A 72,089-nucleotide genomic window follows, 5' to 3' on the forward strand; every position below is an offset into this window, starting at 1 on the left:
TCTAAATTTGAAAAATTGTATTTTGTTTTTGGAATAGTAAGTAGAAATTTTTTCAGACAACCTGCCATAGCTGCGCAGATAGATCCATTTCGAAGGGTGCTAAGCCTTCATCATCAGTACGCTTTAGGCATGCTGCGCTAACCATTTAGCTATACAGCGGTGGTTTGTTTGACTGGCAAATTTGCTACTTCTATTCCTTTTTACCAACTATATTTATTCAGTGTTGCGCCATCTGGTGCAAATCACTGATAATGCTGGATTTTTGTTTATTGTCAATTACTTTGTTTGACATTCCCAAGTGCACATGGTTTATTAACAATTGTTTTTGTTTTTATCGGCCTATTGATAAATCATTCAAGGTTCGAATCGAGCTCAAGGCCAGAACAATAATTTTTTTCTAATGATAATTATTGTTATTTTTTAATTTTTCTAAATTTGAAAAATTGTATTTTGATTTTGGAATAGTAAGTAGAAATTTTTTCAGACAACCTGCCATAGCTGCGCAGATAGATCCATTTCGAAGGGTGCTAAGCCTTCATCATCAGTACGCTTTAGGCATGCTGCGCTAACCATTTTGCCAGTCAAACAAACCACCGCTGTATAGCTAAATGGTTAGCGCAGCATGCCTAAACGTACTGATGATGAAGGCTTAGCACCCTTCGAAATGGATCTATCTGCGCAGCTATGGCAGGTTGTCTGAAAAAATTTCTACTTACTATTCCAAAAACAAAATACAATTTTTCAAATTTAGAAAAATTAAAAAATTACAATAATTATCATTAGAAAAAAATTATTGTTCTGGCCTTGAGCTCGATTCGAACCTTGAATGATTTATCAATAGGCCGATAAAAACAAAAACAATTTCTAATGATTTTAAAATCTTATTTCCAATATTTTTGAAATTTGTAAAAGTATTCGAATATAATATCGTTTTTAGGCCATTCAATCTTCTTAATTTTGCGTTTGCCGGCTTCTGATTCAAACCTCGAAAATAATTTCTCTAAAGTCATTATTTCGTTAACAAGCTCAAAACTAAGTAACTCGAGTTTCTTACGTTTAATATGCACAAAAATTCTTAAATTTGTTGTTTTATTATTTTTATCGTACGTAATAGCGGATCTTATTCGTGAGACTTTTTTCGAAAAATTAAATGAAAATGTGTCGTAGACATGTAAAGTAATTTGTTTTTCGTCGTTTTTGTCTGTTTTCCTATGTAAATTTTTGTCGTTTGCCTTTTTTGTCATGGCTCTTGTCTGTACTGCCAAAATTTGTTTGTTAGCTTCTTTAATCTCATCGATTGTTATACGCGATAGTGCATCAGCACAAACGTTTGATTTACCATTTATATATATAAATATATACAATAGTAAAGTTATATTCAGATAGTTCCAGTCTTATTCTCGAAAGTTTTGAAGATGGGGATTTCATTTTGAATAAGTATAACAGAGGTCTATGATCTGACTTTACAATGAAATGGGTGCCACAAAGGTATGGTCGAAATTGCTTGATTGCAAAGTAAATAGCTAAAAGCTCTAATTCTATAATGGGTTTTTCTGCTCTGCTTTATTAAATGCTTTAGAAGCGGATCAAATTGGTAAATCACTACCTTGTTGTTCTTGACTCAAAATAGCGCCACATCCAGTTGTGGAAGCATCAACAGTAATAATGAATTGTTTAGTAAAATCTGGATATTGGAATAATTTTGGTGAAAGTAACGCTGCTTTCAAAGATAAAAATGCTCTTTCGCACTCAACATCCCATACAAATTCAACTCTTTTTCTGCTTAATCGATTCAGAGGCGCTGCCAGAGACGCAAAATTTGGTATAAACCTTCTGTAATAGTTTGCAAACACGACGAATCGTCGTACCGCGTCTTTCTCCGTTGGTTTTGTATACTTTTTTATTGCGTTTATTTTAGAGTCGTCTGGCAACAAACCTTTGGCTGAACATTTGTGAACTAAAAACGTAACTTCTGGTCGTAAAAAGTTGATTTTATTTGGGTTAAGCTTGAGATTGAAAGATCTACAAGTATCGAAAACTTTTGAAATATTTTTAATATGGTGTGCTTCACTGCAACCTATGACGATAATATCATCGACGTACAAAAATGCGGCATTGGGTGGTATAGCCGAAAAAGGTATTGTCATCATTCGTGAGAATGAATTAGGTGCTATATTTAAGCCGAATGGAAGCACTTTCCATCTAAATGCACATCGGTCAGTGCTGAAAGAAGTAATGTCACGTGAGTCAGGATGCAAGGGGATTTGATGAAATCCTGAAAAAAGATAATACTTTGCTCTACCGAGATTGTCTAAAATATCGTCAAGTCTAGCTAGTGGAAATTTATCAGCAATGAGTTTTTTGTTTACTACGCGAAAATCTACGCACATACGAAATGCTTTTTGACCAATTGTATCTTTCTTTGGGACTACAATCAAAGGACTATTGTAATTTGAATAACTGGGTTCAATCAAATCGTTGTCTAACAATTTATTTACTTGGCAATTTATTTCTTCGCGCTGAGAGTATGGCAATCTATAGTTTTTAACATATACCGTTTCGTTGTCTGTCAGTCTTAATTTTTGCTCGTAGAAGTTATTTAAAGTCATTTTTTCCGTGTCAAGAGCGAAAATGTCGGCATAATCTATGCAAAGGTCAAGTAATTTACTTGGAGCATGTTGAGGTATTTGATTTTTTAAAATCGAAATTAGTTTTTTCGTACGTTTGTCTTCTGTTTCTGTCTTGTTAATTGTATAAACATTGTAGTTTGAAAGTTTTTCTGTTCGAATGCTGTTACTTTTCACATACTTTATATCATCCGTGGTATTTATGACTTTAATTATTGGGTTACTGGAATTAACAATGCACCTAGCTGTGAAAACACCTTTTTCAATTTCCTGCGAGTCCACGAAAAGTGGCTCGGGTGAATCTCCTAAATCAAAAAGTCTGAATATTTCACATCTTGGTGGAATGATACAACTGTCGCTTTCTGTTCGGTGCAGGATTGGAATCGCAACTTTTTCATTACCTACCCAAAAGGAAATACTATTTCTATAAATTTCTACTATAACGCTATTGTCATCATTCGTGAGAATGAATTTGGTTCTATATTTAAGCCAAATGGAAGCACTTTCCATCTAAATGCACATCGGTCAGTGCTGAAAGAAGTAATGTCACGTGAGTCAGGATGCAAGGGGATTTGATGAAATCCTGAAAAAAGATCTAATGTGGAAAAATATTTTGCTCTACCTAGATTGTCTAAAATATCGTCAACTCTAGCTAGTGGGAATTTATCAGCAATGAGTTTTTTGTTTACTGCGCGAAAATCTGCGCATATACGATATGCTTTTTGACCCTTAGTATCTTTCTTCGGGACTACAATCAAAGGACTATTGTAATTCGAATAACTGGGTTCAATCAAATCGTTGTCTAACAATTTATTTACTTGGCGATTTATTTCTTCGCGTTGAGAGTATGGCAATCTATAGTTTTTAACATATACCGGATCGTTGTCTGTCAATCTTAGTTTTTGCTCGTAAAAGTTATTTAAAGTCATTTTGTCCGTGTCAAGAGCGAAAATGTCGGCATAATCTATGCAAAGGTCAATTAATTTACTATGAGCATGTTGAGGTATTTGATTTTTTAAAATCGAAATTAGTTTTTTGGTACGTTTGTCTTCTGTTTCTGTCTTGTTAATTGTATAAACATTGTAGTGTGAAAGCTTTTCTGTCCGAATACTTTTTCTTTTGACATACTTTATATCATCTGTGTTATTTATGACTTTAATTATTGGGTTACTGGAATTAACAATGCACCTAGCTGTGAAAACACCTTTTTCGATTTCCTGCGAGTCCACGAAAAGAGGTTCGAAATACTGTTTCTTTCATAATTAATAATGCATTTGTTAATTTTCAGAAAATCTTTACCCAGTATGCCATCGGATGGAATATTAAAGTCTTCATTTACTACATGTAAAGTATGTTTAATAGCAAAGTTTGAAAAATTTAAATTTACTGTAATTTTACCTAAAGTGGAAACTGAATTGGAAGTGACACCGGTAATGTTAATAATGTCGTTCGTATTTAAGGAAATATTTCTGTCTAAACATGATATCTTTATTAAAGAAATGTCCGCTTGAGTGTCTACTAGGAAAGAACAAAATTTTTGTGACTCGTTTAGTTGTAATTCTATGAAATCTGAGTAATTTAAATTTAAACAATAGATGGCTATTGGTGAGGGAAGTTCGCTTACTCGCTTAATTCGTCCTCCCTCAGTGTTCGCTCCTGAGGGGCGCTGCCGTTTAAAGCGCGAACGTTTGCGTTTCGACCTCTACCATTGGCTGATCTCGAATTGTTACCTCTATTGTTACCATTATTTGTATTTGAATTGGAATTTGTAATTGGACGCGTATTATTACTGTTGTTATTCTGGTATCTATTTCCGTTATAATTTCTATATCTTTGATTATTGTTACCGTTATAGTTACTATTGTATGAAAATGAATTATTGTTTCTATAACCAGTATAGCCACGGTTTGGGTAAAAACCTCGATAACTACCACGTGAATTTCTAAATGTGTTGTTACCACGTGATCGAAAAGCTAAAACCTGACGTTCAGTTACTTCATTGTTTTGTTCCACAATTAATTTTGCTACCACGTCTTTCGGATCAGTAAATGCTGTTGAGGCTAGAATAGTTTTTACTAAATTTGATTTTGCATTTAGACGACACACGTTAACAGTTTGTTCGACTGCATTTCATGAGCTTTCGTTTGAGTGATCCCTTCAATAATAAGAGACCGCTCAAGTGAGTCAGCTAAATCTTCAACTTTTTTGGCAAAATCTGTATAATTGTTACCGTTAACATGCAACGCTGCAATTCTCCCTGCTACAACTTTCGAGTTGTCTGGTTTTATCCTATTACGTAGAGCTGTTTTAATTTCATTGACTATAGTTACTTGTGTTGGTATTGCTTCACGAGCTTTACCCTCTAATTTTGATTTTAAGAACGCTATAAAAGTATCGGTTAAATCTGCAGTGGCGAATTGTTCGAGTAATGCAATTTTGTCTATAAAAGAATCAAGTGCTAGTGGATCACCACTGTAATTTTCTCTAATAGAATTAGCACATGTGTTAATAAAAATTCTCTTTTCCTCTGGAGTTGCCATGATTTGATCGTTAAGATCTGGAGCTGAATTAGAAGAAGATGAGGCCACGTTTGTACTAATTGGATCGTTAAGATCTGGGTTTACGTTAGAAGAAGGATTAACTAAGTTTGCACAATTTGGGTCGTTATGATCTTGTTTTAAAGTAGAAGAAGTTAAAATTTCACTATTTGAATCGTTAAGACTTGAAACTAAATAAGAAGTTGGACTTTTAATGGAGAATTTTCGAAGCCTGGAAAGTCTGTTGATAAAGAAAATCTATTTTCCTGGTTTTTGACTTTTTCGTTCGAAGATGAAGCTAAACTTTCGTAGCTTGAGCCTGATTTATCTGAATCGGATTCTGAATCTGAAGTTTTTTTCACTTGCCTACCACTTCTAAGGTTGCACATATGAAATTACTAAAGCACTTGTTTGAATTTTGAATTTATATTTGAAGTTAAATTGTTGAGGAAAAAAATTAAAGAAATATTTAACAATTTATTAGAAGAATTAATTGAGACTGCAGTAAATTTTTATGAAAAATTTGTAAAAAGTAATTGAATTCAAAATTGCTCAAAATTATGTAAGTATTAATTGGTAAAATTCTTAAAATGTACTCACGGACGCACCGCTTTATTCAAAAAAATCTCAATTTGGTTTTTCACGGAACTACCGCATGTATTAAAAAAATTGGTTTTTAACGGAACCACCGCATATTGTCCAAAAAAAATTAATTGGTTTTTTCGAAAACCACCGTATGTATCAAACAAAATTAATTGGTTTTCTAACAAACCACCGTTTATCAAAATCCAAAATTTATATGAATGCGAAATTACTTTTTCCTTTAATTTTGAAATTTAAAATTTTGATTTAAATGCGAAAACACCGAATTTTATACAAGTTTCACAAATATCTTAATGTGCATATATAAAGCTTAGGAAAAATACCCGTAGGCAACATGTTAAATACATATATGTATACTTATTTGTCTGGTCGCTGCTGTTGCTGCGCTGGCAGACCTGGATCGCTGCTGGTATTGTTGCTGCTGCTGGTATGTGTCTTCGCGTGTTAGAGTTGGTGGTGGTGGAAAATTTTTGGAATTGTGTATGTGTATGTTTTTGGGTGCCGTTACTTTCGCCGCTATGCGTGGCGTGGTGCGAGTGCCGTTATGTAAAATTTATGGAATTTATAAAATTTTGCGTTGAATTTTATTATTAAATTGTATTTTAATTTTGTTGAATTTTGCTTTTGTTAAATGTTGATTAGTAGAATTGTTTTTGCGGTTTATTAAATTCAATGTAGAAAAATTGTACTGTTGTTTTAAATTTAATTTATAAAATTGAATTGTAGAATTGTTTAAAGTAGTATTTAGAAAAACATATTTTAGGTTTGTTAAATTTTATTTTAAGAAATTATATCGTAGTTTAGTAGAATTTATTTAGAAAATTACGCCGTAGGTTAGAATTTTGATTAACAATTTAAGTCGCCATATAATCTTCCTCGGTGAGCATACTTAAGTTACCTTCAGATTTGTTTTTAGGTGAGCAATATGCACCTTCGTCCCCGTATCACCAATGCTGTAGTAGCTTTTATAACAATAATAACTCCGAGTAATGTTTAAACTAACTTCTTACTTTTATTCAAATCTAATTTAAAGTGTAAGTATAAATTATTAAACTTCTCGGAAGTTGTGTGTATCCTTTTCAGTGGCCAAATTATAATGGCCGAGCCACTCACACGTCGGGTTGCATTCGCCCGTGCGAGCGTGTTTGGTCAACTCGTACATACATCAGCTGATGTATGGTTGATGTGGTGAGTTGCTCTTAGGCTGTCGGTACAACTCCACGGTTGGCTAAATCGGCTGGATTCGAGGATGAGTCCACGTGATACCAGTGATGCTGCCCCACCTTGTCGATGATTTTGGTAACCCTGTGGGACACGAAGGTTGACCAGGAGCATGGTGGTTTTCTCAGCCAAGCGAGCACGATAGTGGAGTCAGTCCAGAGATAAACCTGCAGGGATCGAAGATCAAGGTTAGTGACGACTGATTCCAACATTTCGGCTAAGAGTACTGCTCCACACAATTCCAAACGCGGAAGAGATATCGTTTTCACTGGAGCTACTCGAGTCTTGGCTAACAGCAGATTTATGTGGACCTCTCGCCTTCTTCCACGCGCATATAAAGGGCTGCCGCGTAGGCCTTTTCAGAGGCGTCACAAAACCCGTGGAGTTCCATTTTGTAGGCTGGAGACAAATTCACCCATGGTGGGATATGGATGTTGTCAATTGCAGTATAATCCATGGAGAATTTACGCCAACACTCTAATGTGGTCGAAGACACTTGTTCATCCCAACCTGTTCCCTCTAACCAAACATTTTGCATCAACATTTTCGCTACTATAATTATTGGAGCTAGCCATTCGAGAGGTTTTGCGATGGCCGACAGAATCTTACGCTTTGTCACTTCTTGGTATTGATCGACGTGTGTAGCGGTGAAGCAGAACTGGTCTGAACAGGCATTCCACCGAATGCCAAGGGCTTTAACGCTTCTTGCATTTTCAAAATCCAAAAAATCTTGGTTAAGCAAGTGGGCAACAGGAATGTCGCGCAAAGTTTGTTTGCAATTGGCAGTCCACTTTCTAAGTGGGAAACCTGCCGAACTTAAATCCCCGGAAATTTCATCCCGCGCTTTGATGGTGGATTCTAAGTCGTGCCGACCTGCAAGTACGTCGTCGACGTACATATGTCGCGTTAAAATGGTGGAGGCGACCGGATTTGAGTCTTGAACATCGTCTGCCGATTGAAGCAATGTTCTTATTGCTAGGTAGGGAGCGCAGTTTACGCCGAAAGTGACCGTATTTAATTGGAATTGACGTATGGGTTCATATGTGGACTCACGAAAAGAATCCTTTGAAATTTCCTCTGTTGAGGATGGACAAATATTTGGCGATACATCTACTCGATGTCGCTACTAAAGACAAATTTAAACAGTCTCCATCTAAGAATCAAGATCGTAAGATCGCTTTGAAGGACGGGGCCGGGAATCAGAGTGTCGTTCAAACTCACACCATTGTCCGAGGGACACGAAGCATTAAACACAACTCTCACATTCGTAGAAGTGCTTTCTGGCCTGCTTACCGCATGATGGGGTAGGTAGTAGGACTCGGACGGATTTTCGGACAGGCTTAGTCGGATTTCAGACATATGACCTAACTGAACATATTCTTTAAGGACTCTTTTATAATCCTCTCGTAAAGAGGGGTTTTTGGCTAGCCTACCTTCACAACGAAAATATTGCGAGAACGCAGTTTTACGTGAACACCCTAAAGAAACATCTGCTGGAAAATTCTTTCGAAGGGTTAGAGAGACCGTATATCTCCCCGTATCCGTTCGCGTCGTAGTTGCTTTGTAAATTTCCTCGCAGCGTTCTTCATCGACCGTACGGATCGCGTTCCTTGGGATATCTTCCAATTCCCAAAATGCTGCCAGTTTTTGGTCCAAAGAGATTTCATTGTAAAAAGAGACACAGTATGTCGCGTCTTTGTTTGCGTTGGTCCGTCCCGTAAGTATCCATCCGAATACCATTTCCTGGGCGAAAAAATTACTCGTAAGGTCCTTCCGAATCCCCTCCAATATGATTTGCGGATAGACATCTCCTCCAGGCACAAGATCAACTTGTTCGTTAGCAAAAATCTGCTGTCTGCTAGTTTAATTCCCGGGAAGTTTCGTTGGATAGCCGGGTCAATATCGACGGTTGGCAGATTGCCTGTCAATTGAGGTAACACTAAAGCCGTAGTGCTGATGGATACCGTCGTGTCAAGGGGTGAGCCTACATGGATAGGGCAAGCTAGGTTGGAATGAGCAGACACCGTATTGTTGATTCCTGACACGGTAGCGTTCACTTTTTTGGCTGGAAGCCCGATACGTCGGCGAAGCCGTTCCGTAATAAATGAACACTCGGAGCCCGAATCTATTAAGGCTCGGGCCGAGTATACGGTATCACTATATCGCAGCAGTTCCCAGTAGGATCCCTTTATGTGTGTTCGAAAAATACGATTTGACTTGACTCGTAGAGTCACTGTTGGCCTGATTGCGACTATGTTCAGAAGTGGTTCGTTTGGAAGTAGTTCCGGTACCACTCGACGTTGAACTCGAAGAGTCCTGTTTGGACGATAAGGTTGCCTGAACTGGATTCAAATGCAGGAGAGTGTGATGTCGCGGGTGGCAAGTTGAACAGTTGTAGGCGCTGTTGAATTTCGCCACACCATGTCCGGAAGACAAACAGTTCAGACACAAATTGTTCCTCCTCACATGCTTACTGCGATCAGACGGAGTCATCTTTAGGAAGCGTGAGCAGGATCGAATGTGGTGAGCGTCACGACTGCAGAGTTTGCATTTCGCATTTGATACGCTTGCCTGAAAAGTATTCAATTTTTTGCTGTTCCCCTCGTTATGTGGTTTGGAAGGTTGAGATTTGGTCGGCTGTGCGCTTCGCAAATCAAAAAGAGTTCCCAAAGTCTGGAACCGACTTGTCAGAAACTTATCCATGTCACTCGGTCATCTCGGTTTTATCTTGAAACGATTGCTCCCACAAGGAAAGCGTAGCTTCCGAAAGTTTTGTGGAGCAGGGGTACGTAATGATCGCATCCCAATTTGATATGTCAACTTTATGAATCTGGAGTGCCGAAATACAATTATTTATTCCCCGCTGAAGTTGTTTGATTGCACTTCCAGATTCAGTTCTGGAAGGGGGGAGGGGGGGGGGGGGGGAGGTTGAAGAGAATCTTCAATTGGCTATTAACTAGAATTCGTTTATTCTCTTAGCGATCGGTCAGGTTTTTCCACGCGGTTTCAAAACCTTCATTTGTAAGGGGATATTTTCTTACTATTTCTCTTGCTTCGCCCTCAGTTTTTTTTATTAAATGGCATAATTTTTCTGCTGAGGCCCTTGATTCTTTATGTAAATGGCCGTGAATAAGTCACGGAATGTTGGCTATGACAAATAATCTCCCTTAAAAACTTCCGTCTCACAAGGCGGAAGCCTAATATTGCGTTCCCTAACTGAGTCGTAGCTTGGTTTTTCAGAGGCTTTATCTTTTTGCTTTAAAGCTAAGTCACCTATCAACTCTATGCACTTCATATAAGTCGTGTACGCTAACTTATACTTTTTCTTCGCTGCACTAGCATCTTTGGAAGATGTTGCAGCCTCTGACCACTGAAACTCACTATAGCTGCCTTTTATTTTGTTCCACAGCCCTTTAGCCTCCTCCCTTTGGGTTTCGATGACGGATTGATTCGGGTTTCCGATTTCACGTAAGTCCGACTCGAGATCTATCAAAGACTCAACCAATTGATTGAAACTTGCCATTTTTTTTTATTAATTTGTTGGATGAAAAAATTTACTTTGGATTATTAAAACTTGGACGAAATCCGAAAAAATGCACGTAGTGCTGAAGTGTTATAATCCAAATTTACTAAAAATGGCGTAAAACTTAAGTAGCCTCCATGTATAGTAAACTTTTTGCCGCTAAAAATTTCAAATTTGTTAACGAAATAGCACTGTGATGCTCGAAACTCTCTTTTTCTTTTTGTAAATGGGGTGAATTTGAAAGAACCTATGAATTTCAGTATGAACACCAACCAAAATCCCGAAGTAACTCACCAAAATCTAGAAATATTAGTATAATACAACTAAATAAGTGAGCAGAAAATTAAAAAAATCGAAATTTAGGTACAAAAATATTTATTTTTTATTTCAGAAATGACCACAAATTATTTGAAAAAATAATTGCACACTTTATTTAAAATAAATACAGGTGAAAATGTATTTTTAAACTTCCTTTTTGAGGCTTCGGGATTTGCAGTACTAATATCGGGATTTGCACTCCTACTTCGAAGTTGCTCACCACCCACCACTATAATGTAGATACGAGAATTCGCCGTGTTTTGCTTTCTTCTTTTATTTCTTTTTTCTTGCACTTGTTTTTAATAATGCGATCGCAAATCGCTATTATTATAATGTTTATAAATTAAAACGCTTATAATTATCGAAATAAACGCAGCGCGATTGATTTTGTATACAAACAAATTATGTGATAATTAATTAGTTTAATTCAATTTATATTGCAGTGCTGTGTTGTTATTAATTAAAAAGAATATAAACAGTGTCCAATGAGCAATTTTGGCTGTATATTTGTGCCACCGATGAACAAGTATAATCGCACTTTGAAGCCGGACGGTGAAATTGCAAGGAAATTCCCAATTTCGACACTTGCTCACGAATTTAAAAAGATTAATTTCGAAAAAAATTAAAAGGACTCACTGCACAATAATTAATTTATCACTTTTTGTTTTGTTTATGTCGGTTCGGATGGACAATACAAAGATGGAGCGAGCCGAAGAGTTTTCCAAGTATTGGAAAAGAGAGAGAAAAAAATGCAAAATTACTCGCGCACAAACAAAAAAAAAATATTATTATTATAATTAAAAATTTTCTTTTTTTTCTTTCGAAACTCCGCGAAAATCACTCGATCACTTGCATATGCTTTTTCTGAATTTATTATTTAGCACGATAAACAGAAAAACTCACCCGTAATTATTTTTTTTTTTGTTTTTGGTGTGTGAAGAAGGTGAATATGTAGGTATGTATGTAGTATGTTCGGCACCTGTTGGCTTAAGTGTTCCTCTTTGATATCAAAACTCTTTTTTTTACACGTACTTGCTTGTTCGTAGAACGGGTTTTGTTTGTATTTTAAATCTAAAGATGAAAAACGCAGGTACAGCTGGTGACTTGTTGGCAGGCAAACTAAACCAGAGCCGACGGCAACTTCCAAATCGCCACCGAACCCCGAATTTTCTCTCTTAACGAAAGAAAATGCTGGATCAAGAGGACGATTGGAAGTTAGCCGTTGCTTGCTGACAAACGAAAAAATAGTTAAGTCGAGGGCGGCTACCCGGTAGGAAATTAATTAGACCACTGGCCTAAACAGTCTTATTATACAATGTATATAATTTTTTTTTAAATATGTGATTGTTAGTTTGAATTGGAAATATGTATTATGCAACGAAGTTTGAAACCTATTTATTTCTGAATTAATTTTAACCCTTATGATTTGATGCATAAAAGGTTATCCCAAACAATATTGTGCACTATCCTAGGTTAAAATAAAATAAATAAATTAAAGGCGCGATAACCTCCGGAGAGATCTAAGGCCGAGCTTCTCTTCCAATTTGCGTCATGCTCCTATTGATTTTCCCTACAAATTGGCCGGACGGGACCTACATGTTTTATGCCGACTCCGAACGGCATCTGCAAGGCAGGTGAGTTTTCACTGAGAGCTTTTCATGGCAGAAATACACCCGGAGCGCTTGCCAAACACTGCCTAGGGGCGACCCCGCTTAGACACATTTTCTTCTAATTGAAAAACCTTATTTCTAAAATTTTGATGTTGCTTTGCCCGGGATTTGAACCCAGGGCATACGGTGTGGTAGGCGGAGTACGCTACCATGACACCACGGTGGCCGCCGTCGTAGGTTAAATTTTTGAAATCTAAATAATATCTAAATTCTGGTATTAATTACAATACAAGATCCCGAAAATCCCGGGGTTCCGAAATTATAAAATATTGGCATCCCTAATATAAGGTGAAGTTTTAAAATTTGTTGGAATATTCATTAACCCTTTGGCGGCACATGTTGCTATTATTCGGAAACTAGAACAAATTATCTAAAACACTAATCTTCGAGACCTCAGATACATGTACGGTGAGTACGTATATATATGTATATTTTACTAATACCATAAAAAACATTAAAAGTGCAGGAACCTTTTTTTATGAAAAAAGAGCACAAAAAAAACAACGTAAATAAAGAATACCAAGATCAGTAAGTTCCATGCTTCTTAGCGAGTAGGTACAGCTTAGAAATTTTGCAGTAAAGTGAATAGTTTACACCCAAAGCACACTTAAATAGATTGCTTGATATCACGCCGATTTTCACATATTTTTATATAAATGTACCATATGTTGTTGCACCATACAACAAATGTGTAAAATTTGGATACATCTATTTTACTTTATTCTACCCAAGATAATAAGGTTATTGGTTTCATCGGTCACTCTGCATCGTAATGGCATAAACTAATCGAGAAAAATAAAAATTTACCTGTTTTTCTTTTCCAATTTCTACCATGAGAAGATGAGTAATAATTTTTTTAAATTTAAAAATTTTGCATTTGTGAAAGCAACATATTATTCAACCGTTATTTTTCAAAATTAAAAAATTTATGATTTTTATGTATAGAACGCGGTGTCTAAGGCTCAGAGCTGTAAAATCTTTCCTTTGCGATTAGTGTTATTTGGGTGGTTTTCCACTTTGTTTATGACAACTTCAAAAAAAAAAATTTATAAGCATTTATTTTCCATATAGCTTTATTTTTTTAAAGACGTGACAGCCAATTTAAAGGCTCCGAGGGTTAATTAAATATGCCCAAGTAAAAAAATCACTATATCAGCAACTCCAATAAAAAATTTAATATGAAAGACAGGAATGTTCAACTTGCCGGAATGATACTTTTTTCAACATAACTCGACACTTTTAAAATTGTAATGCTTAATGCTTTTGAGCAAGTTGTTTTAACTCTTCTCACGCTAAATCTCTTCATAAAAACTTTTTCAACCAATTTTTAAAACTAAGCTTTCAGAAAAAGGAACTTAAAATTTTTCGGTACTATTTTAGGTACTAATTGCGCATTTTTGTAGTAAGTGATTCGTACTGAATGCATGACTTCACACACCAAAAATGTGAAATCACCTGAGTGCACTCTTTGATTTCAGTATATTTATTTCTGCAGTCTGATTTAGCATTCTTTTCAATTGCATGCGATGCTGAATGAAATCCTTATTTCTCTGCATGATTGTAGATTTAAAAAAATGAAAGCGTAATTCTCGTATGAAAAAAAAATTGTAAAATACTGATTGTAAAAAGCTCTAAATCTAAATATAAAATTATTTCATTCATCACCAGCTCTGGGCTACGACATGTCATGAAATTTCCTGAGAAATATTCAAATATATGAAATATAAAAAAAATTTTAAATCCAAAAAGCATTTCAACAAGTTGTAATATTACTCTCACGCCAATATGTGATAGTACAGTGCCGTCCATAAATATTTTTCTTATACAAATAAAAAAAGTAAAGTCCCATCAAAAAAAAATTTTAAATTGCGATATGACATTTTATTAGATGCAAATAAGATTTGATAGTGGATCCATTCCAAATAGATATTGCACGAAATATGTCGCTATCAATAGCAAAAATGATATAGCAACCCAAGCATTGCCCTCAATGCACGATTTTTAGATGTGTAAATTGAAAGCTGAAAGCTGTGAAACTAACCATAGCAATACACAATGCAAATACAAAACACAAACCCTTCTAGTTAAATGCCATTATATCCAACAGATGTCGCTGGGTGATGCACCACAGCCAAGGGAATTACGGCGACATCTGGTGGATATAATGGTCATATACATATAACCAGAAGGGTTTGTGTCTTTTATTTGCAGAGTTAGCTATTTTGAACAAATAAATAAAGATACGAATTTTCACTTAGGAACAAAAAATTGAATATAAAAAGATGATAAAAAAAGTTTTAACACATCTCGCGCCAAGCCCCAAAATCGCGATTTAGGGGAGACCGGGGAAGCTTCGGCTTTGGGGTACATTCGGTAAAAGCATTTTGGTATGAGAGCGCAGTCTGTCATCACCTTGTAGAGGTGAAAATTTACTCACTACTAATAATAAATATCGATTCATAGTTTCACACATCCCTTTGGACAACTGATAAAGTTACACGTGTTTTTGCGTTTCGCGAGTGCTTAATGTGTTTTTCGGTTATTATAAAAAAAGTGTTTTCTTCCCTTGTATTTCAATTTATTAAAAAAACTTTGATATTTACTAAAAGGAAAGAATGTATATTTTGTGAGAATGTGTGGTTGAGGGATATAAAAATAGTCAAAATATAAAAAAAATGAAAAAAAGATAAAAGGGAATGTCCGGGGTAGATTCAGCTTTAGTCTTGGGGCACTTTCGGCGAACATTAATTTCTGCCGAATGTGCCCCGTATAATGTTAAGTAAACGTTTCCTTTAATTAAAGATTTATCTAGAAATTTAAAAATGGTTCGAAATTATAAACGTAAAACCGAATCGGATATTGATGAAAACGCGATTAAAAAAGCAGTTGCAGATGTTTTAAGCGGTGTAGAAAGGCAACGTCTGCCGGTAAAAAATACAATTTAAAACGACAAACAATTGAATCTCGAGTAAAAAAAAAAATTCGTTAGCCAATTACCAATCAAAGTTTACCTGGAGACAAGTTTTTACAATGGAGGAAGAAATCGAGGTAGGGGAGTACATTAAAAAGTGTAGCTATTATCAATATGGGTTATCATACAAAAGTTTACAGAAGTTGGTATACGAGTACGCTACCGCTAACGGTAAATAATTTCCTGAAAAATGGAATGTGGCGAAAGAAGCTGGGGAAGACTGGCTATACGCGTTTATGAAACGGAATTTGACCCTGTCTCTTCGAAAGCCCGAGCGAACTAGTTTGGCAAGATTAAAAGGTTTCTCGAAAGAAGCTTTCGATGAATTTTATTTAAATTTAAAGAAACTCTATGAAGTCTATGCATTTCAATCAAACGATATATGTAATCTGGATTGAACTGGTATTACGACTGTTATTGATTCGCCAAAAGTTTGTAAATTAGTTAACAATCTTAATTTTTGAGGTTTTAATCAATTTGAAATATGTTCTAGATAATTGCAGCAAAGGGGAAACGACAAGTTGGGTCAGCTGTTTCAGCTGACAGAGGCAGTTTGGTCACCCTTGTAGGAATAATCAGCGCCAGTGGAAATTGACTTCCACCAGCTTACGTTTTTCCACGCGTGCGCTACAATCCTCAATTTTTAAATGGGTGTGCACCGCGATCCCTGGGATTAGCCAGTAAAAGCGGGTGGATGATATCGGAATTGTACATAAACGTCCTTAAACATATTCAAAACAACACAAAGTGCTCTAAAGAGCGACCGATTCTTCTACTTCTCGACAACCACTCATCTCACTGCAGCATTGACAGCAATAATTATTCTAGGGAGAATGGAATACATCTATTGTCGTTTCCCCCACATACTTCACACCGTCTGCAGCCACTTGACGTATCAGTTTACGGACTGTTTAAAAAATTTTTTCAAACAACTTTTACTGATTTTATGACAAACAATCCAGGAAAGAGAATAATGATATAGGAAGTTGCACACCTGTCTAATTTACCTTTCCAAAGGGCATTGAAATCAGAAAATATAATCAGTGGTTTCCAGTCAACTATCCTTTCAACTCCCAAAATTTTGGCGAAAATGAGTTCGCTCCGGAAGTTCAAACGGATGAAGATGGCTTGACCGAACCTTCTAATAATAAAGTAGCTATGATAGATCCACTTCAACTGGATGATAGTGTTAGTGGAACCAAAACCCTAGAACAAATTCGTCCTATTTCCCGATTGAACGCTTCTAAAAAAGACTCTAAAGTCGGAATGCTCTCGAATTTTGACTAGTTCTTGTGAGAAAAAAGGATAGAAGACAAAATTTCTGGAATAAATTCTCAAGCAGCAAAAAGGAATATAAGGTTTTCAGCTAAAAGAAATGTTAAGGACGACAAAAATACTAAAAATGTTAAGAAGAACTATCGCCCTAAGGCTAAAAAATCAAAAGTTATGGTTCGAAAGGAAATTTATTCCTCTGAGGAAAGCAATATACATAAGTATTGAATACGCAGATACTGATCAATCACTTGGATCATTTGTTGGCGATGAGGAAATGCCGGAGGTGGAAAATGTTTCCGACCATAAGTTAACGAACGACTTCGAACTGAATGTAGGAGATTTCGTTCCTACCGGACCTGCTCAAACATGAAAAAAAAGGTGTATTATGTTGCTAAAATCATTGAGAGTCTTAGTGAATGTACATTCACTATTAGTTTTCTTAGGAAGATTGACATTTCGCAGCTTATATTTGTCAAGCCGAGAACGAGGATATATCATTGGTTTTGAAAAGTGAAATTTTATTTGAACTTCCAAGCCCTGTAAATCCTGCTTCAAAATCACGTTGTCGGACCAAATATATTTTTGAGACAGATCTAAGTAGTTTCAACATCAAATAATTTTCTCTTATTTTAAGCCCAGGAGGCACTATTTTTCACTACACTTATATGAAATATGTTTTTTGTTCTTGCTGATATACTATATTTAATAAAATATAATCTCACAGCCACCGTGGTGTGATGGTAGCGTGCTCCGCCTACCACACCGTAGGCCCTCGGCTCACACCCCGGGCAAAGCAACATCAAAATTTTAGAAATAAGATTTTTCAATTAGAAGAAAATTTTTCTAAGCGGGGTCGCCCCTCGGCAGTGTTTGGCAAGCGCTCCGGGTGTATTTCGGCCATGAAAAGCTCTCAGTGAAAACTCATCTGCCTTGCAGATGCCGTTCGGAGTCAGCATAAAACATGTAGGTCCCGTCCGGCCAATTTGTAGGGAAAATCAAGAGGAGCACGACGCAAATTGGAAGAGAAGCTCGGCCTTAGATCTCTTCGGAGGTTATCGCGCCTTACATTTATTTTATTTTATAATCTCAAAAAAATGTATAAAAGAACTGTTTATTTAATAACAACAGATTACTACATGAACGCCGAAGGTGCCCCATCAAATGCCGGAGCTACCCCGCCGTGGGGTACATTCAGCAAGTTTGAGTTTTTTCAATTATCTCTAAAAATGTTTGTCTCCACTACCATTTCAAAAAATTTCTCCCCAACATTTTATATTTAAATAACATGGGATTTGTTTAAGCATACATTCGTTTCGATTCGTTAGATATCTATTGAGATATGGATCTTTAAAAAAAAGTGCCGGAGCTACCGCGGTCTCCCCTACTCATTCGGGCCAAAAAAATTTTTTTTCTGAATAGTTTCTGTTTATGTCCATTTATTGTATATATGAAAACAGAAAGTGAAAATTTTCACTTTTTCCATGATTTTTCATCAATTTTCCGTGTGTGCACGGGTGGTCACGCGACCCCAGGAAGTAATATTACTTATTGGGGCCGCGTGATCACCGGTGAACATTTAACATTTTTTTCTTTCTTTATATCTTTAGATGAATTAATTCAGCTAATTTGAAAAAATAAGAAAAAAATAAAAGATGTCAAAGAAAAAACTTAGTGATAAAGAGATAAATGAAGCTTTGAATGATAATCTCTCTGATCTGTCAGATTTTTGTGACTCAGAAGACGGTGATAATGTTGATAGAGACAAGAATTACATTCCTTCTAGTAGTTGTGATGAAGAGTCAGATGTAGAAGCTGTTCCGTCCACTTCAACTAGTGTGGACCAAATAATATGCATCATAGTGCCACCTCCGTCTGCGTGTGACATTGCTAATGCCAGACAATCTGGTAACAGATAGACAATTCCCACACATTTTTTAGTCAAAATTCAACAAGACTATGTCTGTATTAAAGGAAAAATTGCCTTATTAGTCCATTTATATAAAGGTAGTCCTTAACATTTTTTATCAACTTTTTATTTGCAATTAAATAGCAAGGAAAAATCTCCTTGCTCGTACTGATATAATATAACATTTTATTAATTTATAAAATTTAAATGGTACTACTTTAGCTTAAAGATTTTATGGTCCTTTATAATTATATTGCCAAGAAAAAAACATGTAAAAACCATGCCTGATTAGCTATTTATGGGAAAAGATAAAATTATACAATCTGGTAAGGGAAACTTGTTGGATGTCCGGCATGAATTAGTGTTCGTGATTATGTATTCATTAGCCACCAGCATTGCTTTATGATGGCAGCTGCTTCTAATTTGTCTCTGACAGAAACGTATGTATCGAAACGTTTCTTTTCTATATTGAGTGTTCTTGAGGTCACTGCTTTTACATCGGCTCTTCTAAAAATGTATTAGGTGATCGGTATGTGATCTTGATTTTGTATAAATCCATTCCTTTCAAGGTAAAGGCACGATTCTGTGGGTGTAAATACATTTTTTACAGTTAACGAAAAGTATTCTTCACTTTCGTAAAAGGGTGCACTTATCAAAGTGTTATTGGCGTTGCAAGGTAGCGTATTATGTGCCTTCTTCTCAGATTTATTATATGACAGTCAATTCTAGATACTTTTGCTATATTATAAACCTTCGCATTCGATACGTATTTGGTATAGTTGCTGTTTGCTGATCCGTACAAGGAGGTACACGATCTCAGAATTTTCCGTTCAAATTGTCTCAGTCTTTCCATGTATGATGGTAACATATTATACCAAATGGGACATCCGTACGTTTGTACAGGTCTTAAAAGTGATTGATTTATGATTGCTTTTAGCCTGTTCTCCAAAAATTAGTGGAGAACATTTTTTTCTAAGAATGAAACGCCCTTTTGGTTTTATGTATTTAGTGGTTAATGTAGAAGAGCCCTAATCATGACATTCAACGAAGCTAAAAAGCGTGGCGTCAACAACGGCAATGTGTCACCACAGCCATTATAGCAATCCACAGAGGTCCAATCTCGAAGATCGACACAGCATCAACAACGAGTTCAAACTACCACAGCTCATACAGCGACAGAGCGCTAACCGCAAAAATCCACAGAGCGCAAACCTCGATGATCAACACAGCGACAGAGTGCCAACAACGGCACATCGCCCAACACGATAATAAACGAAGCGGCAAAGAGCCAAGAGCGGCATACCACACAATGTCCAAGAGCCAACCACGACAGTCATTGCGGCGACAAAGCGCCTATAGTTGCAGAGCGCCAACCAAAACAGTAAACACCGCGACTCCGTAACCAAACGCTAACGGGACACGAGTCAACTGCTGGCCAACGTACTTAATCAAGACAAAACAACGAAAGCACATCAACGAAAGTGAGCGCGCAAGGCACCGACAGAGGTACGCCGACGCAAGGCTACGGAGCTTCAACTGGACACGGGTGGACCGTTACTAAGCCGGCCACTCCATCTACAAATTAGCGGCAATGGACCTACATGTTTTATGTCGACTTCGAACGGCATCTGCAAGGCAGATGAGGTTTCACTGAGAAGCTTTTCATGGCAGAAAAACACTCGGAGTGCTTGCCAAATCACTGCCCGGGGGTCGCCGCCCAGAAAAACTTTTTTATTTTCATTTATTTTTTTCATTTAGTACAATAAGACCATCTTCCGGTCTTTTATAGTAAAAAACATTATTACACGAACATTTTTATAAACATTTAAGTAAACAGGAACAATAGAATTTAAATCTTAATATTAACAGTATTCAAAGAAGAAGAAGCACATAACATGATTATATCAGAAAATATAGATAAATAAACCACATGAATAAAATAAGGAACAAGATATATAAATACTACAATATTACAATAGGTGGCCAATTCAGGTCGATTATGATGAAAAAAATTATAAATAATTTGTCTATAATTTCCTTCGTTTGTAGAGTTTCTTACAGTACCTGGAAGAAAGTTCCGAGTGCGTATGGTGTTAACAAAAAACAGTCAAGTTGATGGAACAAAGTTGAAATATGGAACAATAAGATTATTTAAACGGTTAGATCTAGGAAACATAAGTTTTTCGTATAAATAGGATGGTGTTTTGTGGCAATTAGTTTTACAAGAAAAATACAACTCCTAGCCTTCAAGTAATTTTGGATATCCTGGGCTATGACTTCCAAGCAGAAACATGGTCAAACTTGCTTAGACCGTAAACGTAGCGTGTTATATTATTGAAGGCTAAATCTATTTTATGGACAGAACAAGAGTCTAGTTCATTGTATATTAACTCTGAATAAGTGATTATCGGCAACACTAGTTGAACGGCCAGTTTCTTACGTATAACGGCTGAAGTAAATATTAGCGATTACCTTAAATTGCGTAGAGTACCGTATACCCTCCCTACCATAAAATTAATATGATCTGTGCATGCAAGGCTACAATTTACCATAAATCCAAGACGTTTTACTTTGTTAACTATTTTTATCAAATTCTTATAGATATATATGGCTGGGAGGTTACCAATTTCGATTTTCTTTCTAGAGATCGGCAAAACAAGATTTATTAGTGTTGAGACAAATAGCATTTTTACTAGCCCAGCGAGAAATACTCAGTTAGTCAGCATTTAATTTAGAGCATAAGTCATTGGTCGTGCTAAAATTATCAGCCAAGTACGTTTGCACATCGTCAGCATATGCATGCAAGCTAACGTAATTGCACTGTAGAAAAATTTCGTTAATAAACACGCTGAATAATAGAGCCCTGTGGAACTCCCATGATCACTGGTTTAGGCTGCGATAAATCGTAGCCCGTGTCCAGTCGCTGATATCTGCCGGTCAGATAGCTGCTCATAACTTTTACTGCATTTTCACCAAATCCAAAATATTTTCTTAGTTTACTGCATAGTAAAATGTGATTAACGGAGTCAAAGATTTTCGAGAAGTCAAAGAGGCAAAGCAATATTAGCTCATTATATCAAAGGACAGCGATATATCAGCTAAAATTTTTAACAACGCAGTTGAGCAACCGTGGTGGGCTCTAAATCCCGATTGATAGGGGGAAAGTAGTTTCTTGTTTTGGACATGCAGGGTAATTTGTTCCGAGAGTAGACTTTCAAAAATCTTTGACAGCGCAGGTAAAATACTTATCGGACGAAAATCATTTGGCAAACTTGCATCTCTATTTCTGGGCACAGGCTTTACAATGACATACTTCCACAGATTAGGGAAGCATGATGTTGCAATACAGTGGTTACCGATATGCGTAAGGCAGCTTAAAATATATGGCAATATAATTTTAGCAAATTTCATTGAAATACCGTCTCTTCACACTACATTGGATCTTATTTTAAAAATGCATCTAGCAACATCACTCTCAGATACAGTTGAAAACTCAAATGATGTGTCTGAGTAGCACATAGATATATAGGCCGTGAAATTATCAGGCACACTAATTCGTGGAGTCCTGACAAACTCGTCATTTAGCACATCAGAATTTAGTTTACATTCCACATTTTTCTTGCCACATACACGTAGGTCTTTCAGATTACGCCACAAAGTATTACACGGAAGTGCTGGATCAAGCTTAGACATAAAGTATTTAGAAAATGTTATTAGGGTGGGTCATTTCCAGTAGATACTGTGGTGAGTATAATGTGGCGACACGATCTTGCATGATTTCAAGTGAAAGTTCGATAGACGAGAGCCTACAATGCCTTTGGAAGTTGGAAACCGTCGACGTACCATCAAAACGATTTCAGCCAGATCGCCGTATTTGCGAGGCCCACTTAACAAAAACTACATATCAAGATAGTACTGGTCGCGTAGTCGGTACCTTACCTTTCAAATCATATCCCAGAAGCCTTGGAAATTCCTTCGATGTCGCTCGTCGACGATTCCTCGCCCTTGAGAAACGTCTTCTACAGCCGCCCGAAATTCGTTCGCAATACTTGGCTTTCATGGAAGAATACGAAAATCTTGGACATATGTCTGTAGTAAACCAGCCCAGGGTTGACGAGCCGCATTACTACATACCACATCATTGCGTGCTTAAACCCAGCAGCACCTCTACGAAACTTCGAGTCGTATTTGACGCCTCCTGCCGAACATCATCACAAACATCATTGAACGACATTTTTTTGGTAGGGCCAACCATCCAGCAAGACCTATATATCCTATTACTTCGTTTCCACTTATATCGTTACGCTGTCACTGCAGATGTCACCTAAATGTACAGGCAAGTAGCAATGAATAAAAATGATTGTAAGTATCAATACATTCTTTGGCGAGCTTCTCCTGACCTAGATCTTCAGACTTATCAGCTCAATACGGTCACATACGGCACAGCCTCAGCCGCACAGCCTCGCAATACGTAGCCTACACTACTTTGCAGATCAATGCATGGATGAGCTTTCAATCGGAGCTTCGAGAGTAAAATCATCATTTTATGTCGACGACTTATTGTGTGGCGCAGATGATGCAGACACTTTGCATATATTAAAACTGCAAGCCATCGCAGTACTACAACGTGGACAATTCCCATTATCAAAATGGCATTCAAATCATCCCGATTTCATTGAAGGTTCAGCCTCAATAGAGCTTAATATAACAGATGATTTTGTGACCAGTAAATTAGGAGTAACATGGCATCAGCGAAGCGATACGTTCCCGTTTTCATTCCAGCCCAAAAAGGAAAACAATTCTGTGACGAAGCTAACTATATTGTCTATCGCATCATCCTTATTTGATCCAGTTGGCTTGTTATCATCGCTGGTTATTACAGCTAAACTAATTTTGCAGGAGCTTTGGCTATTAAAGCTCGACTGGGATGAGTATGTACCTCAGCATGTCCATCAGGCTTGGACTAACTACTTGGAATCGTTAAACTCAATCTCGTCACTCACTGTTCCTCGCTACTGCTTGCAACCCAATACAAAAATTACACAAATTCATGGATTTTGCGACGCATCAATACGTGCATATGGCTGCTCGGTATATGTACGTACTGAAGACTCTCACGGTCATGTATCAGTGCAGTTACTTGCATCAAATTCGAAGGTAGCGTCAGTTAAAAACAATCCCTTCCCAAACTTGAGCTTTGCGGTGCTCATCTTCTCGCTTGTCTCTACTCTAAAATAAAGGATATATTCTTGAACATACCAGTAATCACTTACTTCTGGACCGATTCGCAACTAGTCTTACATTGGCTTCAACAACATTCCACCACTCTATCAACGTTTGTGGGGAATAGAGTCCCGACATACAAGAGCTTACAGTAGGAGTGCATTGGAAACATGTTCCAACGAAAGACAACCCAGCAGACCTTGTCTCACGTGGTTGCCCCACATCGGAACTCAAGGCGTCCATTTGGTTTTCCGGTCCGTATTTCCTGTTGAAAGACCAAACCAAATGGCCGAACAGTAAGACTGCAGTCGAATTCGACAAGGACGTTATAAATACTGAGAAACACTAGACTGTTTAACAATAGTCAAGGAAACAAATTACATCATTGAAATCTTCAACGGCATAAGTTGTTACTCCCACTGTTTACGCCTCGTTGCCTGGTTATTCCGATTCTGCGATTTGTGCAGAAAGAAATCAATACTCACAGCTACTCCCTTGCCTTCAGAATTACGACGCGCACTACTCTGCATAATTCGGAATTTACAACAACAGCACTTTTTTGTTGATTTTCTATTATACAATAAAAATCAGTCTTTAAAAAGCAATTTAAAACATCTTACTTTATAGATAACACCACTGAGTTCGAACTCATCAAAGTTGGTGGTCGATTGGATTATGCAGATTTACTAGACTCTCAGAAACATCCTATTTTGCTACCCAGTAATTCGCATTTTGTACATAACTACATACGCCATTTACATATTCGAAATTATCACGCCGGCCCTAAAGCACTGGTTGCCCTGATACGTCTTGAATATTGGATCATCAATGCCAGAGACTTGGCTCGTCGTGTCGTTCGGTCTTGCGTACAATGCGTGCCACCCAGCCACACGTCTCACACCAGCTCGCCCCTTTGAACGCTGTATAGTTGATTTCTGTAGACCAATAAATAATTACTTGCGGATTCGAGGCAAGACATATAAAATCTTACTTGCCCGTCTTTGTTTGCCTCGTCACGAAATCAGTACACATCGAAGTTGTATCGGATCTCTCAAAGAAATTATTTCTAATCTCTCTGAAGCGCATGGGTGGTCGCAGAAAACTACCATGCGACATAATTTGCGATAACACTACAAATTTTGTCGGGGCGTCCAATTAAATAAACTAGAACAATTTATATTTGAAACTAATACACAAAAGAAAATTTATAAATGTTGCTCGTCCGAATTTATTAATTTTCAGGGCACCTCAGTTTGGCGGTTTTTGGGAAGCTGCGGTGAAAAGCGTAAAGGGACATTTGAATCGAACTTTAGCCAACACAAGATTGACCTTTGAAGAACTGAGCACGGTTGCCGTGGAAGTGGAAGCTATTCTCAACTCTCGCCCACTTTGCCCGATGTCATCAGATCCTAATGACTTTGGCGCACTCACTCCAGCATACTTTCTGCTTGGTTCTTCTCTACGCACCTTACCCGAGCGATCTCTCAAAGATAGAAGGTTTTCAAATTTAGATCGATACGATATGATCACTTCTATTAAGCAACGCCTTTGGCGCCGCTGCCCATCAGATTATATTAATGAACTACGCTCGCGTGTAAAGTGGACAACTTCCGTACCCAATGTCAAGGAAGGAACTCTAGTTATCATACATGACGACAACCTACCACTACAGCGTTGGAGGCTTGGCTGTGTAGAGTCTACTGTCCAAGGACGTGACGGTCACTTTCGAGTGGTGCACCCTCGCACTGCCAATCGTACCTGCCGCCGTCCTATACATGAAATTGCTATACTGCTGGTTTCTTGAAAGTGGATACTTCCAACGGGGCCGGAATGTTGGATCAAACTTGCGAGACGCTGTGGTCGAATAATATTCTAAGGCACTGTACTAATAATACTACTCAAATAATATTTAAAACATATTTAGCTACATACACACAGAAAAATTTCTTACATTTTTAGTTAACATGAATCATGTTGAATGAACATGAACAGCTCTAGTACGGAAAGCAAAAACAATTTCGAAAAATCAACACGAACATTTTAACATGAATCGTATGGTTAAAATAACATGAACTGTTTCTGCATTAGAATTACATTAGTGTGTATCCCTCACCATAAATTCGGTTTGATTTAACACGAAGAAGTGTTGTTTTCGACCGTCATCTGTCCCCCATCAAAGATTGTGAACAGAATTTTGTTCTCAAAAGAACAGAAGTTAAGTCGTGGTCAGTGTTGCCAGTATTGGTAAGGTAAAATGGCTAAAAGTTCCAAAGTACCAAAGTTCTCTTATCGAAAAAGAGAAACATTATTGTTTGTGGCATATTGGAGAAACTTTACTAGAGAACATCACGCTTTGGGAAAAACTACTTTCTGGGAATGGTAAAGGGGGTCGTACAGATCACAACTGTGAAAGTAGAACCTAAAGGAAATTCATAGTTTAGTGTATGGGTACCTACAGAAAATCTGATAAAATATATCAAATAGGAGACCCAAACACGCGTATTTACGTATAGATTAGGAATCTGGAAACATAAATTTAATATCTCAATTCGATCAAAAGTAAAGCGCGAAAACCCGTGCAAACCTCAAAAAAACTAACTTAGTAGTTAAACAAGCCATTTTATTATTTAGTTTACATTTTGGATAAAAATGTCTATGTGGTAACAGTGTTCGTTCGTTTTTCTATGCTGCGCTGCATGGCGGAAAAAAACTAGGTTGCGTCGGTAAGTATCTGATTGCTAGTTTTTTTCATAACATTTGACACAACATTCTCTAGCGTAGTACGATTTTGACATTACACCAAAGAATTACAAAAACAAAACACATGGAACGTGTGTATGTATGTCGAGCCGCGGCCACCTTGTATTGTTCCGCCATGGCTGCGCTGCCTCTTACATTATTCCGATTTTAATGTACAAGCGCATATGTACGTGGCGAAAACTGTGTGAATTTTTAATTATCCAAAACTTTATTTTCCGAAATTGTGCCAACCAAATAGGCGAACAAATAGATTTCCTTATGCCCCATTTCGACCAAGAGTCGGATGTCTTATTTGTTGAGACCCCAGAAGAAATATTAGTTTATTCTCAGAATAAAGAAGTGGAAGCTTTACGCGAAATTATTTGCGGTAGGATGCAATTTGATGAACGAGTTTTACAAAGATTTTTGGGTAAGTAATTTGTGTAATTTTTCGTGTTACCTCGGTATCAATAATCCGAAGGCGTTTGGTATTTGTTTCCTTCTGTGAAAAGATATTGGCAATCAAAGTTGCAAATTTTCATGTAGTTGTTGTAATAACATAAGGCAAAAAGTGTTCTGCGCAGCAATACTGGGCATGGCGTCGCTTGATACCTATTCCGACATTTTTGGACGTATTTTAGGAGTTTTACAATTGCTTTGGCAATTTAGAAATTTTTTAATGAAACGATTTTTTTTTAATTTTTAGATTGTGGCTTAGATGCTGAAAGCATGTGTCTTCTAAACGATGCTGACTTGGCAGACATTTTCCCAAAGACAGAGATTGGGCTAAGAATAAAATTCAGGGAGCGGCTTTCACACTGGCGCCAAAACGAAGTAAGTTTTAATGTTTATGTATTTGCCTGATTGTAATAAGGGGTATTCATGTTTAATTGCATATGGGTTGTAAATTTCCGAATCGTGAGCGCCCTTTCTATTCAATGAGTAAATCAGCTGTTCGATAGCGTGCTGTCAGACGTTCAGTATTTAATGACGTGATCCACTGATTGCGATCCATATTGACTGTGTAGTAAGGCATCGAACGCCGAAGATTTTTGGCAATCCCGGGATTTCGGTATTTTAAAATAACAATTTTTCGGGGTTGTTTCAGATATCGTCAAAAAATGTCGGGAGGGGTATTGAAAAATGCGTTTTGACTTCGGTATGCATAATGCTAAAGCGAAGACCCGATATTTTATTTCTGTAAAAAGATATTTGGGACCCAGTAAAATTATTAGTTCTCTGCCAATAACTTTTCACTGAAAAATATTTAGAAATTGTGAAATCTGGATCACGGATCACAATACTTTCAATGAATATTGACTGTGTTGCGTGCTTTTGTGATCCACACTTTGCGTTCGCACATATTTGACCATGAGATGGTAAAATACACATACTTAACGATACTCACGATCCATATTGACCGTCTGACAGCACTCATGTCAAACATTGCATTCCAATGCGATAAATAGCTATGCAATAGATTTTTTGTATCGCATTCTGCAAATGCCTTGACATTGTTTTGCTATGCAACGATGCAATACCATTGCGTCGTGATCGTGAATACCATTGTTATCTTTTTAGGCGCCCACTCTTTCGCCTCTCAGTTCGAATAGGAGCGAGATGACTTCCTTTGAAGACTTCAAAAATTCCGAAATAGCACAAAACAACTTAGAGGAGATTCTGAATGCCTCGCCTAAAGGCAAAAACATAATTAATTACCACAAAGAAAACTTCTTTCTGCTGGACAGTCATCGCGAAGCTTTGATTGGGATAATTGTGAACTATTTCACCGAAAAAAACGAATGCATGGCAATGAAAGATATTGCAAACTTTTCAGAGCAAATAATAACTTTGTTTCCCTCTGAAAATATGGTAAGTTCATTATAAAGTTGTAGGTCATAGCAGGAATTACCATTTGCTCGAGCATATCCAAAGTACCGATTAGTATTACTGGCGACATAATGCAATGCCGCGCAGCGTTACACAGTCATAATGCAATGCGGCGCTATAATGCAATGCAGCGCAGCATTACACAGTGGACCTACATTCAATGAAATATAAATTTCTATTTTAATTGGTGCGTCTTATAAATTTATTTAATTCGTATATTGTGGACCTACATACATTAATTCAAATATAATTTTTTATTTTATGTGGTGCGTTTTATAATTTGGTATGTTGTGGACCTACACTCAATCAAATAGAAATTTCTATTTTAAGTGGCGCATCTTATAATTTTATGGAAATTGTGTAGATTAGATGTCAACTCGAAAAACACGTCGGAAAATGCGCCAAAGGACGCGGAATGTGAATCCACGAGCGGAAAACTAATATATTCAGAGGTTTGCGAAACGCGTCTTTTGGTACCTTTCCCGACATTTTTCGGGTTGACGTGCAATCTACACAATTACCAATTTTATTTAATTCGTATGTTGTGGACCTACACTCAATCAAATATAAACTTTTATTTTATATAGCGCTATTATTGCAACCGCCGGGAGGGCAAAAATCCTACAGGAAAGTTGTACGATAAGGCAACAAACGTTCGTAGAAAACTTAACAAGAAACGAGAACATATATTATTGGACGATACAGATCTTTCATCAAGAAAGGATTTGGCCCCCTGTACCAGTGGTAATATTTTTTATTTCACTAACACAATTCCTTTGAATATATCTTTAACTCACCATTTTACTTTATAGATCAGAATGCAGTTGCGGACAAATTGTGGCTTGCACACAATATGGAGCCCTGGAGTGAAGTTGTTAAGAAGTGGAATGCAACGATCGAAATAAGGCAACAGGATATTTTCAATAGAAAAGTAAATATTTTTACTGATTGGCCGCTGCTTAAAAACTCACTTGGATATACATTGGTTAGTTAAACTACATACACTTCTACCCAAATTTATTTAATTTTTATAGTTTTATTATTATTTCAAATTTTAGATTGAAATAGATTTTATAGCAAAGTACAAAGACAGTGCAAATAATTTGATCAATGAATGGCCGGATATTAGACGACTTATTATTCCCTATATGAGAGACAAAATTAAGGATAATGCATCAAACAACATGCTACTCATGATTGATGAAAATGTTGATTCGGGTAAATTGTATACTAGGCTAATGTTGACGTAATTTTAAATTTATTTTTCTTTTAGATTCAACCGACTGTATAATAACTCTACTTATGCATTCTATACTAAAACCACCACTAATTTCAACTGGTAATACTCCCAATAGTAAGAGATTTAAATGGAAACCATCTATATGTGACGCCCAAAACGTCACAGTACTGCACTGTGAATATATAAATGACTACCAAAGACGGTATGACGAATTAAAAAGCAAAGCTATGGAAAAATGTACTACACTGCAACCACTTATATTGGTTATAGGCGAAGAATTGAAAAGCTTAGAAAGTTATTATATTGTTTTTGATGGTGTACTGTATAAAGTACCAACATTTGTTAGAGCGCTTGATCTTTTATTTAAATTATTTCATGTATTCAACCTTAAATACCCAATAGAAGCTAAATTTTTGTACGACTTCATGGAAAAATACTTTTTTAAATTCGACTGCTCAGTTAACTCTAATTTACTGTTGTTAATTAATTATTTGGAAAATGCAAAAAAAATGTCTAACTAAATCCGCAAAATGTTTAAGTGCTTTGCTTGTAATTTTAGTGGACATAATCCAAAATTATTAGTCCACCATTTAAAATCATTCCATGTGTGTAGTAAGATAAAAAATTTTATTTGTACTATACCTGAATGTGGTCAATATTTTTCAAACATGTATTCATTTCAAAATCATTTAAACAGAGTTCACCGAACTGTACATACCAAATCAGCTCAAGACTGCATTACTAATAACAGTAGCTGCAAAATTTATCAAAATAACCACATCATTTCAAGTTTACAAAACAATACACTACAGCATATAGTAAGTTCAGTTACAGTAAATGATCAAATTAATAAATTAAATTCTTTGCAAAGCAATAGAGTGCCAAATATGAATTTCAATCAGTTTGTATTATCTTTGCATAACAAAAACAATTTTACAAGAAAAGATGTTTTTTCTATTGTACAGGATATGCATGAGATCATTTTAAAGCCAATCCAAGAACATGTTTTGAAATTTATGGCGCCCTATATTGAAGATCATAACAATAGAATAAATGCAGAAAATAATTTCCAAAAAATTTTCTCTAATTTTCAAAATATAACTAAACAATACCGTTTTTTCAAATTACTTGAACGTGAAAAGATTTTTGCTCCTCCCACTGCATATATAATAAATGAAGAAATTTCTGAAATAATAGTAAATAACAATCCCGGACTACATTCAAATAAGGTTACAGGCGTTTTAATGCCAATCGAATTTCAAATCAAAAAATATTTCGAAACTAAAAATAACTTATACTTAACATTAGAAAATATAAAAATTATACAGTCAAAGCAGGATGTGTATGCAAATGTTATTAATGGTGAAACCTGGAAACAAAAAATGTTAAGCTTTAAAAATAAATTTGTTATTCCATACGTGTTATATTTCGATTAGTTTGGAATTGGTAATCCATTGGGCTCCCATGCTTGTAATCAATCAGTATGTGGTATTTATTATAACTTTCCAACAATTCCCAACCATCACTTATCAACGTTAGAAAACATATTTGTAGCAGGTTTTTTTAAATCACATGATCGAAAAGAATGCGGCAATATTTATTCATTTAAACCACTAATAAAAGTTATTCAACATTTAGAAGCGGAAGGCATAGTTTTAACTACTGCTGAGGGTGAATTTCATGTTTTCTTTGTCCTTGCTCTTATAACTGGCGATAACTTGGGATTAAACTCTATATTGGGGTTTACTAGTAGTTTTAATTCAAACTTCTATTGTCGTAACTGTAAAAGACATAAATCTAATATGCAATCGGATATATCAGAACACACCGAATTTTTACGAAATAGACAGTCGTATATTTCCGACTGTGCTATTCAGGATTTCAAGTTGACTGGCATAACAGAAACTTGTATTTTTAACGACATAACTAGTTTTCATATTGTAGATAACTTTTATTTCGATTTGATGGACGATTTATTTGAAGGTGTTTGCCATTACGACATTTCAGAAGTTCTTTTGAATTTCATAGAAACAAAAAAATATTTTAGTCTCGAAACGTTCAACTATAGAAAGCAAATGTTTTCCTATGGACCAACTGAAATCGGCAATAGCTCTCCGCCTATAAGTTTGAATAACTTAAGAAATTCGAAATTTAAAATGTCAGCAAGGGAAATGATGTGCTTTGTCCATCATTTGCCATTTATAATAAGTGACCTAGTACCGGAAGGAGATGAAGTATGGAATTTTTTTTTAGTAATTTTGCAAATTATTGATATTTTGCTGCTGTTGGAGATAGGCGAATGCAGCTTAAACACATTAAAGTCACTTATTGAAAAGCACCATTATTTATATAAGTCACTGTTCAAAAAACCATTAAAACCAAAGTTCCATTTCCTATTACACTATGTTTCTTCAATAAAAAAATGTGGACCATTAAAAAAAATATGGTGCATGAGATTTGAAGCTGTTCACAAAATTTTCAAAACATACTCAAATTCAATTACATCTCGAGTAAATATTCCATGGAGTCTTTCAATAAAAGCTGCAATAAAATTCTCGTATAATATATCAAACGAAACTTTTTTTAAGCCTGATTTAAGCATTCATATGAAATTCCTGTTGCCTGACAGTACAGGATTAAAATACGGATCCAATTTTCAAATTAAATATGATATTTCAAAATACAAGTTTTATTCAGAAGTAACTTTTAAAGGATTACTTTTCAAAATAGGTTTTGTTTTTATTATAAAAGATGTTGTTGTTTACTTGTTTGAGGTTGAAGATATTGCAGTATGCTCACTAAAACAACTATTTTTTATATGTTCTCAGCATCAAATTATAAACTTTGATTCACATACGCAGTCATATATTGTAGGAGAAAAGTTATGCAGCTATAATTTCCTAAATGCGGATAAAATATCTTCACCTCCTTTGCATACACATACTATTCGAAATAACAGAAAATTTATACGATTGAAAAGCAATTAGTATTGAAAAAGTTGTTATTTAAAATAAGTATACATATTTTTATAAAAAAACTTGTAATTGAATTATAAAGGTTTTTTTTTATACATAAGTTTTTTATATGCCTTATTTTTTTTTGTTATGCGAGAGCGCGTACACCGAGTGCCACTCAAAATGTCTATATTTGTATAGAAAAACAATCCTTAATTAAAAATGTCATAAATAAATTAAATTAATTTAAAAAACCAAAAACGAGGTGTTTTATTTTTAGAATATTAATCTAACAATAAAAACCATGTTAAAATAACATGATAGATCGTGTTAATTTAACAATAAAAAACTGTTAAAATAACATGATAGATCGTGTTAATTTAACAATAAAAAACTGTTAAAATAACATGATAGATCGTGTTAATTTAACAATAAAACACTGTTAAGTTAACATGATAGAGCGTATTAATTTAACAATAAAACCCTGTTAAGTTAACATGATAGATCGTGTTAGTTTAACATGACATATCGTGTTATTTCAACATAGTATAGTGTTAGTTTAACATGTCAGATCATGTTAGAGTAACATGAAATAGTATTAATTTAACGAGACTAATAATGTTGTATTAACAGGAAGTCAACGTTTGTAATCATGTTAAATTCACACTGTTCCTTCATGTTGATCAGACATGTAGGAACAGTGAAAAAGTAGATTCATGTTAAAACAACCCGAGCGATAGTGTTGAAAAATAATAACCTGAAAAAGTGTTAAAAAAGTGTTGATTCAACATGAAAATTTTTCTGCGTATACGTACAACAGAACTCTTACTAGTTGTAAACATGAATATACATACACACACATACATATTCGCAATCATACTTAATTTTCACTCACTCTCTTCTTTACCTTTCATGCTTTGTACATATTTGAAGTTGTCTAAATAAATTATTATAACATTGTCACTCACATTAAGCGGTTGCGTCGTTTCGTCATTTTTTGGAAAATAATATTTTACATATATATTAAATCCCTTTCATGTTTGTCCCCTCATTTCCATATGAATTTTTGACCCACGGAAAAGCCTTTTTCGGTAACTTCCCGTTGAGCTAGACACTTGATACATAGAACATAGTTCAGATCTGGGGGACATTACAATGCAAGTAAAACAAAAAATTCCGCCAGGTGGCGCACGGATCGAGATATACAGAAAATTAATTTTAAAATGAAAATTTTGCAATCGACTTTTAACTAACTTCTCGGTGATCCAGAGATTTGAAACTTAGTACATAGTTTCCGAGTCGATGGCACTACAATTCGTGGAAAACAAAACGCCGCCAGGTGGCAGACGAATCGAGATAAACTGAAAAAATGCAGGGAATCTTGCGATCGATTTTTAAGTAACTTCCCGGTGAGCTATAGACTTGAAACTTGGGCCGTGAGTCAGAACGCAGTGATAACGCAATATTTCATCAAAAAAATTTCGCTAGGTGGTGCATGGATCCAGATATTAAGAAAATTTATTTTGATTTGGGAATCCTTCAATCCATTTTTAGAGACTTGAAACTTGGCACACAGTTCGAGGCTTGGTGACAATACAATTTACAGAAAAGAAAATTCCGCTAGGTGGCGCGCTAAGTGAGATAACTACAAAGCCTTCAAAAACGGGGGGAATCTTGCAATCGGTTGTCGAGTAACTTCCGGGTGAGGTGGAGATATGAAACTTGAGCCGTAAGTCAGAACCCGGTGACAATGCAATATTTTATCAAAAATATTCCGCTAGGTGGTGCATGGATCGAGATATTAGGAAAATTAATTTTTATTTGGGAATGTTTCAATCCATTTTTAACTAACTTTCCGGTTACCTAGAGTCTTGTAACTTAGCACATAGAAAACAAACTTCCGCTAGGTGGCCCGATTTTTGAGTAACGTGCCGTTGAGCTAGAGACTTCAAACTTAAGCCATAAGTCAGAATCCGGTGACAATGCAATATTTTATCAAAAAAAAAATGCCGCTAGGTGGCGCATGGATCGAGATATTAGGAAAATTAATTTTAATTTGGGAATGTTTCAATCCATTTTTTACAAACTTTCCGGTTACCTAGAGACTTGTAACTTAACACATAGTTCGAGACCCGGTGAAAATAAAATTTATAGAAAACAAACTTCCGCTAGGTAGCTCGATTTTTGAGTAACGTTCCGTTGAACTAGAGACTTGAAACTTGGGCCGTGGGTCAAAACCCGCTGACAATGCAACATTTGATCAAAAAAATTCGCTAGGTGACACGCGGATCGAGATAGTAAGAAAACAAATTTTAATTTGGGAATTTTCAATCCATTTTTAACTATCTTCCCGGTCACCTAGAGACTTGAAACTTGGCACTTAAACAAACTTCCGCTAGGTGTCTCGATTTTTGAGCAACATGCCGTTGAGCTAGAGACTTGAAACTTAAGCCGTAAGTTAGAACCCGTGACAGTGCAATATTTTATCAAAAAAATGCTGCTAGGTGGCGCATGGATCGAGATATTAGGAAAATTAATTTTAATTTGGGAATGTTTCAATCCATTTTTTACTAACTTCCCGCCACAAGTTAGAGGCTTGGTGACAATACAACTTATATAAAACAAAGTTCCGCTAGGTGGCGCGTTAGTCAAGATAACTGCAAATCCTTTAAAAACGGTGGGAATCTTGCAATCGATTTTTGAGTAACTTCCCGAAGAGCTAGAGACATGGGCTGTAAGTCAGAACCCGCTGACAATGCAATATTTTATCAGAAATTCCGCTAGGTGGCACATGGATCAAGATATTGAGAAAACTAATTTTAAATTGGGAATCTTTCAATCGATTTGTAACTAACTTCCTGGATATATAGGGACTTTATACCTGAAATATAATTTAAAACTCGGTGACAGTGAAATGTTTGATCAAAAAATTTGTGCTACGCAACGCACAAGTCGAACTATTTAGAAGATTAGGCCATACATTGATGGCTAGTCTCCTGAGTGTTGCAGGCGTTGTAGAATTCCACCTCGTTGAAGGCCCAAATCAATGCACGTCCTTGCATACTTTTAGGCATAGGCGACTTTCGCCACACTTTCAGGCGTATGAGAATTTCACCACGATTTTCAGCTGTGCAAATTAGGTAGCTGACAAACGAGGTGCAATTCTCTTGTTACGATGCGAGGTGGAATTCTGCTGTTTTCGCCAGTGTTGTCAGCGAAAATTCCACAAATTCTCTTAAATCTTGTGAATTAACTATGAGGATTATCTTCAAGTTAATTCCGATCAAGGCAGTTAATTTCGGACTTTTGTTCGTCTATCAGCCGCTTAACCCACTATTCTTTATCACGAAGCTTCTTATACTTTTATTTTCTTTGGTGAATTTTTGAGAGCAATGACCTAACAAGTGGTGAATCACGGGTTCTGGTGAATGAATTATTATTGGTGGTGATGAACCACATCCAAGAGGTAATTCTCTAAACAAATTATGTTGTTACTAGACTTTAAAATTTTCTAAAATCTGCCGGCACAAAAATGTTATGCTTATTGAGTTAAGCCAGAACTCCATGGATAGTCTCGTGGGCGTTGCAGGCGTTCTAGAATTCCACCTTGTTTGTTAGCTATTCAATCTACACAGCTAAAGATTGAACGGACGCGCATGGATTTTGGTCTTAAAGGCCTTTAAGGCCCAAGTCCTTTCAGGCGTTCGCAACTTTCACCACACGGAGGGAAATCTTTGGCTCGATTACCCACAACTATTGATACTAAATTAAACAAAAATTGTTAATCCTGTCCCATCAATAAATATGGATATGCTATCACTGTACGAATGATGAATCAGTATTGAACTGGTATCCAAACAAAGTATGCGTACGAAATCAATTAACTATTGATAAATTCCGCATTCTTAAAAAACATTTAATTTGAAATTTGGCTTCAGCATGATTCTAACCCTGTTCGTCTCGGCTATGAGGCATGAAATTTCCTGAGAAATATTCAAATATATGAAATAAAAAAAATTTTAAATCCAAAAAGCATTTCAACAAGTTGTAATATTGCTCTCACGCCAATATGAAATAGTACAGTGCCGTCCATAAATATTTTTCTTATACAAATAAAAAAAGTAAAGTCCCATCAAAAAAAAATTTTAAATTGCGATATGACTTTTTATTAGATCTAAATAAGATTTGATAGTTGATCCGTTCCAAATAGATATCGCACGAATTATGTCGCTATCAATAGCAAAAATGATATAGCAGCCCAAGGATTGCCCTCAGTGCAAGATTTTTAGATGTGTAAATTGAATAGTTGAAAGCTGTGAAACTAACCATGGCAAAACAACGAAAGCACATCAACGAAAGTAAGCGCGGAAGGCACCGACAGAGGTACACCGACGCAAGGCTACGGAGCTTCAACTGGACACAGGTGGACCGTTACTAAGCCAGCCACTCCATCTACAAATTAGCGGGACTGGGCCTACGTGTTTCATGTCGACACCGAACGGCGTCTGCAAGGCAGATGAGTTTTCACTGAGAAGCTTTTCATGGCAGATAAACACTCGAAGTGCTTGCCAAATCACTGCCTGTGGTCGCCGCTTAGAAAAGATTTCTTTATTTTCACTTATTTTGTCATTTATTTAGGAATTCTTAGTACAATAAGACCATCTTCCGGTTTTTTATAGTACGAAACATTATTACATGAACATTTTTATAAACATTTAAGTAAAAAGGAACAATACAACTTAAATCTTAATATTAACAATCTTCAAAGAAGAAGAAGCACATAACATGATTATATCAGCAAATATAGATAAATAAACCACATGATTAAAATAAAGAAAAAAATATATAAATATTACAATAGGTGGCCAATTCAGGTCGATTATGATGAAAAAATTTATAAATAATTTGTCTATAGTTTCTTTCGTTCGTAGAGTTTCTCAAAGTAGCTGGAATAAAGTTCCAAGTGCGTATGGTGTTAACAAAAAACAGTCGAGCTGATGGAACAAAGTTGAAATATGGAACAATAAGATTATTTAAACGGTAAGATATAGGAAACATAAGTTTTTTGTATAGGTAGGATGGTGTTTTGTGGCAATTAGTTTTACAAGAAAAATACAACTCCTAGCCTTCAAGTAATTATGGATATTTTGGGCAATGACTTCCAAGCAGAAATATGGTCAAACTTGCTTAGACCGTATACGTAGCATGTTATATGATAGAAGGCTATATCAATTTTATGGGTAGAACAAGAGTTTAGTTTATTGTATATTAACACTGAATAAGTGATTATCGGCAACACTAGTTGAATGGCCCGTTTTTTAAGTATAACTGCTGGGGTAAACATTAACGATTGCCTTAAATTGCGTAGAGTACCGTATACCCTCCCTACCATAAAATTAATATTATCTGTGATGTAAGGCTACAATTTACCATAAAGCCAAGATTTTTTACTTTGTTAACTATTTTTTTCAAATTCTTATCGATATATATGGCTGGGAGGTTACCAATTTCGATCTTCTTTCTAGAGATCGGCAAAACATAAGATTTATTAGTGTTGAGACAAATACCATTTTTAATAGCCCAGCGAGAAATACTCAGTTAGTTAGCATTTAATTTGGAGCATAAGTCATTGGTCGTGCTAAAATTATCAGCCAAGTACGTTTGCACATCGTCAGCATATGCATGCAAGCTAACGTAGTTACACTGTAGAAAAATTTCGTTAATTAACACGCTGAATAATAGAGCCCTGTGGAACTCCCATGGTCAATGATTTAGGCTGCGATAAATCGTAGCCCGTGTCCAGTCGCTGATATCTGCCGGTGAGATAGCTGCTCATAACTTTTACTGCATTTTCACGAAATCAAAATATTTTCTTAGTTTACTGCATAGTAAAATGTGATTAACGGAGTCAAAAGCTTTCGAGAATTCTTAGAGGCAAAGCAATATTAGCTAATTTTTATCAAAGGACAGCCATATATCATCCAAAATTTTTAACAACGCAGTTGAGCAACTGTGGTGGGCTCTAAATCCCGATTGATAGGGGGAAAGTAGTTTCTTGTTTTGGACATGCAGGGTAATTTGTTCCGAGAGTAGACTTTCAAAAATCTTTGACGGCGCAGGTAAAATACTTATGGGACGAAAATCATTTGGTAAACTTGCATCTCTATTTTTCGGCACAGGCTTTACAATGGCATCCTTCCACAGGTTAGGGAAGCATGATGTTGCAATACAGTGGTTACCAATATGCGTAAGGCAGCTTAAAATATATGGCAATATAATTTTAGCAAATTTCATTGAAATACCGTCTCTTCCCACTGCATTGGATCTTATTTTAAAAATGCATCTAGCAACATCACTCTCAGATACAGTTGAAAACTCAAATGATGTGTCTGAGTAGCACATAGATATATAGGCCGTGAAATAATCAGGCACATTAATTCGTGGAGTCCTAACAAAGTCGTCATTTAGCACATCAGCATTTAGTTTACAGTCCACATTTTTCTTGCCACATGCACGTAGGTCTTTCAGATTACGCCACAAAGTATTACACGGTAGTGTTGGATCAAGTTTAGACGTAAAGTATTTGCGCTTTTGAAGTCTAACAGTTCTGGTTGCAGTACTCCTGGCAATTTTGAATAAATTCCAGTTATGCTCAGTCCTATTCCTTTTCCACTCTGGATATGCCTTGTTACGTTTCATTACTGCCACAATTACTCTCCTGTTATATCACGCACAAGAGATAGATTTAGACCTACTTCGACGTTCGGGAACGCTTTTTGGATTTCCGTGTTCAAAAAACTAAGCTATCATTAGCAGTAATATAATACCAACATTGGCACCAGTCTACTCTTGATGGATCAGAAAACAAATCATTATGATTAATAGAGCGAAAATCTCTATATGTATATGACATACTTGTATTACGGCAACCAAAAGGCAAGTCAAGGGTGCAAAACAACAAGTCATGGTCTGAAAGAGAAGAAATTTGATCAAATTTAAGAACAGCCCTAGGGTCCGATGTAATAAAGTAGTCATGTAAACTCGGAGAACTGTTTGTACAATATCTCGTGGGCACAAGCATGTTCACAACATGTAGGCCAGCACCAGCAATATCATCCAACAAGCTAACAGTACGAATATCCCGAACAAAGAAGTTTACTTTAAAATAACCACAAACAACGAGGGTGTCATAGTTAACCAAGAAAGAGGACAAAGTTACTAAAAAAGAATTAATACTAATATTTTTATTTGCATTGTACACACAAGAGATAAGAGCTCTATTCGAATTTTCATACAGTTCCGCAAACAAATATTCAGTGTAATTATCAAGCTTTCTGACTTTATGACAGGTCTCATGTGAATATTGTTTTTATAGTAGATAGCTACACCTCCCCCTTTCAAACTGAAAAAACTTGTTTCTAAAATTTTGACGTTGCTTTGCCTTGGGCGAGAACCCAGGATAGATAGATAAATAAAAATTTTATTCAAAGTGAATAATAAGTTCTTAATAATGTTGAAATACGACTTGCAAAAGAGCCCAAAGTATAAATTTATTGTACAGAATCCTGGACACGAGGAGTATACCTCAGCATTGCTTACAATCGCTGATGCCAGTTTGCGCTGGGACCGTTTCAACTGCAGAGTCACAATTAGTAGAAATCTTGCAAGAATACCTATTATGTATTAAAGAGTGAAATACTGTATTAACTAACCATAGTGTGCGAATCATTCCATACACTTTACCTACTGTACTACTGATGTGATTATTCCTTGTCAGAGTTTAGTTAAATCTAAACCAAAGTTTTTCGATATGTTCAATAACCGCACCGCCCAGCATTTCCTAGTCTAAATCTTGTGTGTCGAATGACTTTCCAGCGAACGGCAATATATTGAGACTTGCGGGAGTGAGAGCTTGAGAGGGAGTAGATTTAAGTTTCGGGCTTGGCGTGATCGAATGACACAGTGGAAATGCGAGAACGACATCAAAAGAGATTAAGCATGGACGATAGAGAAGAAGGAGAAGGACTTTTTTCAAATGTGGCAATCTAATCTAACGAGCACTTACTGAGAGTTACACATTTGGAGTATATCAGGTCACTAGTATTAATAATTGTTATAATTTACTCCTAAGGACAGAATCGTACATCCAAACGTTAAAAACTTACCAGAGTTTTTGATATTTTTTACCATTTTACGGCTACCCAGCTGTTACGACGACCGCCCAAGAAAATGTTGTTTAATTTTTCAGTTTTAAATGTTCGCTGCACAATTCTACTCTCTTTGCTTAGTTGATTTAAGTGAACATGTTCAGTCAAATATTTAATGGAAACTGTTGATAATTTATTTACATATGCGTATGGAATCTTGTTGAATTTATACATTCTTTTTCAATTAATTTCATCTTACCGTGTTTGTTCATCAGCTATAATTTCCCACTTGCATCGCTTTCTAGAAAAGTGTTAGTGAATAAGGCTAATTTGTTAGACAATGTAATGGTTAATTTGCAATTAGAGACACAAGCAGTTTAGTATACGGACCAGCGATATATCTGTCTCCCAATATTAATTTTATTATTTAACATAAAATGGCAATAAATTAAGAAGGACTAAAAAATGCAATAAATGTTTGTTTCTTTGACGTATTCGCACGTACCCATAACCTAAAGTCGTTACGCTGTTAGTCATCATAGCAACACTATTAAAGTCGGTTTTGACGGCCACATTGTCATTACCGCTCACACTCCTTTTGATGTTTGCATTACTGTTATCACTCTCTTTAACTCCGACGACCCTGCAAAGGGCACTATTGCTGTATTCACTGCTATTGGGTGCACAACTACTACTCATAATTGCCGAAATCGCTTCTAATGATGATATAGATGCTGTGTTAGTGGTTGTACGTTGCGGTCGCCGCTTGTAAAACTCAATCTCGTCAACGGTCCACACTGCACCTTTGACATTTTCGACACGCATGAAGCATTTATGTAGTGACAAATTATGACGTACAGCATTCTGGTCGTCATTTGTAATGCCAGAATTTGTGTGTGGAATTTTCGGCAGATCGTTTCACGTTAACGTTAACACGTATATGATTGTAGATCATTATAAAATTATAGCATAAAATGAAAATCATTCATTAACTTAATACATCAAACTTTGCAATATCAAAATGTATACAAAATAAAGTTCGAAAGGTTAAACCATCATATCTTAAAAGTATGTACCTAAATTTTTTGCTTCGCTTTATAATTCAATAGCTCTGTGTTGCAAAATTGAACCTAAATTGTGCATAAAACATATTTGTCAAAGTCGAAATCTTGACGTTCTATGTAAATATGGCTTGGCCATTTCCTGTATTTAATTTGAGAATTTCATATAGATTTAAATATTTTTACTTTACGAATAAATCTTCGCAATGTGTTTCTACAGATAACCAACGATAGCACATTTATGAATGTGAAAGACAATTGAAATTTTGTAAACCCAAGCAAATTTTAAGTGGGACATACATGTAACATGGTACAAAACGGCACACTTAAAATTTAATTATGTCACTTGAATAGCCATGCATAATTGGTACACAAATTAGGTATGACTATTCTTCAAAGGCGGATGGTGTAACATTCCTTAGAATTCGTTCTACTTTCGCTGCATTCAATTGTCCAATACATACATACACACATTTAGCCCACACTTATAGCCAAATATTAATATCCAAAATAGCCGCTCGAGCTCAGCATGAATTTATGGATGCTTGCACATATGACTCCCATTTGTTTACGATGTCGGTCAATTAGTCACACTGACTGACACGCTTGTCTATTTGTCACATTGACCGACAAATATATTACACACATATATGTACTTATGTATCTAAATAGGTTATTGCAATATGCTGACTTGCATATACGAAATTATGTACTTTTAGTTTGTAAGTATTAGTAGTAGGTCTCTGTAATATTTGTATAAAAGAAAGCGTTTTTCCAATAAGCAAACAATTACTATTTGACTACTCAACATAAGAGTTTCCTTCATTTTACGTTTGGTAACACTTGGAAAAACTGTTCTTAAACCAAGAACATCGGTCAAGAGTTAAGAAAAAACGTACCTGACAGACTTTTGTCAACGAATCTTCCTAATTTTGAATTTGTTTCGTTCGTTTTAAAACTATTTTTTCTTGCAGATGCCATTCAGGCAGATGAGATTTCACTGAGAGCTTTTCAAGCAGAAATACACTCGAAGTGTTTGCCAAACACGGCCGAGCAGCGACTACTAATTGAAAACATTTGTTTCTAAAATTTTGAAGACGGGCGTGAGCCCAGGATCTTCGGTGTGTTAGGCGGAGCATAGTACCATCACATTACGGCTGCCGTCATATCCAAAATTGCTTGTTAATAAAAGGGGCGGTGCCACGCCCATTATAAAAAATTTTAATTTTCTCCTTTTTCTTGTTATAATTCCAGAATGAAACACCATTGATATAAAGCTCTTTTTTTGCAAAGATATAGCTTATTTTATTGTTGTTTTTGTTATTGTTTAGCGATAAGACCACTCCCCGAAGGCCTTGGGCAGTGTTATCGATATTGATGGTCCTTTGCAGGATGCAGATCCGGTACATTCCGGTACCAAGCCCGACCATCTCGGGCACGATTTGTTACGACCGCATGCGACCTTCTAGGCCATCCCGCCCTTCCACCCCCTAAATCCATGAGGAGTTCGGGGTCGCCAGAGCCTCGGCTGTTAATGAAATACGCTTCGCCACGGATAGGTGAGGTTGACAATTGGTTTGGAGAAGTTATATATTGCGCTGGCAACCCCTTTAGAGTGTTGCGCTACTCAACCCCTTGAATCTATTTGGTATTTTAGTCGCCTCTTACGACAGGCATACCTACCGCGGGGATATTCTAACCCCCTAAACCGCTGGGCAGCTTATTTTAAGTTTTATTTTATTCATCTACGACCCTTTCAAAAATCTTTTATATAAAAGTTGTCGTGGTCCTTAGCCGATTTCGTTAATTTTTCCTCAAAGCATTCTTAATAGGTAACCTCTCTGTCGAATCTTGTTATCATATGTTTAACGGCTTTTGATTTATGATTAATAATCTTTGTAAAATTGATTTTATCCCAAGTGGGCAGTGCTCCGCCCATTTAAAAAAAATTAAAATTTTTAACAAGAGTCTAAATTTCAACATTCTGGGTGCATTATTTACCAAATCATCAGGTTTTTTATGTTTACCAAAATTTTATACATATATGTAAAAAGTGCGCTCATTTCAAATAGCAATGAAAGATGATTGCCAAGGAACCATCCTATCAAATTTCAATAAGATATTCCAATATTTACTCCAGTTATCGTGTGCACAGACTGACGGATAGACAGACGGACGGACGGACATGGCTAAATCAGTTCCTTATTTCATCCTTAGCATTTTGATACATGGAAGTCTATATTTATCGCGATTTGTTTATGTCGTTACGATTAACCGTTATTTTACCAAAGTTAATATACTCTGTGTGCAAAGCGCGCTGAATATAAAAATGTGTTGGTTAGGGTCTTTCTCAATTAAGGTGACGATATTGGTATCAATCAAAAGGTATTGATGAAGATATCATTATGGGAGGGTTATTATTTCAAAAATCCACTTAGGTATACATGTATTGACCTAAGTTAGGACCCTAGAATGTGTTTATGCAAAATATAGGAGTCAAACGAAAGGTACTGGCGGCATATATGTATATAGGATGCTTTACTTTCAATACCCAATTTTGCTTCGGAGATATGTGAAAGTGAGCGTGGTTTTCAATCGATTTGTTTAATATTTGGCCCGAATATACTCTTATGTCACATTAATACGCTTACAGTTCCCAAATACAAATTCTCTTTAAAATTTGGAGCAATCGTTCTCTAGAGACAACATAAAGTATGTACCCCAAATAGGGCGGCCCACTAACAACAAATATTTAATCTATTTATGTAAGTGAATTTTTTTTTTTTTTTTGATGGCTTAATATTCGCGAAAAATGTTACTTATATAGCTTTCCTCGTTAGCGAAATATAGATTTTCGCATTTTACAGACACATTTTCAGAGCTATTACAAAACAGTAGGAGGAGCTTTCAGGGGATTTCTCTCATTTTTAGAGCAAACAGTTGTAGCTATGAAAAAAATTTGTATGACACATTTTTCAAACATACCACTACTGAGGTAGAATATCAGTCAAGCGAAATTTAATATCATGGTTATTTCAAACTTTGTTAAGGTTAGACTTTTAAGTAAAGTGCGCGTGGTCTGTAACCCATTTTGATTATATTCACTCATTCAATATAATTTGGCAAGGGTAGTGTCTCTACCAAATTTCAATGTCATATCTTTTTGATTTACGGTTTGTTAAACCTCCTAGTTTTCTTCTTCTAAATGAGGGTGATGCCACGCGCATACTTCACAATTTTTTTAATTTTATGTTTTTCGTCATAAAACCAATATACATACCAAATTTTATTAGAAATTTAAGTTATTACAACCAAGGAGTCGCGGATTTCTACGTAGAATTGCTCTTCAATCGTCATCGCGTAGGTAGTAAAGGACATATGTACATAATTAGAATCTTGTCAGGTAATACGCGAAATATCGTTTCGAGGATCACCAGGACATTAGATTACCTTTCCTGGTAGGTCATGAACACAAGGAAATGACTCGACACAGATATTTATGCAGAACAGACATTAAGTACATAAATTTCCTAATTTTGTACGCAAGGTTAATTAGTGGAAGCATGAAGAAACAACAACAATGCACAGAAAATCACAAGGAAATACATTCAAGAAAATAATTTCGTAGACATTTTATAAAACGCGTTGGCCATACCGTGTTATGCACTTCTTTTCCCAAGCAGTTTCAATCGGCAACAACGACACGCATACTGCTAAAAAAGGTTGAAAACAAAGCTTTACGGTGAGAACTAGAGATATACGCCGCCGATAAACGCCACCGCCGCCGCCGATTTTTGTCGTTTTTCGCGCGCTGCCGCCGAACGTCAAGAATATCGGCGCGGCGACGGCGGCGGCGTCCGGCGCGTTACTATATTTTCTACTCGTTTAAGACTGTTTAGGCCATTTATTGTTCATGTCGAAAATTGGTTGGATATGGTCGAAAGTGGAATCAACGGATGCGCATCACTGCCAAACAGGCGCTTTCGATGTCAGATTAACCGCTTCCCAAGGCAGTCGGTTCTATGTACCGGAGCGACTCGGGATTTTTCCCGACCAAGGACTGTCATTTCAGTGTGACCCCATTTAATTTGTTTCGTCCTTCCCACAAATTGTCATCCTCCCAGCAGCTCCTTGCAGCAGGACTGCTCCATATTCTCTTACTCCGGGAAGGCATCGAATCCAATCCGGGTCCGTCTCCTGACCCCGGCCCTGAGATGTGGTTTTGCTGCATCTGCCGGAAAAGAATCTTTTTAGGACGGTCATACTCTGTTCAGTGTGTCTCGTGCAAGGGATGGTTGCATCGGACAGGTTGTTCTGGGCTTGATCCCAAAACCCGACGTCCACGTAACTTTTATAAATCTTTTGTGGCTCCTTTCTGTTCACGCCCAAGGGCGTCCCGTAGTCTACGTCTAAGCGCCCCCCACTACCTTCCAGCAGCCCTGCTGCTCAGCAAGCCACAACAATTACCCGCTGCTGCTCGCGCCCCACGGCGCCAACAACTCAAACAGCTGCTACCACTCATAACTACAATCTTCGTTGTAGAGTCGGAAGCAATGCTGAGCAACAGCCCCTGCCCCCGTCTTCTCCCCCCCCCCTCTTTTCCGGCAGCAATCTTATAGGTCAGGGAAACAGACTCTTAGTCCCTACCTCCGTTTGCACCGTTTGCCAGCACAGAATATATATGTTTGCGACATCCGCCCAATGCAGCTCCTGCCTTGGGTGGTGCCACTTCCCTAGATGTTCTGGTCTCCGCGACGGCAACCCCCCGACGGGTTTCATCGCGCCATGTTGCCAGGTCGCAAACCCAAATCATCCGCGTACCCCAATGCTTGCCCAAGGACGCCCAGTCCTAGGGCCACAACAGCAATTGCGTCCTGGCCTTCCCCAACCCAGGCGGAGTCACCCGTCACTTACCCCCAGAGTGGCGACGTCTCCCCTTATGCACTTCAGAATTCTGCAGTTAAACTCTAATGGACTAACTGGGAAGATTACGGAGATAATCGACTTCATGAAGCGGCACAACATCCGCATTGCTGCGATTCAAGAGACTAAACTCACAGCAAGATCTGCATTGCAGACCTGCTCTGGGTATAACTTCCACAGGAAAGACCGCGAGAGCGGAAATGGAGGCGGTCTCGCGTTTATCATACACCACTCTGCGCAATATTGTATATTTGATCCTGGCATCGACCGCAGGGACAATGTCTTAGAACGTCAAGGCCTATCTGTCCGGTCAGGCTATGCAAACCTAGAAATCATCAACATCTACATCCCTCCTGCCACCTGTTGCCCCAGTGGATACCGCCCTAATATCAGGGCCTTACTCACTGGCAACAATCGCATTACCTTAGGCGATTTCAATGCCCATCATGATCTATGGCATTCAAACTTGCGGGCGGACAGTAGGGGTGAGATGTTGGCGGATCAAATAGAAGAAACGACGTTCTGCACAATAAACGGAGACGCCCCCACACGTATGGTAGAAAGTTGTCACAGCTCGCCAGATATCTCAATCGTGAGCGCAGAACTCGTAAACTGCGTCAACTGGCAGCCGATGGTAACATTGGCATCCGACCATACTTATTTCGCTTGAGCGTAACGCCGACTTCATCGTCACTGAAAAACGCACTTTCATAAACTTCAAAAAAGGAAAGTGGGAAGAATATAAATCCTTTACAGACAGCCGCCTAGCTGCCTACTATCCCGACTGATGCCCGCCAAGGGGAGCGTGCCTTCCGTAAGGTCATTAAATCCGCCTCGGCACATTTCATTCCCGCCGGGAGAATTCCCGAAATCCGGCCCCACTTCCCGGCGGAGGCCGGAAAATTAGCGAGAGAACGTGACCTTATAAGACAGCTTGACCCAGGCGACCCCCAAATGAGGGATATAAACCAACACATCAGATTGCTTGTAGATGAACACAAGCGGGCGAAATGGGAGGAGCACCTAAGAGGTTGTAACCTCTCTACCGGTGTGGGTAAATTCTGGTCCACCGTAAAGTCCCTATCGAATCCGACTAAGCACAAAGACAAAGTTTCCATCGCCTTTGGCGACAAAGTGCTGTCGGACGCGAAAAAATGCGCGAGCGCTTTCTGCCGACAATATATAATGCATCCTACGGTCGACAAAGATAGACAGAGAGCCAATAGACGCGCACATAAACACAAATTCAGCGCGTCACCAATCATCATCACCGCTAAAGAGGTTGAGGACACCATTGGTCGTGCTAAACCATCCAAAGCAGTGGGCCCAGACGGCATAGCCATGCCGATGCTTAAAAGCCTAGGGAAAGAGGGGTTCAAATATTTAGCGCATGTCTTCAATCTGTCTGTTTCCACCTTTGTCATACCTGAGAAATAGAAAATGGCCAAGGTGGTCCCGCTACTAAAGCCTGGGAAACCAGCTAACATAGGTGAGTCGTATCGTCCGATATCTCTCCTATCGCCAGTGGCAAAAACGCTTGAAGCCATTTTGCTCCCTTATTTCCAAGCAAATTTGCAGCTAGCCCCTCATCAGCATGGCTTCAGAAAACTCCATAGCACTACCACCGCGCTGAATGCCATTAGCACCCAGATAAATTGCGGTTTAAATCAATACCAAGGGTTCAGCAGTAAGCGAGTGCTGGTGTAGGAGATTCGACAGAGACCACGAAAGTCAAGGAAAGTAGATCGAGCAAAGGTTGATGGATCGAATGGGTCAAATAAAGCGAAATCAAAAGTACCTGCGAGAAAAACACTGGAATTGACAAACCCTAATGGACGCACTAAAACGACTGAAAGAATTTTCCAGAAAGAATGCAAGGGTGGTTTCAAGCCAGCGCGTACTACTGTTGTGAAACGTCAAGACGGTACTGATGATGCAAAATCAATCCGTCAAGATCAAGCTCTGCGAAGTAGTCCTTCATTGGCAAAGCAACAGAGTGCGAGGGAACGATCCAGGATAATGAGTAGTAAGATGAAATACAGGTACGACAACAAGAATAAGTCGGAGGGTTTCTTGGAGGGAGATTTGGTACTGTTGTACAACCCTCACCGGCGGAAAGGTGTTCTTTCCAAATTTTGGTGCAGTGGGGAAGGCCCGTACAAAGTTGTAAAAAGGATCAGTGATGCCACCTACCGCATACAAACAATTGGGAAACCACGAAATAGAAGGGTGGTTCATTTGGAGTGGCTAGTAGCGGTTAGATCGACAGATTCGTCTGATCGGGACGATCAGACTTAGGTGGAGGGCAGTGTCACGGATATTAGCATCACTAAGCTATACCATCACTAAGGCGATGCTAAGGCCATGCTAAGCGGTATTTACGTCAGTAATGAAATCATGTGTACACATATATAAGGCAGCCGAGAGATGTCACACACAGATGCATTTACTTATACGCCTATGTGTGTGCGAGAGACTGTAAACTACAAACTCACATACATCTGGGAGACGCTGAATAGTAGACAATTGTAAACAAGTAGAAACTATATGAGAACAGTACTTTTTTGGAGCTTTCTGGCCGGCTTTCCTTTAAAATAAAACAAATGTTTACTTCTTCATCCTACGCGTTTCGACGCTGTATTGTGTCTTCCGCAGGGATTTCTATTTATTACACAAAAACGAAAAACATATAAATTGTTTGAAATTAGCTTAGTCATAAGACGATACACAGTTTTGAACATATTGGACTTACATCTTTTTGCTACTTACTGCACAAATTTTGTATGAAATTTAAATATAATATCATTACATCAGTAGATAATAACCACACAATATAAAAACACTGTGACATCATTCCCTCTCAAAAGCTAAACATTTAATGTGATGGAGCTTGCACACGCGCAATTTATGCTGTCTACATCTTCTCGATAATTTACAACTTTCGATATATTTTGTTGTATGCGCTGCCCTTCTAACGTCAACCTTCTTCTTATTCTGTTCTCCACGTCCAAAATCTTTACATTATCCAAATCAGCTGTGTGCTTGCAATCAGTCAGGTGCTGCGCTAAAGCTGTGGTGTTTTTGTTGTTTTTTGCGTCTAACCTGTGTTCATTTATTCTCGTGTTGACCGATCTTTTTGTTTGTCCTATGTATACCTTCCCGCAAAATTCCCCCTCTTTTCCTCCCCCACATTGTATTTCGTAGATTACGTTGTGTAGTTGCTCCTTTTTGATTTTGTCTTTGGTTTTTGTGTATATGTTTTGGATTGTGTGATTTGGTTTGTGTGCATAGCTTATGTTGTTGGCTTTAATCATTTTATGTAATGTATTGTTGTCAGTTAGTTTTGGTATGTATGTGACGCCTGTGTATATTTTTCTATTGTTTTCTTCATTTGGTGTTGTCGTGTTGTTGCTCGTTTTTTGTTTAGTTTTGTTTCTCGCCGTGCGTATTAGACCGTGTATTATTTTATTTGGATATCCATTTTTTTCAAGTATGATCTGAATCGTTTTCTTGTTCTCCTCCATGAACTCCTGGTCACTCAAGGAGTAAACTTTGTTACATTCTCATTATGCACAGTACGCTATTTTCCATCATAAGTATTTTGAACTTAATAAAAAGTGTTATAAAGCTTACATATGTAAAATTAAAAGAAACATTATTTGCCACCCGAAGTCTTTTTATGATTTCGTAAATTCTAAACGCAGGACTAACGGATTTCCTTCTGCCATGAAGTTTAGAAATAGCATTTCCAGCGACGATCAAGAGATTGCAAACTTCTTCGCTCAATTCTTTCACTCTAATTACTCTGCTGTGGTGGATTCATCACCTACAAATTATCCGTAGGAACTCCATTCTAGTAACTCAATATATGCCCCACATTTGCTGCCTGAAGATGTTCTACTACATCTAAAGACCCTAAAAAAATCTTTCAAATACGGTCCCGATTTGATCCCAACATGTTTTCTTAAAAAATGTGCGGAATACATTTACCAGCCCCTTACTGATCTGTTTAACCTCTCTTTAAAAAATGGCATTTTCCCGATGGCTTGGAAGGAATCTTTTCTTATCCCACTCCATAAAAAAGGAAGCAAGTCGTCTATTGAAAACTATCGTGGAATAGCAAAGCTCTCCGTTATCCCTAAGCTTTTCGAAGCAATCGTTACTAATTACCTTACACTTTCGATTTCTACATTGATAGATAGTTCTCAGCATGGCTTTTGTAGAGCCAAATCAACCACAACCAATTTGCTTGAGTTTACAACTCACGTCTTTAATGGGTTTAGAAACAATCATCATACCGACGTTATATACACTGATTTCAGCAAAGCATTCGACAAAGTACGCCACTCATTACTTGTTTATAAACTCGAATTGCTTGGTTTTCAACCTGGCCTAACTCCCTGGATCTCCTCCTATCTTTGCGGTAGAACTCAAAGAGTCATTTTTAAAAAAATTTGTTCGAATGTCATCGATGTTCCCTCCGGTGTGCCTCAGGGCAGCCATCTCGGTCCTATTTTGTTTTTGATCTTTATAAACGATGTTTCCACAACTATAAAATATTCTAAAATTTTAATGTATGCCGACGACGTAAAACTTTTTAAGTCATACGCGTCGGTTGAAGAACGTTCTGTACTCCAGGCGGATTTAAATCGTTTAGTTACTTGGTGTAATGCGAATTTTATGCCTCTCAACATAGAAAAATGTAAATCCATGTGTTTTTCACGTGGGAACATACAGCCAGCTTCCTACACAATTAATGGCCAATCTCTGAAAAGCGTTGATGTTTTTGTCGACTTGGGAGTTACAGTGAATTGCAAACTTAGTTTCAACCCTCATATTAATGCCACAGTCAATAAAGCGAGAGGAGTTTTAGCATTTGTGAAGAGATGGGCAAAGGAGTTTGGTGATCCTTACGTTACAAAAACCCTTTTTACATCATTGGTGAGGCCGATATTAGAATATGGATCGATAATTTGGAATCTGCGTTATCAAGTTCATGTGGATAGACTAGAATCAATTCAAAAACAGTTTTAACTTTTCGCCTTTAGAAATCTTTAATGGGACTCTCCGTATAATCTTCCTCCTTACACTAATCGATTAAAACTAATAAATCTTCCTACCCTTGCAAGTCGTAGAGAAATGCTAGGTGTACTATTTATGGCTAGACTTTTAAATGGATCGATTTCAAGCCCATTTCTATTGAACGAAGTAAACTTGAATGTTTCATGCCGAGTTTCAAGGCATTATAAACCTATAATTTTTAAACAATGCAGAAGCAATTTCCAACTACACGAACCTTTTCTATGTTTGTGTGAAGATTATAACTCTCACTCGAGAATAATTGATGTTTCGGACTCGCTCTTTGCCATAAAAAAGACGGTTCTATCTTCTCTTAATAATTAAAACATTATATTTATACTTTTAGTCTATTGTATTTTGTGAATCTATATTTCTCAGCTGATGAGTTTCTCTGTAGCTGAGCGGTTTTAGATCTCGGCGCTTAAGAAGCCACTGCCTCTCAAAGACTCGGTAACAAAAAAATTATAAGTAACACATAAATAAGAATTAGGATACAAAAAAAAAAAAAATAAAAATAAAAAAAAAATAAAAAAAAACAAAAAAAAAGTATGTATGAATTTAAAAAAAAAAAAAAACAGGATTAGCCTGGTTTCATCGGGCCGCTTGAGGGCAGTGCGCTGCCACAACGTCCGAGAAAAAAAAAAAAAAAAAAGTTGATTACTGTATTTCTTTTTTGATTCCATGGGTGGTTTGATCGGTAATTGATCATTCTAGATGATGCCACGGCTTTTTTGTACCAATCCGTTTTTATTTTGTTCCCGATGTTGTGGATTTCCAAGTCCAGAAAAGCTAATTTGTGATGTTTTTCTTTTTCTAGTGTAAATTTTAATTTTTTGTGTTGCTCGTTGAAAGTTTTTAGAATTTCGTCTACGTCTTTTGCCCTAACAATAGCGAAAATATCTTCTACATATTTCGTTATGTATTTTATATTTATGTCTTTCGATTTTAGCTCAATGATGCTGTCGTCAATAATTTGGTCGAGGACTATATCTGCTATTGTTGGTGATAGAGGATTTCCCATCGGCATCCCATAAACTTGCTGGTAATATTTATTGTCGTATACAAAGTAGTTGTTTTCTCTCAGGCAGAACTCTAGTATATTGAGGAATTGGGTTTTAGTAATTTTAGTATGACTTTTTAGATTCGACCATTGTTTCATAATTGTGCTGATCCCTAGATGGATGGGGATATTCGTAAATAATGATACGACGTCTAGGGATATAAGTATTTCTTCCTCGTCAATGGTTACAGCTTTTTTTTTTAATTTATTTAATAATTTGGGAAAAATTTAAACAACGTGACATCAGGACGGACAAGGCGACAGCTGTTTCGATTATACCTTGTAAATCTCTTCAAAGCCTTTTCTCCCGGGAGTGGGAGTCGAACTCGCACTCCTACGATAGTTGAAATGGTTATAAACGCATTCAGCTACGTCATGCCTTAGTTGTTGTAAAGTTTTTCCCAATTGCCTTCTTTTTGCATATTTTAATCTTTTACACATTGCATGCTTCGTATGCAATTATGAGTTAAAGCTATGCTTGGTACGGCGGTTTTCAAAGAAACTTTGGTTTTGTTGCTGTTTTTGTTCTATTTATAGAACTACAACGAATTAACCAATTTTGTCTGTTTGTATCATTTTAATAATCGGGGATTGCCCATATTGCTTTTTTTTTTTAAATGTATGAAAACATTTATTTGAAGCAATTTTTTAATTTTATAATTTATTTAATAATTTGGGAAAATTTAAACAACGTGACATCAGGACGGACAAGGCGACAGCTGTTTCGATTATACCTTGTAAATCTCTTCAAAGTCTTTTCTCCCGGGAGTGGGAGTCGAACTCGCACTCCTACGATAGTTGAAATGGTTATAAACGCATTCAGCTACGTCATGCCTTAGTTGTTGTAAAGTTTTTCCCAATTGCCTTCTTTTTGCATATTTTAATCTTTTACACATTGCATGCTTCGTATGCAATTATGTGTTAAAGCTATGCTTGGTACGGCGGTTTTCAAAGAAACTTTGGTTTTGTTGCTGTTTTTGTTCTATTTATAGAACTGCAACGAATTAACCAATTTTGTCTGTTTGTATGATTTTAATAATCGGGGATTGCCCATATTGCTTTTTTTTTTTTAAATGTATGAAAACATTTATTTGAAGCAATTTTTTAATTTTATAATTTATTTAATAATTTGGGAAAAATTTAAACAACGTGACATCAGGACGGACAAGGCGACAGCTGTTTCGATTATACCTTGTAAATCGCTTCAAAGCCTTTTCTCCCGGGAGTGAGAGTCGAACTCGCACTCCTACGATAGTTGAAATGGTTATAAACGCATTCAGCTACGTCATGCCTTAGTTGTTGTAAAGTTTTTCCCAATTGCCTTCTTTTTGCATATTTTACTCTTTTACACATTGCATGCTTCGTATGCAATTATGTGTTAAAGCTATGCTTGGTACGGCGGTTTTCAAAGAAACTTTGGTTTTGTTGCTGTTTTTGTTCTATTTATAGAACTACAACGAATTAGCCAATTTTGTCTGTTTGTATGATTTTAATAATCGGGGATTGCCCATATTGCTTTTTTTTTTTTTTTTTAAATGTATGAAAACATTTATTTGAAGGAATTTTTTAATTTTATAATTTATTTAATAATTTGGGAAAAATTTAAACAACGTGACATCAGGACGGACAAGGCGACAGCTGTTTCGATTATACCTTGTAAATCTCTTTTTCCCAAATTATTAAATAAATTATAAAATTAAAAAATTGCTTCAAATAAATGTTTTCATACATTTAAAAAAAAAAGCAATATGGGCAATCCCCGATTATTAAAATCATACAAACAGACAAAATTGGTTAATTCGTTGTAGTTCTATAAATAGAACAAAAACAGCAACAAAACCAAAGTTTCTTTGAAAACCGCCGTACCAAGCATAGCTTTAACACATAATTGCATACGAAGCATGCAATGTGTAAAAGATTAAAATATGCAAAAGAAGGCAATTGGGAAAAACTTTACAACAACTAAGGCATGACGTAGCTGAATGCGTTTATAACCATTTCAACTATCGTAGGAGTGCGAGTTCGACTCCCACTCCCGGGAGAAAAGGCTTTGAAGAGATTTACAAGGTATAATCGAAACAGCTGTCGCCTTGTCCGTCCTGATGTCACGTTGTTTAAATTTTTCCCAAATTATTAAATATATTATAAAATTAAAAAATTGCTTCAAATAAATGTTTTCATACATTTAAAAAAAAAAAACGCAATATGGGCAATCCCCGATTATTAAAATCATACAAACAGACAAAATTGGTTAATTCGTTGTAGTTCTATAAATAGAACAAAAACAGCAACAAAACCAAAGTTTCTTTGAAAACCGCCGTACCAAGCATAGCTTTAACACATAATTGCATACGAAGCATGCAATGTGTAAAAGATTAAAATATGCAAAAAGAAGGCAATTGGGAAAAACTTTACAACAACTAAGGCATGACGTAGCTGAATGCGTTTATAACCGTTTCAACTATCGTAGGAGTGCGAGTTCGACTCCCACTCCCGGGAGAAAAAGCTTTGAAGAGATTTACAAGGTATAATCGAAACAGCTGTCGCCTTGTCCGTCCTGATGTCACGTTGTTTAAATTTTTCCCATATTATTAAATAAATTATAAAATTAAAAAATTGCGTCAAATAAATGTTTTCATAAATTTAAAAAAAAAAGCAATATGGGCAATCCCCGATTATTAAAATCATACAAACAGACAAAATTGGTTAATTCGTTGTAGTTCTATAAATAGAACAAAAACAGCAACAAAACCAAAGTTTCTTTGAAAACCGCCGTACCAAGCATAGCTTTAACACATAATTGCATACAAAGCATGCAATGTGTAAAAGATTAAAATATGCAAAAAGAAGGCAATTGGGAAAAACTTTACAACAACTAAGGCATGACGTAGCTGAATGCGTTTATAACCATTTCAACTATCGTAGGAGTGCGAGTTCGACTCCCACTCCCGGGAGAAAAGGCTTTGAAGAGATTTACAAGGTATAATCGAAACAGCTGTCGCCTTGTCCGTCCTGATGTCACGTTGTTTAAATATTTCCCAAATTATTAAATAAAGTATAAAATTAAAAAATTGCTTCAAATAAATGTTTTCATACATTTAAAAAAAAAAAAAGCAATATGGGCAATCCCGATTATTAAAATCATACAAACAGACAAAATTGGTTAATTCGTTGTAGTTCTATAAATAGAACAAAAACAGCAACAAAACCAAAGTTTCTTTGAAAACCGCCGTACCAAGCATAGCTTTAACACATAATTGCATACGAAGCATGCAATGTGTAAAAGATTAAAATATGCAAAAAGAAGGCAATTGGGAAAAACTTTACAACAACTAAGGCATGACGTAGCTGAATGCGTTTATAACCATTTCAACTATCGTAGGAGTGCGAGTTCGACTCCCACTCCCGGGAGAAAAGGCTTTGAAGAGATTTACAAGGTATAATCGAAACAGCTGTCGCCTTGTCCGTCTTGATGTCACGTTGTTTAAATTTTTCCCAAATTATTAAATAAATTATAAAATTAAAAAATTGCTTCAAATAAATGTTTTCATACATTTAAAAAAAAAAAAAAGCAATATGGGCAATCCCCGATTATTAAAATCATACAAACAGACAAAATTGGTTAATTCGTTGTAGTTCTATAAATAGAACAAAAACAGCAACAAAACCAAAGTTTCTTTGAAAACCGCCGTACCAAGCATAGCTTTAACACATAATTGCATACGAAGCATGCAATGTGTAAAAGATTAAAATATGCAAAAAGAAGGCAATTGGGAAAATCTTTACAACAACTAAGGCATGACTTAGCTGAATGCGTTTATAACCATTTCAACTATCGTAGGAGTGCGAGTTCGACTCCCACTCCCGGGAGAAAAGGCTTTGAAGAGATTTACAAGGTATAATCGAAACAGCTGTCGCCTTGTCCGTCCTGATGTCACGTTGTTTAAATTTTTCCCAAATTATTAAATAAATTATAAAATTAAAAAATTGTTACAGCTTTTATTTTTTCTTTTAATTGAACTGAGGTTTTAATATTGAATTTTTCGGAAATAATGTTTTTTAAAATTTTTCCTACGAATTTGGATAGTTTCGAGCAGGGAACATTAATCGTGGATGAAATTGGGCGAAGTGGTATGTTCTCCTTGTGCACTTTCGGTAAGCCATAAAGTCGTGGGGCTGTGGCAGCCGAGCATGTTAAATACTGCTTCAGTTTTGCATCAATATTGTGGGTCTTGTACATTTCATTGACAATTCTATTGTTTTTTCTCAACAAATATTGGGTGGGATCATTTCTTATGGCTTTGTATGTGCCTTTGTCGTTCAAGAAGTCTTCCATTTTCTTCTTATACTCTGCTTTATACATCATTACGGTTCTGTCCCTTTGTCTGCATTCGTAATCACAATATCATCTTTGTGTTGGTATATGACCCGTTTTGTTTCTTCGTGCACTTGCAAAATAAATTTATCTTTTTAGCTAGTTCTTAGTTTATTTTTAAACGTGTTTACCCTTGTTGCGAATTTACATCTCACCATATCTTTTTCTCTCTCATCGGTTATGGTTTGTATACTTTGTTCGACGTCCGCTATAATGTGCAGGGTTGAGAACGTTTTTCTAGATATGGGAAGGGCGAATTTATTACCCATGGATAGTAACCATTGACATTCAGGAGGGATATCTATTCTTGTGTTATTCGTAAACCATTCGGTATTGTGCTTTAGGTCGAATTTCTCAAAGTTTTCCTTGATCGAATTTTGCAGTTTTTTATCATGATTCTTTTCTATAACGCTTTTTGTGCGTAGCATGAATTATTTTCCTTTCTACTACAGAATTGTATTCCTTTATCTCTAAAGTGTCGTGCAACTGTTGTTGAAGCTTTCTAATGGCTCGATTTTCTATATTAATTTTTATGTTTGTCTCTTTGATTTCCAGACAGAGAATTTTGTTCAAAAAGTGGTTTTCAATTTTTCGCATTTCATTTTTGGTTTTTCCAGTGTAAACCCGTGCATTATTTTTGTGGTCTTGCCCTTTAAATGTGGTGGTACATTTCCAAAGTCCTTACATTTCAGAAGATATTTTAGCCTTTGTTGTTGCTTAGCAAGAGTTTTGTGGTGTTTTCCGTATTGTTTGATATTAAGACAGGTGTTGACATCGTATTTGTATCTAATGTGTTGGTAAAAGTGTTTCACCTTGATTTCTTTGTATTTTTTAATTTGTGTACTGTTTTTCGAGTTTGCTGTTTCGGTTTAAGCTCTCCGATCAGTTTAATAGTTATCTATATTGGGCCAAGTTTTATAATTGTATAATAGTATTTTTTTGGAGCTTTCTGGCCGGCTTTCCTTTAAAATAAAACAAATGTTTACTTCTTCATCCTACGCGTTTCGACGCTGTATTGCGTCTTCCTCAGGGATTTCTATTTATTACACAAAAACGAAAAACATATAAATTGTTTGAAATTAGCTTAGTCATAAGACGATACACAGTTTTGAACATATTGGACTTACATATTTTTGCTACTTAATGCACAAATTTTGTATGAAATTTAAATATAATATCATTACATCAGTAGACAATAACTACACAATATAAAAACACTGTGACATCATTCCCTCTCAAAAGCTAAACATTTAATATGATGGCGCTTGCATACGCGCAATTTATGCTGTCTACATCTTCTCGATAATTTACAACTTTCGATATATTTTGTTGTATGCGCAGCCCTTCTAACGTCAACCTTCTTCTTATTCTGTTCTCCACAATCTTTAAATTATCGAAATCAGCTGTGTGCTTGCAATCCGTCAGGTGCTGCGCTAAAGCTGTGGTGTTTTTGTTGTTTTTTGCGTCTAACCTGTGTTCATTTATTCTCGTGTTGACCGATCTTTTTGTTTGTCCTATGTATACCTTCCCGCAAAATTCCCCCTCTTTTCCTCCCCCACATGGTATTTCGTGCAAAACATTGGCTTATAACTCAAGGTTGTACCAAAGGGTACTTAGATTAAATAAAATAAAACTTTAGATGACATTTTCCAACAGGAGTATATATGCTATAGTGGTCCGATCCGGTCGGTTCCGACAAATGTCTAATCGGACACCCAAATACACCTGCCCACCAAATTTTATCAAGATATCTCAAAAATTGAGGGACTAGTTTACATACAAAGAGACAGACGGACAGAGGGACAGACGAACATGGCTAAATCAACTCAGCCCTCCATCCTGATTATTTCGGTATACTTAATGGTGGGTCTATCTATTTTCCTTTAAGGACTTTCAATTTTGGGATTCGTGACGAAATTAATATACCACTTCATTTTCATGAAAGGTATAAAAATAGGTAGGTACTTTGTGTGAGGATGCAAAGTTTCATCTTTTTTGTGGTCTGCATGTAAAAACTATGACTACGAATCCATGCGTGGTTCCAGGTGGGCGAGGGGGGGGACTTTTTTTTTATTGACTGTATTGAAGTATATAATACAAATCTACATAGTAGTTTCTTATCATACAACGGATTTTTACTCATATTTAATTTTTTTGCTTTTTTACCTTATTATTATATATATTTCAAAAAAAAGCCCCCCCCCCCCCCCCCCCCCCTAGAACGTAAAATGCAAGAAAAATTAAAAATTTTTAAAAATCCGTTTTGGGATAAGAATCTACTATGTAGATTTGTATAATATACTTCAGTACAGTCAATACAAAAAAAAGTTCCCCCCCCCCCCCTGGAACCACGCATGACGAATCACGTATTTCAACAACATATCACGTAAGGGTATTTGATGAAATTTGAAGCTTCTAGCCGTAAAAAAGGGGCAAAAATGACAGTTTATATGGCCATTTCGGTATACTTATTGGTGGGTCTATCTATTTTCCTATAAGGACTTACAATTTTGAGATTGGTGCCAAAGTTAATATGCCATTTAATTTTCATGAAATATATAAAAAATAAAGAACTATTAGTCCTTAACGGTGACAAGGGAAAATTTAACAGTTTTCATGGAAATATCTGATTTTGATAAGAAATTACAGGAAATGGTAAACGATATATCCTCATATTAGGTTTTGAAATGCGACCCAACAAATAATATACATGTGGATATATGTATGCTGTTCGGTTTCGCCGGAACTTCTACCTTCTTGTTCTAATTATCTTTTGCTTACCTTCCATGTTGCAGCGTTGCGCCGAAAATAGCAAAATGTGTTTTGAAACCAATTATAAATTTCATTTAATGTTAACTGTTTATCGGGTGACTCAATAATAGACTTGAAAATAATACATAAATATTAAATAGATTAATATGAACAATAATATTTTCGGATATGCGGCAGGTTTACCGACAATATTCTGATATGCGGCCTAATAATTTATTATCCGTTAAATTCCGGACATTAATGACAAGTATTTTTGTGGACAGAGAAATTAATAACATACTCGGTGATAAAATATATGTGAATTAAATAGATAGTCTTATTCAACGACGCACATATGCCGAAATCCTTTTATTGGTATAAATTCTAAATTATTGATATAAAAATCATATTTGGCGTTTATATTTAACCTATATTTTTATACTCAGTTGAGCAGAGCTCACAGAGTATATTAACTATGATTGGATAACGGTTGGTTGTACAGGTATAAAGGAATCGAGGTAGATATAGACTTCCATATATCAAAATCATCAGGATCGAAAAAAAATTTGATTCAGCCATGTCCGTCCGTCCGCCCGTTAACACGATAACTTGAGTAAATTTTTTAGGTATCTTGATGAAATTTAGTATGTAGGTTCCTGAGCACTCATCTCAGATCGCTATTTAAAATGAACAATATCGGACTATAATCACGCCCACTTTTTCGATATCGAAAATTTCGAAAAACAGAAAAAGTGCGATAATTCATTACCAAAAACGAATAAAGCGATGAAACTTGGTAGGTGAGTTGAACTTATGACGCTAAATAGAAAATTAGTAAAATTTTGGACAATGGGCGTGGCACCGCCCACTTTTAAAAAAAGGTAATTTAAAAATTTTTCAAGCTGTAATTTGGCAGTGGTTGAAGATATCATGATGAAACTTGGCAGGAACGTTACTCCTATTACTGTATGTATGCTTAATAAAAATTAGCAAAATCGGACAACGACCACGCCCACTTTAAAAAAAAAATTTTTTTAAGTCAAATTTTAACAAAAAATTTAATATCTTTACAGTATATAAGTAAATTAAGTCAACATTCAACTCCAGTAATGATATGGCGCAAAAAAATGCAAAAATTAAAGAAAATTTTAAAACGGGCGTGGCTCCGCCCTTTTTCATTTAATTTGTCTAGAATACTTTTAATGCCATAAGTCGAACAAAAATTTACCAATCCTTATGAAATTTGGTAGGGGCTTAGATTCTGGGACGATAACATATTTCTGTGAAAAAGGGCGAAATCGGTTGAAGCCACGCCCAGTTTATATACACAGTCGACCGTCTGTCCTTCCGCTCGGCCGTTAACACGATAACTTGAGCAAAAATCGATATATATTTACTAAACTCAGTTCACGTGCTTATCTGAACTCACTTTGTATTGGTATAAAAAATGGCCGAAATCGGACTATGACCACGCCTACTTTTTTACGAAAAACCAAAAAATGCCATAATCCTACACCAAATACGAAAAACGGGATGAAACATGGTATTTGGATTAGTTTATTGACGCAAAATATAACTTTATAAAAAAACTTTGTAAAATGGGTGTGACACCTACCATATTAAGTAGAATGAAATGAAAAAGTTCCACAGGGCGAAATAAAAAAACCCTTGAAATCTTGGCAGGAATACTGTTCGTGGTATTATATATATAAAGAAATTAGCGGTATCCAACAGATGATGTTCTGGGTCGCCCTGGTCCATATTTTGGTCGATATCTGGAAAACGCCTTCACATATACAACTACCACCACTCCCTTTTAAAAGCCTCATTAATACCTTTAATTTGATACCCATATCGTACAAACATATTCTAGAGTCACACCTGGTCCACCTTTATGGCTATATCTCGAGAAGGCGTCCACCTATAGAACTAAGGCCCACTCCCTTTTAAAATACTCATTAATACCTTTCGTTTGATACCCATATTGTACAAACGCATTCTAGAGTCATCACTGGTTCACCTTTATGGCGATATCTCGAAAAGGCGTCTCCCTATAGAACTAAACCCCTCGCCCTATTAAAATACTCATTAACACCTTTCATTTGATACCCATATCATACAAACATATTCTAGAGTCACCCCTGGTCCACCTTTATGGCTATATCTCGAGAAGGCGTCCACCTATAGAACTAAGGCCCACTCCCTTTTAAAATACTCATTAATACCTTTCGTTTGATACTCATATTGTACAAACGCATTCTAGAGTCACCCCTGGTCCACCTTTATGCCGTTATCTCGAAAAGGCGACCACCTATACAACTACCATCACTCCCTTTTAAAACCCCCATTAGTACCTTTAATTTGATACCGATATCGTACAAACACATTTTAGAGTCACCCCTGGTCCACCTTTATGGCGATTTCTCGAAAAGGCGAACACCTATACAACTACAATCACTCCCTTTTAAAATCCTCATTAGTACCTTTAATTTTATACCGATATCGTACAAACACATTCTAGAGTCACCCAGGGTCCACCTTTATGGCGATATCTCTAAAAGGCGTCCACCTATAGAACTAAGGCCCACTCCCTTTTAAAATGTTCATTAACCCCTTTCAATTGATACCCATATCGTACAAACAAATGCTATGGTCACCGCTGGTCCACCTCTATGGCAATATCTCGAAAAGGCGTTCACCTATAGAACAAAGGATCACTCCCTTCTAAAATAATCATTAACACCATTCATTTGATACCCATATCGTACAAACAAATTCTGGGGTCACCCCTGGTCCACCTTTATGGCGATATCTCGAAAAGCCGACCACCTATACAACTACCATCCCTCCCTTTTAGAGCCCTCATTAATATCTTTAATTTGATACCGATATCGTACAAACACATTCTTTAGTCACCCCTGGTCCACCATTATGGCGATATCTCGAAAAGGCGTCCACCTATAGAACTAAGCCCCACGTTCTTTTGAAATGCTTATTAACCCCTTTCGTTTGATACCCATATTGTACAAACGCATTCTAGAGTCACCCCTGGTCCACCTTTATGCCGATATCTCGAAAAGGCGACCACCTATACAACTACCATCACTCCCTTCTAAAACCCTCATTAGTACCTTTAATTTTATACCGATATCGTACAAACACATTCTAGAGTCACCCCTGGTCCACCTTTATGGCGATATCTCGAAAAGGCGTCCACCTATAGAACTAAGCCCCCCGCCCTTTTGAAATGCTCATTAACCCCTTTCATTTGATACCCATATCGTACAAACAAATTCTAGTGTCACTCCTGGTCCACCTTTATGGCGATATCTCGAAACGGCGTCCATAGGCGACCACCTATACAACTACAACCACTCCCTTTTAAAACCCTCATTAGTACCTTTAATTTGATACCGATATGGTACAAACACATTCTAGAGTCACCCTTGGTCCACCTCTATGGCGATATCTCGAAACGGCGTCCACCTATGGAAATAAGGATCACTCCCTTTTAAAATACTCATTAACACCTTTCATTTGAAACTCATATCGTACAAGCAAATTCTAGAGTCAACCCTGATCCACCTTTATGGCGATATCCCTAAAAGGCGTCCACCTATAGAACTATGGCACACTCCCTCTTAAAATACTCTTTAATACTTTTCATTTGATACACATGTCATACAAACATATTCCAGGGTTACCCTCGGTTCATTTTCTTACATGGTTATTTTCCCTTATGTTGCCACCATAGCTCTCAACTGAGTATGTAATGTTCGGTTACACCCGAACTTAACCTTCCTTACTTGTTCTGTTTCGCGGAGTAGAACTAGCAACCTTACACCAGTAGAGGCATACGAATAATATCAATTTGCTTACAAACATTTTATTGTAATTATAACATCTTTTCCTTATATCAGCAAAATTTAGTATTTTCAACGAAGGTATAGTTTCCATGTGAGGACAGTTATTTGGTAGTTGGGACGGGCTTTGCTAACTTTTCCAAAATTTTATTTAGGATATGCTTTGGGTGGTCTAGCGCAGTAGTTGTGAAATTTTCAGAAAGATGGGTTAATGGCCCTGCATGCCCACAATGAAGTCGTAACACTTCGGCGACGAATGCGAGCGGCAACCCTTTTCCCCTCACTATAACCAGATTTCCCTTTTCTCCTAGCTCCCATCGGTAAGCCCTTTCCTGGCACAGGACCAAGTTTCCTGCAAACAGGGGCTATTCTTAGCTCAAGACTAGCCATACGTAGCGAAGACTCGCACCCTGAATAAGGTGCAGATGCTTTGTTGACAAATATGGCGGATCAAGAGAGGACAACTGGATAAAACCCGTAATTCCGATTGTCATCCGAACCATGCGCATGAGATACGAGCAACTGAAGGCCATACAGAAAGCCACCCTGAGAGAGGTGATGAGCCAAAAAGATGGTGCTATAAAGCCTACTTTTTGCGGGCTGGCTTTCTATCACCTGCAGGAATGCAACCACGATGGAGTGGCTACCGCCCTAATATACGATATGGACATACCACGTCGCATCATTCTCGTGGGGTAATTTAAAGAAGAGAAATGCCCCTCAAACGATGACATCTTGCAGTTAGCTAAGTCCCAAAATGTCGGTTTGAGTACCAGGTATTGGAGAATACTTAACCGGATACATAAGTCCACGGTGGCGGAACTTACTATAGCCGTCGATTCGCTGTCTGCCGGCCTAACAAAGGAACGCAATTACTTGATTTTCTGCGGGTTTGACAGAGTCAAGTTAAGGCCCAAACACAAGCCATCCCTGCCCTTGGTAAATATAAATACCGGCGGCAGTGTTAATAAGGGTTACGCTTCCCACAGCAGTCGGTTCTATGTACCGCAGCGACTCGGGATTTTTCCCGACCAAAGACTGTCATTTCAGTGTAACACCATTTAATTTGTTGCGTCCCTCCCAGCAGCTCCTTGCAGCGGGACTGCTCCATATTCTCTTGCTCCGGGAAGGTATCGAATCCAATCCGGGTCCATCTCCTGACCCCGGTCTTGAGAAATGGTTTTGCTGCATTTGCCGGAAAAGAATCTTTTTAGGATGGTCATACTCTGTTCAGTGTGTCTCGTGTAAGGGATGGTTGCATCGGACAGATTGTTCTGGGCTTGACCCCAAAACCCGACATTCACGTAACTTTTATAAATCTTTTATGGCTCCTTGCTGTTCACGCCCAAGGGCGTCCCGAAGTCTACGCCTAAGCGCCCGCCCACCAACCTGCCAGCAGCCCCGCTGCTGAGCAAGCCACAACAAGTACCCGCTGCTGCTCGCGCCACACGGCGACAACAACTCAAACAGCTGCTACCACTCATAACTACTATCTTCGTAGTAGAGTCGGTAGCAATGCTGAGCATCAGCCCCTGCCCCCGTCTTCTCAGGCAGGTCAGGGAAACAGACTCTTAGTCCCTACCTCCGTTTGCACCGTTTACCAGCACAGAATATATATGTTTGCGACATCCACCCAATGCAGCTCCTACCTTGGGTGGTGCCACTTTCCTAGATGTTCTGGTCTCCGCGACGGCAACCCCCCGACGGGTTTCATCGCGCCATGTTGCCAGGTCGCAAACCCAAATCATCCGGGTACCCTAATGCTTGCCCAAGGACGCCCAGTCCCAGGGCCACAACAGCAATTGCGTCCTAGCCTTCCTCAACCCAGGCGTAATCACCCGTCACTTACCCCCAGAGTGGCGCCGTGTCCGCCCCCCCCCCCCCCCCCCCCCCTATGCACTTCAGAATTCTGTAGTTAAACTGTAATGGACTAACTGGGAAGATTACGGAAATAGTCGATTTCATGAAGCGGCATAACATCCGCATTGCTGCGATTCAAGAGACTAAACTCACGGCGAGATCTGCATCGCAGACCTGCTCTGGGTACAATGTGCACAGAAAAGATCACGAGAGCGGAAATGGAGGCGGCCTCGCGTTTATCATACACCACTCTGCGCAATATTATATATTTGATCCTGGCATCGACCGCAGGGACAATGTCTTAGAACGTCAAGGCCTATTTGTCCGGTTATGCGATGCAAACCTAGAAATCATCAACATCTACATCCCTCCTGCCACCTGTTGCCCCAGCGGATAACGCCCTAATATCAGCGCCGTACTCACTTGCTACAATCGCATTATCTTAGGCGGTTTCAGTGCCCATCACGATCTATGGCATTCAAATTTGCGGGCGACCAGTAGGGGTGAGATATTGGCGGATCAAATAGAAGAAACGACGTCTGCACAATAAACAGAGACGCCCCCACACGTATGGTAGGAAGCTGTCAAAGTTCGCCAGATATCTCAATCGTGAGCGCAGAACTCGTAAACTGCGTCAACTGGCAGCCGATGGTAACATTGGCATCCGACCACCTGCCTATACTTATTTCGCTCGAGCGTACCGCCGACTTCATCTTCAGAGAAAAAAGCACTTTCATAAACTTCAAAAAAGGAAAGTGGGACGAATATAAATCTTTTACAGACAACCTCTTTGCTGCCCTCCCTATCCCGACTGATGCCCGCTAGGGGAGCCTGCCTTCCACAAGTTCATTGAATCCGCCTCGGTACGTTTCATTCCCGCCGGGAGAATTCCCGAATTTCGGCCCAACTTCCCGGCGGAGGCCGCAAACTTACCGAGAGAACGTGACCTTATAAGACAGCTTGATCCAGGCGATCCCCAAATAAGGGATATAGACCAACGCATCAGATTGCTTGTGTATGAACACAAGAGGGCGAAATGGGAGGAGCACCTAAGAGGTTGTAACCTCTCTACCGGTGTGGGTAAGCTTTGGTCCACCGTAAAATCCCTATCGAATCCGACTAAGCACAAAGACAAAGTTTCCATCGCCTTTGGCGATAAAGTATTGTCGGATGCGAAAAAATGCGCGAGCGCTTTCTGCCGACAATATATAATGCATTCTACGGCAAAGATAGAGGGAGGGCTAACAGACACGCACATAAACACAAATTCAGCGCGTCACCAATCACCATCAACGCTAAAGAGGTTGAGGACGCCATTTGTCACGCTAAACCATCCAAAGCAGTGGGCCCAGACGGCATAGCCATGCCGATGCTTAAAAGCCTAGGGAAAGAGGGTTTCAAATATTTAGCGCATGTATTCAACCTGCCTCTTTTCACCTTTGTCATACCCGAAAAATGGAAAATGGCCAAGGTGGTCCCGCTACTAAAGCCTGGGAAACCAGCTAACGTAGGAGAGTCGTATCGTCCAATATTTCCAATATTTCCAAGCAAATTTGCAGATAGCCTGTCATCAGCATGGCTTCAGAAAACTCCATAGCACTACCACCGCGCTAAATGCCATTAGCACCCAGATAAATTGCGGTTTAAATCAAAACCCCCACCATACAACAGTACTCGTAGCGCTAGACCTATCAAAAGCTTTTGATACGGTCAACCATGGCTCGTTACTGGAAGACCTGGAAGGGTCTACCCTTCCCCCACGTCTTAAAAGGTGGAACGCAAATTATCTGGGTGGTCGGCAGGCATCGGTGCAATTTAGAAACAAACATCAAAACCAAGAAGAATTAAACAAGGGGTGTCACAGGGTGGTGTCCTGTCCCCACTTTTGTTTAATTTCTACATATCTAAGCTACCTTCACCACCGGAAGGAGTCATAATCGTTTCCTACGCCGATGACTATACAATAATGGCCACAGGCCCAGGCCCACAGATCGATGAGCTATGCAATAGAATAAACATATACCTCCCTGATCTCTCCAGTTTTTGGCCTCGCGAAACCTGGCATTATCACCGACTAAATCTTCCGCGACCTTATTTACAACATGGACGTCCCAAATGTCGACCATTTTGAACATCCACGTCGATGGCACTACGCTACCGACTGTCCTACACCCCAAAATCTAGGGTGTGACGTTTGATCAGGATCTACATTTTGGTGAGCACGCAGCCGCAATTTTTCCGAAAATTCAACAAAATCCTCAAATCCCTCGCTGGCAGTACTTGGGGAAAAGATAAAGAAACGCTCATGACTACATACAAAGCAATTAGCCAGCCGATTACGTGCTACGCGTCACCCATATGGTCGCCAAGCCTAAAAATTACCCACTAGAAGAAGCTACAGGCCTGCCAAAATACTGCTCTCAGAATCGCCACGGGATGTCTTCTTATGTCCCCAGAACACCATTTGCATAATGAGGTGAGATGCTGCTGAACAAACAGTTCCTGTTGAATACCCAGAAACCTGAGCATCCCAACAGAAAAGTATCCAAAACTCGCGGAAGAGGAACGCATACTTCCCAGGGAAACGCGTGTCGCTCTTGCTCAACTTCGTTCTGGATACTGTAACAGGTTAAACTCTTACCGATCCAGAATCAACCCCGACATACAAAATGTATGCCCCGCTTGCAATGTGTCTCCACATGACACCAACCATCTCTTTAATTGTAATGTGGAACCAACGCCTCTAACACACCTTTCCTTATGGTCCACCCCTGTTGAAACAGCAAGTTTCCTTGGACTCCCGTTAGAGGATATTGACGACAATTTGTGATCGGTCGCTGCTGTTAGGTGGGGCAAAGCACTGCTACAACAACAACAACAACAATAAGGGTTAGGGGGATGACACGGTTGACGATGACAAACCCTGCTCATGTTATTGCAAATTTTTACTTTGACGCAATGTATATGAGAAACGGTTCACAAAACAATAACAATTTAAATGTATATATGTATGGCAGTTTATTTCCTTGGCGGTTGATGTGTTTCCAAATTGTGTTGTCTCTGTGTGGGCTGTTGGCTTAGACTTTGCGCTCTCCTTTTGTTTTGGTGGTATTTATATTCGCGCTGAAAAGTAACAATGTTGCGCATATGATTGACTACAATTTAAAATGTGAATGCAGAGGGTGCCATCACACCCCACCCCACCGTGAATCGCGTAGGGATTCGCCATTTATTGGGAGGATGGCAAGGCTTGAAACTGGCGGACGCAGTACTCCATTAGCTGTTTTCATCTCAACGAGGCGGATTTGCCTATCTCTAGCAGGAAACACTTTGGTAACTCGTCCCTTCTTCCACTGGCTTCGCGGCAGACTAGAAGCAAATCGTTGATGGCGATTGGTTTAACTTTGTCTTACCACTTAGGCCTCACAAGTAATTACAAATAATGTTTCACCCATTGCTTCCAAATGCGGTATTTCAGATTTTGTGCGATACGACATTGTTTTCTAAGGCAAATGTTTTGACCGGCTGGCTGCGCTGTTTGCATCGAATTGGGGCACCCAATAAGAAAATGGTTAGGAGTGATTGGGTTGTCCTCTTCCGACGATAAAGGCACGGCGGTAAGTGGCCTCGAATTTAAAATATTTTCAGCTTCGATCAATACTGTGTCTTCCTTCGGCGCCTCCTCGCGAAGTGTCTTTAGCAGCATTCTTTTTACGACACCTATAAGGCGCTCCCAACAACCTCCTGAACTTGGGTTGGAAGGGCAATTAAATTTCCAATCGATATTGCGGCTGGTGGCTTCATCTGATATGCGCTTGAAATTTAACATGCGATCAGCTTCCTTTAGCTCCCTTTGAGTGCCCACAAAATTCGTGCCGTTGTCGCTTCTGATTCTTATTGTAGTGCTACGGTGGATGGTAAAGTTTCGAAGACATAACGAAAATGCATCGGTCGATAAATCATGCGCAAACTCTAAATGGGCTGCGCGCCTAGCGAGGCACGTAAATATAACTGCCCATCGTTTTTCTCGCCGGCGACCAAGGGTAACATTGAATGGGCCGAAAAGGCCAACTCCTGGAACGGCTTGACATACGGAGTGACCCGATCTTCAGGCAACTGACCCATCAGAGGTGCTGCTGGTTTAGCTCTGTCTATGTGGCACCTTAAGCATGTACGTTGCACGGACTTCAACAGCGACCTGGAATTTGTAAACCAAAACTTTTGGCGGGCTTCGTACAATGTCAATGCGAAGTTCTGATAGTGTAGTCGTTCGTGATACTGACGCATTATGAGTTCGGAGACGATGTGTTTGGATGGCATTAAAATTGGTCTTCTGTCCTCTACTGGCAAAACCGTAGCTGCGTCTAGGCGACCTTGGATTCGCATGATCTGATCATTGTCTAGATATGGCGTTAATGAACGAATACTGATTTGTCTATGGAGATGCTCGTCTTTCGCGCTAAACGGCTTTGACTGTGTATATATCTGCTTTATATGGGTTAAACCCATGCCATTACACATTTCGTCTTTATATAAGAAGAAAAACGATTGGATTTTAGTAAACAACTAGTTACCTTGGCTTAATTTCCTCCTCGAGTAGCTCGGGCATATGTGTGCAATATGTGGCTGGCCAATCCTCAACTTAATGTAGCAGAAACTGCAACAATGGCCCACGCTCCTCTATCTTTGGACGAGTGGCAAAATTTGTGGTATTATTATCGGTCTGAATCCAACGCCATTGTGAAGGTTTAGTTGATGCTAAAATCTCTGCTTTTGCGATGACCAACGTATGGCTTAAGTTTTCGTGCTTTCGAGTTGACCCAGGGTTACGGTTTGCGAATCCGACCAAAAATATGTTTGATTTAGTTGGAAGTTGTGACCTTGGAGCACCAAATTCGCAACTCGGACGCCTAACACTGCGGCTTGCAATTCGTACGGATAATAACTTCTGCGAGGCGCCTTTGGTTGTGCCCGCGACAAATGTGACATCACAACCATCACTACTAGCGATTCGAAAATACGCAGCCGCTGCGAATGCTGAATGACTGACATCCACCACTACGTGCAACTGTATGGACGTTGTAGATTGAAGCTGCGGTGAATAACATCGTTTAACTTTAACAATATTTACGTGTTTTATCTCGCTCCACCACATAAACCATTTGTGATGCAGGCTACTCGGAATCGCCTCGTCCCACTCGATAGAATGTCTCCACACCTCTTGTACTAGCATTTTGCCAAAAAGCAAAAAATCGCCGATATTGCCAAATGGGTCAAACACTGACATTACTATACTGAGGAGTTCACGCTTGGTTGGCGCACTAGCTCCCTCTAAAACGGCTTTTGAATCTCGGTGAAAATTAAGCATAAACTCAAATGAATATGTCATAGTGTTCCACGCCGAGGCAGCTTAAGACGTCCTACTTAAAAAGTTCAACGAAGAAGGTCTGGGGATAGCCTTCATCCAGGAGCCCTGGATTCGACATTGTACCGTAATAGGCCGAACAATACTGATGGTAAATTAATCTATGCCCCCAGTTCTGGCCAACGAGCTGCGTTGCTTTTAAGCAACAAGCTAATGTTTCTTCCACTTGAACTGTACATGACGGCTGATTTGGTAGCAGTATGGGCAAAAATTCCAACCCCAAGAGGCGAAAGGGAGGCAGTGATGCTGTGACGCAAATTCCCATTGCGCAATGCGGGGAAGCACGAATATCAACAACAGGGGTGAGTACCTCCTTTAGTTTATCAGTAGTAAAATATAAGCATTGTCAACCGGGGCAATGAACCCACCTTTGTAAATGCTATTAGAGGGGTTAGATCTTACTCTGTGCAACCATAATATGCCCAGCACTGTCACTAACTGGCATGTTTCAAGGGAGGAGTCAATGTCGGACCACAAACACATTGTATTCGACATTGGTCACTTTCCTGAACACATGCAAGCTTTTAGGAATCTCAGGAAAACGTACTGGAAAATTTTCCGTTTTATTATTGAGGAAGATGGACACAGCTTACAGCGACCCATTCCCACCGATCAGGAGCTTGAGAAGGAAGCAATACCAAGCAGATCCGCTTCAACATCCCCCTAAAGAGCGTAGAGAAGGGAGGAACCTGCACATTCCACCTGTAGACCTGGTAGCAAAGAACATAGCGTTAGCAACTGCAACCAGGCTCGATTCCTCGGGGCAGCTTGAGCTTAGACGGTACGGCTATAGTAGTACAGCGTCATCAATCACAAGACGAACAGATTTCCTTATTCCCTATTTCCGC

The sequence above is a fragment of the Eurosta solidaginis genome, chromosome X, assembly GCF_040869045.1.
Source record: "Eurosta solidaginis isolate ZX-2024a chromosome X, ASM4086904v1, whole genome shotgun sequence".
NCBI classification, from domain to species: domain Eukaryota; kingdom Metazoa; phylum Arthropoda; class Insecta; order Diptera; family Tephritidae; genus Eurosta; species Eurosta solidaginis.